This window comes from Pogona vitticeps, chromosome 2 (assembly GCF_051106095.1).
Source record: "Pogona vitticeps strain Pit_001003342236 chromosome 2, PviZW2.1, whole genome shotgun sequence".
In the NCBI taxonomy this organism is placed as follows: Eukaryota; Metazoa; Chordata; class Lepidosauria; order Squamata; family Agamidae; genus Pogona; species Pogona vitticeps.
The window spans coordinates 150,954,818-151,010,732 of record NC_135784.1 but is presented as its reverse complement, the minus strand read 5'-3'; the positions used below and the strand labels follow the sequence as shown (position 1 = coordinate 151,010,732).

Here is a 55,915-nt window from a genome sequence, read left to right as displayed (position 1 = left end):
ATCCTTTTGCTCAGTGCTTTTTTCTTGTCAAGTAAGGAGGAGATACTATCTGGTTTCAAAATATATCACAGAAACAAAGGCCAAAATCTTACTGCGATTTAAACATGCATAAATGAAGTTGCATAACTCGCGCAAGGTGTTGTCACTATCTAAGTCACCAGTTGCATTATAAGAGGTGTACCTAATTGTACAACAGTTGTAGGTCTAGTAATATGACTGGCAGCTGTTCACCATAGTGAGTTACGCAGTTTAACTTACCAATGTGTGAATTAATCACAAGATTGTGGCCAAATGGTACAGCTGATGGTCTTCTTTCAAATATCATGGTATGCATAGAAAAATGTCCTTAATCCAGTCTATTCTGGTGGGCAAATTTGGGCAGACTTCAGGCTTGCGGGATTTACTTGTGTGTGTGGTTGTTGTTTTGTTTTTGATAGGACCCTGAGATCTACCAACTGCAGCCAGATGTAAAATAGTGACTCAGGCAGTCAAGTTAAAAATTAAGGAAGAAGATATCTATGACTACAGGTATACTTACTCAGCCCAGGGAAATATAATCAGTTACAGAATCATGCTCACAAGTCACAAAAAAGCTGTTCTTGGTTTTCCTCCAAGCGCTCTTTGTTTCTCATGTTAACCATTCAGACGCAGAAACACTTTAAGTTGTGTTACAAATAACCTAGAAACCTACAGTAGATCCAAATCTACCTTCTTTTCACTACTGCTATTGTCTACAGGGAGTTTTTGGTTCTAAACTAGATCTCTTGTTGCTACCTGTGTCTTTCTTTATGCAGTCAATCTATCTCATATTCGGTCTTCCTGTTCTTCTTTTGCCTTCAGTATTTCCTAGCATAACTGTATTTTCCATAGAGTTTTGTCTTTTCATAATATGCTCAAAGTAAGACCCCCTCCGTTTTGTCATTTTTGCTTCTAGAGAGACCTGAGGCTTGATTTTATCTAGGACCCACTTGTTCATCTTTCTGGCAGTCCACTGTATCTGTAGAGCTCTCTCCCAGCACCATATTTCAAATTAATCAAATGTCTTCCTAGCTTTCTTTACTGCTCAGCTCTCACACCCATACATAGTAATTTGAAGTGCAATAGTGGATGATCTTGGCTTAGGTCTCCAGTAACACATTCTTACACTGATCTTTTCTAGTTCTTTTAGAGTCTAAATCTTCTTCTAATTTCTTGGCTGTATACAAAATCTCTAACTATTTCAATTTCTTCATTGTCAGTATTAAAGTTGTATCAATGCTAAAGTTCTTCTATAGTAATTATTTTTGTCTTCTTAAAATTCAACTACAGCCTTGCTTTCTCGCTTTCTTCATTCACTTTCCCTAACAGTTGTCTCAAGTTGTTACTACTTTCTATCAGTAAGATGGTGTCATTTGTGTGTCTTAAATGATTTTTGTTTCTTCTACCAATTTTCAGTTCTCCTTCCTCTGAATCTAGTCTGGGTTTCTGTATTTTGCTGTGTTTTGAGAAGGCAGAAGCAAAGACTTTCAAAGGCATGCACAATACTGTAGACGAGGGGTGAGGAGACTGCAATACATTAGTTGTTTTAGACTTCAGCTCCCATAAACTCCAGCCTCCATAAACTCCAGCCAGTAATGCCAATACAGTAGTAAGAAATTTTGGAAGCTGCTGTCCAGAAGCTCTAAGGCTGCCCTAATCCTGATCTCTGGCATATAAATACTCATAATGCAAGTGCTACATTTGCTTTTTCATTATTTATTAAGCTATTATCCAGGTCTTGGAATGTAATTATTGTTTGGGCTGCTTAATTGTAAGTAATTAACCCTTTCATTCTTTTTGTTTTTTACAAATGTCTCAGAATGTGTTACTCTATAAGTGCCAGTTAATAAGAAAAGCCACCCTGAGTCCCCTTATTGGGAGAAAGGCAGCGTATAAGTAGAATAAATAAATAAATAAATAAATTTAGAAGGAGTGGACTAATCCGGGGAACTTGCAGTTCCTCTGCCCTGTAAATCACTGGACTTCTGTGCAGCTAGAGGAATTTAAACAGAAATTAAAAATTCTGTAACTTGGGGAATGTGATGTGGCTGACAGCTCTTTCTCAAACAAGTTTTAGATATTCCAGTCCACATAACGAAAGGTGAAATCTGAACACTGTCCTCTCTGAGTGGCTTCTAAAGCACCCAATCTGGAACTTGTTTTGAACAAGGAAGCTTGGCCCACACATCTGGCCGTGCATCTTGGAACTTTTACCAGCTGTATAATGCCCAGCCTGATGAACACTCCTGCAGAGTTGAAAACTAGCCTCTGTGTATAAAATCCTAGTACGTAGTAGTCTAATAAAGCTATCACCCACCTTCATCTTCATAAGTGGTAACTGACTTTGTCATGTAAATTATTGCTGTTTGAGTTATTTATGTCCTGTCTTTACATGAGTTAAATTTTAAAAGTGCTACACAAAACAAGGCTAAGACCACTTTTTTTTTGTTCTTTTTCTTTTTCTTTAAAAAGTTGAAGAATTGAAGGAAGTTGCTTAGAAACTTGCAATAAAGATTATACAAGAACTGGAAAAACCAGTTTCTTCCCCAGAACTAAGATTGTGGGTCAACTATAATTATTCAGGTTGCAAAAGCTGCTCTTGTCTGGTGAAATGCTGGATTCAGTTTTACGAGTATGTATCATGTGGACACCTAATGTGTTTTTGCCTCTGTGCATGACGGCTTTTCTGCATGAACACTGGTGAAAGCAAGTGTTGTTTTATGATCTTAATCATAAATGATTAACAACTGGCTGTCTAAGTGGGGTTTTAGATGGTTGTGCCCTAGTGCTTTGATTATGTTTTTGCTGTTGCATTTGTTTACTGGTTTGTAGAGTGGTATTTGTTTAATTCTTGTTTCAGTATTTGTATACTTTCTGTTTTTTTTAGCTTTAAATATTGTCTTTTCATGATGCAAGCCATTTGGGGTCTATATTAAGGAGAAAGGTGGGGGCCAGGCCTGCAACCCCAATGCTTGCTGAGGTGTGGGCTGAGGTCTTCAGCCCAAGGGGGTCCGGGTGAAGGAGACGGCAGATTTCAAGGACTACACAAAAGGAGCTGGCAGCAGCGAACTGAAAGTTACAGTGAAAGGTCCAAGTAAGTCATGAGTGAAGGTGCATGCGTGCAGGTTTCCCCATGAATTACAGTATGTTTGTTGACTGGACTGGCACGTAACTAGAAACCTTTGAATGGAAGCTTTACTTTTAGCATTTCTGTTTGTGGCTGGTATTTGTGGTTTAATTGGCTCTGCTTTTACAGGGGGAGACAGACTTGTGTTTTGTTCACATTCTTTTTAAATGATTTTATATCTGGTTCTGCTTTTGATCTGACTGTTACTGTTTTATTGGTGAATTGGTTTTCCAGTGGTCGTTTTTATTCTGTTTTGTGATGTTTGTAAGGCATCTTGACTGCTATTTCTAGTAGAACTGTGGGGCAGAAATGCAGTTCGTATTTGTATTCATCATTGATGATGACAAATGCACTCTTCATATGCTCTGAGAGTACTTCACAGGCAGAACCCTGGCTTTTGGGTGTCGGCTTCAATTAGCAGGGCTCAGACAGTTCTTGGGGTCTTCCACTTTGCTGCTACCCTTTGCCTTGAATCCTTTCACCCTGCCTAGTGGTCAAGTGAGTCTTGCCACTGCTAGTAACATCGAGCCAATAGGTGTCTCCTCACAAAGCAGCCTGGGGGTGCTCCTGGACCCCAGTCTAACTCTGGAAGCCCAGGTGGACTCGGTGCCTTCCTTCAGCTGTGGAAAATACCACCTATGGCCCTACCTGGACGAGCGGAGTCTCATGACAGTTACACATGCACTGATAACATTTTGTATAGATTATTGCAATGCACTGTACGTGGGGCTGCCTTTGAAGACGGTCTGGCGACTGCAACTGGCCCAGAAGCGAGCTGCGTGGCTGGTGAGTGGTGGGCCCACTAGGGGACATATCAAGTCAATTCTGATTAAATTACCTTGGCTACCAATGGCTCCCGGGCCCAATTCAAAGTCCTTGTTTTGACGTATAAAGGCCTAGATGGCTTGGGCCTGGATACCTGAAGGAGCACCTTCTTCCATATGAACCTACGTAACAATTAAGATCTAGCCAGGGGGCCTTCCTGAAAGAGCCATCCCTCAAAGAGGTAAGAGGGATGGCTTGTAGACAAAAGTCCCTTTTGGCAGTTGCCCCAAGACTATGGAACACCGTCCCGAGGGAGATACAGTACGTCTGGCGCCGACGTTGATGATGTTTTGGTGCCTGTTCCAGAAGGTTTTTAATTGAAATAATATCAACTATGGGTCCTGATGGTAATTTTTAGAGCACTGTATTTTTAATTGCATTTTAATTGTTTTATCTTTTTATTGTATTTAAATTGTAAGACCTTTGGGTAGTGTGGGCGGCATGTTAGATAGATAGATAGATAGATAGATAGATAGATAGATAGATAGATAGATAGATAGATAGATAGATAGATAGATAGATAGATAGATAGATAGATAGATAGATAGATAGATAGATAGAAAGAAAGAAAGAAAGAAAAGCCCAAGATACCTCTTTCTATAAGCACTCAGAACTAACTTGTTTGACCTGAGATGGGCCAGCAACGTAAGAATGAGGGTGTATAATGCTGTGAACATACTGAACACTAAGCAGGTTTCAGTGTATTCAGTGGAAAAACCATACCTTTGACAGCAAGGGGATGTCTCTGTTTTTTAAGATGCTGTCTAGGTTTGTTATCACTTTCCTCCCAGGAAGCAGACTTTTGATTTCGTGGGTGCTGTCACTCTCTGCAATGAACATGGAGCCCAACAAAGTAAAATCTGTCACTGCCTCCATATCTTCCCTTTCTATTTGCCAGGAGGTGATGGGACCAGTGGTTTTTTTTAATTGAGCTTCAGACCATTTTTGCGCTCTCCTCTTTCACCCTCATTAAGAGGTTCTTTAATTCCTCCTCACGTTTACAGTGAGTACCAAATAAGTTTAATGAGCTCATAGTTTTAAAGAGACATATTTAGATGGAGACCCAGGCAACAATCACGTCGTACCCAGAAGCCCCGCCCCGCTACCGGCACACCCACCAACAATGGCCACGCCCACTCCCCTCCCACACCTACAACCTCCTGTCTTTCCATTCCGGACTCAGGCGAAGGAGAGCGAACCATAGAGTCGGCCAATTGTCTTTGGGGCTAGAGGGGACCGGAGAGAGAGCTCTTTCCGGATGCTTCGCCTCTTTCAGTCTCTCAGTCCGGGAGGGGGGAAGCTGCCGTGTTTCCGGGGGCTGGGGCTGTGAGGAGGAGGTGGGGGAAGCAGGCGAACGGACGAGCGAGCGGAGTTGCGGGGGGCGGGCGGAGTGGGGAAAACAACGGGGCTCCGTTGCGTAGCGGAGGTTTGGTTCCGAACAGGGCCTAGCAGGAGGTGCGCAACGGTGGGTGCACGTGGGGCCTCTGGGGCGTCAGGGAAGGGCCGGGGCGGCTGACGTTGAAGGGCGGGCGTGTATTTTGTTTTGAGGTACCGGGGGGGTTGTGTTTGTGGCGTTGTTGGCCGAAGGGGCGCCGGCATCCCGCGAAGGACGGGCGAGCGCAGATCTGAGGGGCCGTGGTGTGTGAGGCTAGAGCTTGTGGGGAAGGGGTGGGAGGCAGAGGGTGCCGGGACACAGTCGCCCGTTGTTGAGGCCGGAAAGTCTTTTTTTTTCCGAGTAGGAATGCCGAGGTTTTCACTGTCAGAAATCCGGTGTTTATGAAGCTTATGGGCCCTGGGCTGTGACTGTGTCTGTGTGTCTGTGCGTGTGTGTGTAGGCACTTGGGCTGGTGAGGAAGGCGGGAGGAGTTCCCAGAGTCATTATGGGAAGTATACAGTGGGCAGAAACTTGTTGCTTAGCGTGGTAAATTGCACCAGAGTAGACGTTGGGGGGGTTTGTTTCCCCCCCACTCCGTGCCTCTTTGTGAGGGGCTGGACTCGATGTGCCATAGGGTCCCTTCCAGCTCTGCTGGAAGGTTTCTACGATTAGGACAGCTAAAATCGTGACTACAGAAGAATTACAAAACTTTAATGTTGACAATGAAGAAACTGAAATAGTGAATCTGTATAACTTGGTTCAATCATCACTTCAATTGGAGGCTGCAGTCTAGAAATCAGAGGAAGACTAAGACTTGGAAGGGCAATAATGAAGGAATTGGAGAAGATCACCAATGTAAGGATGTGTCACTTTCCACCAAGGCTATCCACACTCTTGTATTCTTGATCACTGTGTATTGATGTGAAAGTGGACAGTAAAGAATGCTGATGGAAAAAAAAAAGATCTTATTTTGAAATACGCTGCTGGGGGAGAGCTTTGTGGACTTCCAGAAAGGTGAACAAATGGATCCTAGATAAAATCAAGCTGAACTATTTTTGTAGGCAAAAATGTTGGAACAGGGGCACATTACAAGACACCAAGATACTCTGGAAAAGACAATAATCCTGGAAAAGATTGAAGGAAACAGGAAAAGAGGAAGACCAAATATGAGATGGGTTAACCTTGTAAAGGAAGCTAGAAGCTTGAGTTTACAAGAACTGAGCAGGGCTGTTGAGGATAGCACATTTTGGAGAGCTTTCATTCATAGAATTGCTATAAGTCAGAGACAACTTGACAGAATGTAACAACAGCAAAGACCTATTGAATCATTGGGGATTGGTGAATCAACTCCTTTGTAAGTTCCATGGATTCAAACGAGCTTACTCTAGTTGCAATGTACCGGCATAGTAAGGTCCAGTTAGAGTAGACTCATTATTCACAGAACATATGGAGGAGTTGACTCACTATATCCCCATTGATTCAGTGGACCTACAGCAGTACAATTTACTGTGCTAAGCAACATTTTTGGCTACTGTTGTGCTTGGACTGGAAAACCTGGCTTCAAAAAAACTGGCTGTTTTGCCTGTGGGAATAGTGTTGCAGGTGGGGAGAGAGAGATTGTTCTTAAGTAATTGGAGGCTAATGTAATAGGAGGAGGTTGTGCTACAGATCACACTCCTTGCCATAAAGCTGGAAATTTCAATGGAGAGCGAGTCTCATATGATCTAAGGAGTCTACACAAGAGGCTGCTTTGCAGTAAGCAGTAGTATGAGTTGTTTGAACAGTGTTGGTAATGTCTGCTCCCATCCACCCTAATTTTGTGGAAATTTTGTCTCTTGGGATTAGTTTGTGGTGAAGACCGCACTAAAAAAATAAGTGTCATCCATGTGAGAATTTTATGTGAGAGATTAATATTATGTACTCCATCCTGGTTTTTTGTGTTTTTTGGGGAGTCAGTTCTGATAAAGAAGGTATGTGTAAGAGAGATGGCAAGTGCATGCCCCATGTTAAAATCATATTTTCAACTGGATTCTGATTTTTTTTCTCAGATCCATCATCCACTGCAAACTAGTCTGTAAATATTAAACACATTTAATATTAAATATTAAATGCTGAGAAAATTTGGCTAGGTAGGGATAAGAGAAGCTTACAGCATCCCAATTCAATGGAAGAGGTCAAGATGGCGAAAGTTCCTTACACAGATTCTTGCTTGAGGCTGGAAGAGGATGTTAGCTGGAGACCAAGAGCAAAGACTGTTTCTACTGTAGGTTAAGAGTGCTGGTGACAACAGAGAGAGCCAGTCTTGTTTGTGGCTGGAAAGCACATTTTTACTACCTGAGTTCAGCCATGTAGCCACAAGCAGGGAATTATTGAGAAGGTTCAAGTCCCATTCTTTTAAGATAAAATATCTGGAGTGGAATGCAAGCACAGTCTTTAATATTGTTTGGTCCCTCAGTAGATATGTCCTATACATATGAAATCTGGACACTTTAAGAACTAGAGGAGAAATAAGCTTAAAGCAGTGGATCCCAACCTTAGGTAACCCAGGCATTCTTGGAGTTGCAACTCCCAGAAATCCTGGCCAGCACAGGTAGTGATGAAGGCATCTGGGAAATGCAGTACAAAAACACCAGGGTTACCTAAGGTTGAAAACTACTGACTTAAAAGATACAGAAATATTGTTTTTATATGCAAGAGTTCCAACAGTCAGCAGTCAGTCTTGTACTTTAATTTATTCTAGAGTAAGGGAGGGTTGTGACTCTCCAGATGTTGAACTTCAGTCCTCACCAATCTGACATTTGGCCATACTGGCCATGACTGATAGAAGTTGTAGCTCAGCAACGTCTGGAGTATTGTAGCTTCCCCACCCAATAATTACAAATGTATTAGAATCCTTTTATTTGTTACATAGGACTTTGCAGAAAGCACAGCCTCTTTATATATGTATTACTTTCTTTGTAACATCTCCACATCTGGGAGCCATTAAGTCCCTTACTAGATCTTGGAAAGAGGTAAAACAGTGACCTTGAGAAATAAAGCAGTAGCATGTGGCTCAGTAGATGTGAAGAAGTTCATGAACATTTTATCTTTAACTTTCTAAAGGCGTGCACAACGATAACATATCCTCTCTGAGCTCCGCATTTATTGATCTGGGTTAATACAGTACCTTGGTTTAATTTTGTTGTGTATAGAAAAAGGGGTGTACTAGTAATTGCCAAATCAGCTGTTGTCCTAGACATACTGACTAGGAAGTGAGCCCTATTGAATGCACTGGGACTTACTTCCAAATAAGCGTGTATACAGTACTATGGTTGTTCAACAAATAATTGCTTTATTTGTAAAGACAAATTTTAAAAACCCATTTACAGTGTGATGCTGGGCAAACCATTTTATTCAAGGTGTACCAGATCTGATATATTAGCAGATCATGAATATGTACAGTCATGGCAACTCTTTTACATCATAGTTTAAAAGTACAAAATAGAACAACTGCTTACTGTTGCATTAATAAAGTCAGGATATATATTTTTATTTTATCTAAAATATGTATTAAGGTACAATTTAATGTCAGATTTTTTTCAAGATTAGAACAGATGCAGGAATTGTGTGTTGATCTAATATGTTATTTTTATGAGTCAGGAACTGTAAACCTTACTGAAGTTCCCTTCCCTTAAAACTTAATGAAACTTAAGCTGTGATTATGTTCTGGTTGCATATCAATAGCATGAATTGACCAAATCCTTTGTGAGCCATACAAAATAGACATTAGATTACTGTACTTGCTTGGAAATATATAACTTAATAAATAAAAGTGCCCTAGTCTAAAATGCTAGGTTGTGATATGACTCTGTTTGCCCTAAGAATAAACCTAAATTGGGAAACTCCTATCTAAAGTGTTGTCTGACCTATTTCCTAGCTGTAACATTTGTGGTGCACTCCTAGCATGGTGTCATAAGTGAAGGAAGAGAAACAGCTGTCTAGCTCAGTCTCATCTGCCTCCGGGCTGGTGCATGGTTTTGCTAACATTAGATATTTGGACCATTTTTCATGTCCCTTAAGATCACAGAAAAATGTATAGCATTGGTTCCCAGTCTTTGACCCTCCCAGACTTTGGGATTTCCCCTCCCAGAATTTTTGATCATTAACTATCCTGGCTTGAGTTTCAGGAAACGGAGGTTCTGAATAACTGGACAATAACACATTGAGAACTAACAATCTATAGGGCTCGTTGTTAACCCTCTCTGCTTCATATTTGCTGTTGTCATGGTACTATAACATATACATAGTTTTATGTGGCGTCAGAGCAAGGTACTTCTTTCTTGGCAAAGTGAATATAACAGATTACTAGAGGAAAGGGATGAGGGATCTCTGCACCTCTGTAAGTGGATCTGCACTCAGTTTATGGCCTGACCCTAGGGTATAGATGAGCATTAGGTTGACAGAAGATAGTTTTCAGAAATTAAAATTGTGTTGTTACATAAGACATAAGACATTTATTTGTCATTGTGCTCACAAGTGGGTGCAACGAAATGAGGTGCTCTCATGTAAGGTTACATTTCAGTTTGGGGCAAAATAGATGCCTATATAAATTGCAGTTGTAGATAGCTCTTGGATTCAAGACATTGGTTTCTGTTGCCAAAACAAAACAGATTTTTATTCACTGAGAACTCAAGTAGTACAAATTGAACAGTCTTACTGGGAAAATAGGGCCAGTGTGTTGTATTAGACAGAGTCTCTGATTAGGATTCAGGAAACCTGCATTCAAATTCTTACACAGCCATAGAAATTCAGTGGGTGGTGATGATATAGCTTCAACATTCCACATACTCTAAAAACTCTAGTTGGGTTTCTGTAATTCAGAATGAATTTAAGGCCACATAACAACAAATTCACCCCTTTATAATTTAATTGCATCAATCTATATGCATTGTCCTGAAGGGTTAAAGAGATTGAGCATAAACCTTAGGAAACATTGCCCAACTTGATTAAAAATGGGCAACATGTTCTCACTGTATTGTGATGTAAGGGGTCCAAACTGGGTATCAAGGAAAACTGTAGAAATATTGCTAGTGGGAATCCAGTGCTAAAGGAAATAACACAAGTGTGTTATGCATAATTTTTCTTGTCCAAGGGCATAGAAAGAGATTTGATTGTGACAAGATGACTTTCTGTCCTATAATTCCGTGCATGGAGTATATCCATGGTTTGCATGATGCAAAACATGCAAGTACATGCTTGATATGTCAAAGTTTATGTCCACATAACTTATAAGTAGTTGATAAATTAAAGTTTCTAAGTGTAAACAATATAATGTGCCTCCCTGTAGTTGTCAAAGGTTGCATATACTGTACTGCATCGGCATGTCTTATGTTTGGAATCAGTACTTGCAAGTTCATATTAAAGCTGATATTGCCTATTTTTTATGTATTCTTGTGGTTACAGATCCTGATTGCCGATAAAATGATGGCATAATCTCAGCAAGGTAGACAGAGAAGAAGATGGATTATTGTGGCAGACTCTTTCAAAGGAGCAACTCCAACTCAAAACTGTCCTGTTGCTGTTCAGGAAGGAATTTTATAGTAGAAGGTAAAAGAAACATAAAAAGTAGTGTCTTAAACAAGATGCTATTGTCTTGAATTATATTTGTATGCAAGCTATTTAGAAAACTTTAGGATTACTCTGACTGAAATAAGATATCATAAGGATCTTAAGAATCTGAATGAACATTCCTGTTACATTCCATTGTGATTTGCAGTTAGTAGGCAGCCAAGCACTAGCAATCCACCTGCAATGCACACTTAGGGAGACATCTTGTTGACTGAGCAGATGTGGCAGTCACAGATTACTTTGGTTGTGATTGTGAAGCTACTTAAAATGCAGATTTTAAAGTTATATATCACACTCTCTCCACACAGTTTACTTATTAGAGATACTCAGTTACTGAAAGCCAATGTATCTGTTTCATTGGTGTTCTTTATGCTATATTTTATAATAACTAACATCTCCACCTAGAAGCTTTATCACTTGCAAAGAAAGGAATCTGTTCGATACTGTATCCTCTTTCCAGAAAAAGTGTTTGTCCTACAATACTACATTCTAAATACTACATTCTAAAATGATGCATCAGGGCCCATTGAAGGATATAAGAATTATGTTAGTCATGTTGATGCAGGCCAGCATCCAGCATTTCTGAAGCAGTTAAAGAAATGGGCATGTTGCATTGATCAGTACAAAATGAGAGATAAGATTGAGCTCATGAACAACATTCTTGTACATTCACCTTGGTATTACAAGAACTGGAAGGTACAGATTCTAATACTCAGAACAGAATTTTAAGGAACCAAAAATTGAATTATACAATCTGAGCTTTTAAGAGTTTAGGAAGAAGGCACAAGAAGGTATTCTGTTAAAAAACCAACAACAACAAGATTGCCAAAGGTGAAATAAATTAAAAGGCATCTGAAGTGCCAGTGGTCAGAGCTGGATAGGAATTATCCAATATGTGGAGTGCCACATATTTTTCAGAGAAAGAAACCAAGATGGTGGACACCAATTAATAAAATAATGCTGTAGTCTATGAGGGACAATATTACTGCTTGAGTTTGGATGTTGAGAACAACATCCGAAGTCTTTTGCTTCTTGTGGTGTTAAGAATTCATATTACATTAGTTTATAATTTATTTTTAGTAGTTGCTGTTCCCACTGTGAGGAATTTGCACAGCACTTTGCAGGCAAACCACTTCAGTCTGCTTTGACATGGAGGCTGTAGTTGATACAAGTATCTGTGGATGTAACTTTAGCTCCTGCTTTTCTCATTATAATTGGGTATTCAGTTGGTGCAACCTGAGGTGGTAAAAGCCACCAAATGTTTGTTAGATTTTTGCCCTTCCTGGCTTATAAAAGCAGCTAAAGGGGAACTGGCTGAGTGGGTTATTTATTTTATTTATTTATTTATTTATTTCATTTATACCCCGCCTATCTAGTCAATTGTGACCACTCTAGGCGGCTTACAACATACATTTAAAAAGAAACATATAACAAACCACATCACAAATAATAATTTACATAAATTAAGATAAAATAAAAATTTTTTTTTCCCCAAAGATGGCGAGAAACGGGATATATTATAACAGAAAAAGAAAGTGTTAGGTAGAAAAGGGGAAGGCCTGCCTAAACATCCATGTTTTCAGTTGTTTCTTGAAAATACCCAGCGAGGGAGCTGCGCGAATGTCAGGAGGTAAGTTGTTCCAGAGGCGAGGAGCCACCGCCGAGAAGGCCCGGTTTCTTGTCTTTTCCTTCCGGGCCTCCCTCGGCGTCAGGCTCCTCAGCCTCACCTCCTGACTCGCTCGGGTGACACGGGTAGAACTGGGTGGGAGTAAGCGTTCCGCCAAGTATCGAGGCCCTAAACCGTTTAGGGCTTTAAACGTAAGCGTCAGAACTTTGAAGTCAACGCGGAACCGAATGGGCAGCCAATGCATCGCAGCCAGAATAGGAGAAATGTGATGGTATCTTCGAGCTCCACTTAGTAGTCTGGCCGCCGCATTCTGCACCACTTGGAGTTTCCGCGTCAGCCTCAAAGGTAGCCCCACGTAGAGCGCATTACAGTGGTCTAATCTTGAGATTACGAGCGCATGGACCAGGGTGGTGAGCGCCCCCACATCGAGATAGGGTTGCAGCCGGGCTATCCGCCAAAGATGAAAAAAGGCGGTGCGGACCACGGACGCCACCTGAGTCTCCATGGAGAGCGCCGGGTCCAGGTGGATCCCCAGACTGCGAACCCCATTCTTTGCGGCAAGAGTCACCCCCCCAAATGAGAGGGAGTCACCCAAGCCGCCAACAGTGGGGGCACCCACCCTCAAGACCTCCGTCTTGTCCGGGTTCAGCCTCAGCCCGTTCTCCTGCATCCATTCCAGTACGGCCCCCAGGCAGCGCTGGAGGGACAGGACGGCATCACCTGCAGTTGGAGTAAAGGAGATGTAGAGCTGGGTGTCATCCGCATATTGATGACACGACGCTCCACACCCCCTGATGACCCCACCCAGCGGCCTCATAAAGATATTAAACAGCATTGGGGAGATGATCGACCCCTGTGGAACCCCACAATTGAGGCTCCACGGGGCCGAGACACTCTCCCCAAGCTGTACTCTCTGGGGACGGTCCACCAAGAAGGAACGGAGCCAGGCAAGCGCCAGGCCACCAATTCCCAGCTCGGAGAGCCTCCCCAGGAGGATACCGTGGTCGACGGTATCGAAGGCCGCTGAGATGTCGAGAAGGACTAACAGAGAAATTTTTCCCCTGTCAGCCTCCCTCAGTAGGTCATCACACAGGGCGACCAATGCCGTCTCTGTTCCGTGGCGTGGCCTGAAGCCCGACTGAAATGGATCCAGGGCATCCGTTTCTTCCAAGTGAGCTTGAAGCTGGTCGGCCACCACCCTCTCCACCACCTTGCTCATGAAAGAAACGTTGGCGACGGGCCTATAATTGCCAATTTCGTCCGCCGCCAAACTAGGTTTCTTTCTTATGGGCCTAATGAGTGTTTCCTTGAGGGCAGAAGGAAACCTGCCCTCAAGGAAAGACCCATTTATTATTACAGTGGCCCATTCAGTTGTTATCGGCCTGGCTGCTTTGATTAGCCAGGCCGGGCAAGGGTCAAGGGAGGAGGTGGTGGCACGGCAGCGATCAAGCACCTTGGCCACTGAATCAGGCGTGACAGGCTGAAAGGTGTCAAAAATCACTGGGCAAGACGGAGCGCTGGACATCTCTGCTCGACTCACTGTGTTCAAAAAAGGAGAGAGGTCCCGGCGGATGGCCTCCACTTTAGATTTAAAAAAGGCTGCAAACTGGTCAGGTGAGAAACTAGGGGGAGGCCTATCACCAAGACCAGTTCCGGATAGGTCGCGCACTATACGGAATAACTCCGCCTGCTGATTGGACGCTTCGCTTATCCGGTTAGCGAAGTAAGTTCGACAAGCAGCCTTCACCTTAGAGAGGTAAAGGTTAGTTGCGACCCTGACAGCTATCCAATTATAATCCGTCGGGTCCTTCCTCCACTTACGCTCTAGCCTTCTCCTATGTCGCTTCAGCGCTCGGAGCTCCTGGTTAAACCAAGGCGCCGGGCGCATTCTGCAACGGAGAGGGCGTTTAGGCGCGATCATGTCTACGGCCCTGGTGGCAGCCATGGTCCAGCTGTCAACCAGAGCGTCAGCAGGAGCGCTAGCCAGGTCAGCCGTGACCCCTCTCATGGCATCCTGGAATCCAACCGGATCCAGTAGCCTTCGAGGGCGGACCATGAAAATAGGTCCCTGCTCCCTGCGAGGGGGGAGAGCCACGGAAACCTTACATTTTACCAGATGGTGGTCTGACCATGACAAGGGGAGCGACACAAGGTCGGTCACCACCAGACCACACTCGCTCCAATTGGTGGAAAAGACCAGGTCCAACGTATGGCCACCCACGTGGGTGGGGCCGTTTACATGTTGGGACATGTTCAAGGAAGCCATGGTTTCCAGGAACTCAAGAGCTGGCCCGGTAACCTCTGCCCCCGCATGCACGTTGAAATCACCCAAGACCAGAAGCCTTGGGGATCCCAACAGTGCCGGAACAGGGAATGTTTTCTTGAAGCAGGATAGCATCTCAGCATTTTTAATAGGGGCAATAATAAGACCATTATTGGGGGAAAAAAACACCTCTTTGAATCTCACTTAATAGACAGCTATTGGCCAGTCTCAAATACTCAGTTTCTGGGAAAGCGCTAGAACGTGGTGGTTTCTCAGCTCCAAGGATTCCTGGACCTGCTTCACTGCAGGTTTGCTCCTTGTGAAATAAGTAGAAGTGCATTGTAGCATTCCTCTTGAACCCTGAATCAAACAACAGGTAATGGATACTAAGCAGCAGCAAGATGGGGATGGAGGGCAATGCCAGGCAACTTTCCATCACAGTCAGGAGCAACTAGTGAAAAAGATCTGGATAGCACTGAGGGAGTCACACAGAGTAGGAAGAAACTATCAATGTTCACAGCACCCCAAACAGCAGTACCATCGGTTGTATTCTAGAGTCCAGGTCCCTCATCTCTGCATCAACAAGGCAAGCTTTATTGGGCATTGTCTTGACAAGCATGGTAGGAGCCTGTCTTCCAGAGAGACCACCTCAGAGGAAGGACATTGCAGAGGTGCCCTGCAAGCCAAAAGAGACTGATCCCTTGTCTTACTGAGCCAAGGAAGAGCCTGTTTGGGGAGGTCTGACCAAGGTGGTGGTGGGAGTGCTGTCTTGCCCACCAATTGTGTGCCCAATAACAGAGTGTTACCTCAAACAGGAGACATTGTCAGACAACGCCGCTCACACTTGGAATCTGGATCTATAGAAAAACCTGTATTCCTTAAGGTCAACCTACTATTGCTGGACTTCCCTGGAGTCCTGTTTAGTAAGAGAGAATGACACACTTTGCTGACAGTACTAGGTATGCCCTGCTTCAGTCTCCTACCCCTCCTTTTGCCTCTTTTCCTTCCTGCAACTGCTAGTCCAAGATTGTGCTCAATTATACTGTGCTCCATGCTGCTGGCACAGTTCCTGCCCACCACAGGCTATCTGCTGCTTCAATCCGTCTGTCAGTGCTGGCCAGAGTATTTGCCCACTCTCCAGTGCATCCTGTCTTCTGCTTCCCCAATGTTGCTGGCATTTCTTGCTGGCATTCCCACTGTTTGGGGTTCAATCAGGATGCTCATGGCAGTCATTTTCTAGGCACTGCTGGCACAATCTCCTCTGGGAAAGTGCCAGAGGACACAGAAATCTTTTACAATTCTTGTGTTTCTTAAAGGGGAATATCATGACCATATAATTTTAATATTGACTGTAATGGAGTTCCAAATATTCAGAAATTCTGAATTTCTAACATTCCAAATTTTGGTTCTAGAATATATTCCTGATATTTTCTCCTTAATTGTGATGTGTTTTTTTTCTCATTCAGTTTGTCAGTGCTATGGTCCATATTTGTGTTTTCTATTGTTGGAGGGAGATTGGCTGTTCATTTTCATGTTCTTGGTGATTTCAAAATTTGCAGCTACCCAACAAAATGTAATGAAGTCTTTAGACAGTAAACTTTCATTACTTTTTTGGTAAATGGATAATGATGGTAGTATTCAGGATATTCATATAATCTGACCTGCAATTCGTTTAGCTTTTGTAGATATATTTTCCAACAACTTTTTAACCAGTGGGCACTCCTACTGCACGAATATATATGTTCCCAAGGCCACCAAATTTTCTCCAGAAATTTGTTGTTAGATTTCTGTGGATATAGCTGAGTTTGATTGGTGTCATATACCATCAGTTTATAAGCCTGATATTATTCTCCCTTCTTTTTGACTAAACTGTCTTCATTGGATCTTTTGACCACATCGTTCTCTATTGTCCTTCATTCATCTCCTATTATTTTTCTTGTACCTGCCTGATATCTCCAGTGTCAGCAAATTTGTTGTGTATTAAAATTGTATAAATGTTAGAATCCACTCTTTTGGATGAGCCAATAAAGCAAGTATAACTGGCCAAGGATTGTTTATGTAAAAAGTAGCAAGCTGCTCTTTTTCTTGTTTTAGGGATGCTTGTACTGGTTTTTAAAATTATTTTTATTTTTGCTAGAAGTGGGCTACCTCTTGTTCTTCAGTCTTTAACTTGGGTGTCATGATGTACATGACGTCTTTAGAGTCATTTTTTTTGTTTTTGAAGAGAAGTAATCTGTTCCTACCAAATTAATCTAGATCTTTTAAAACCTTCATGAAATAAGATAAAAATAAAATGGTTCCAGCTTTTTGACAGGTAACTAGTGCAACTTCTATTTTAAGCAGAGCAAACCATGATTTTGGCTTTAATTTTAATACAGACAAAGCAGATTTTAAATATGAAAGGTGCTGATTTTCAAGAATGGACTTGTCAGCAGTTTTTATATATGGAAAGCGTTTTCTGTCCAGATATTATTTTTGTAGAAATACGTCATCGTCCTCTAACTTTCTTTGTGTACATACGTAAAGGTTTCTGGTACTGTCTGTTATGAAGCAATTAACAAGATAGGTTGCATGGTAATTTATTATCTCTTTCTTGGACTGATTTGTTTGTCTTGAGTCTAGCTCATTAGTTGAAATGATCTGTATATTGTTTTCAGCAGCTTATTTTCATGGATGATTACTGCATTCAAAGAGAGCTCATTCTGTGAAATGACTACTAGTGCACATAGTTGTCTTGGGCTAATTGTAGTTATTGCACAGCTGCTGTAATCTTATAAACTAGACCAAATGAATGATAGTCCTTTTATTATGATCTCCTAAACTAAGAAAAAGCAAATACAGTATGACATTGACACAATAACAGAAAAGATGCATGCTTACTTAAGCTGTGATGGATACTAATGTTACTTTATACTGCAACTAATATCAAACTGTCTTGTGAAAAAGCTCAGGTTTGAAACTATGGAGATTTGGAAGTTTTTGTTTATCTGTTTATTCATGAGAGAAGAAAGGGAGAGAGAAAGTAAGTGCTAATTATTATCAATACTTATTTTATAGAAAGATCAAGTCTGCTTGAGAGTAACCCATGTCAATTTACTGCTAACTTTTTTTAGGAAAAAAAAGTACCCTCAGTATAAGGACGCACAAACAAGTCCAAATGTATCTTTATAATAGCAAAGGCAATCTGATGCATTCCGTTTGTTTTTTACTGCAATATCCAGAATTTCTGGCCCATATGGGAGATGTTATGTGAGGTGCACCAAATTGCCTATTCCTGTTCTAAATGATTCAAAGATAAATTAGGTACAAAATATCTAGCTTTATTTCTGACTTGTTTGTTGACAATCTACATGTACATGATGATAGGATATTTTGTAATTTGTAAAACTGTAGTTTTTTAGAAAGGTAAATATATTGTTTGCTCCACTGCAAGAAATATTTTTGCTAGAATCTTGTTCCGCAGCTACATTGGCAGAAGACAGATGGTGTACCATCCACTCACTTCCAGTCAGCAGTTTTAAGGAGTTGATGCCGTGATTCTCAGTAAAGCTGGAGTCTGCTGGTTTAGTATGTTTAATAATTGTAGTGGGAACTTTTTAATCATTCAGCTGGAAGTGAGTGAATATTATGGTTCTTGCCTTCTGACTGTGTAAAAAAGCAACAGGATGTCAGTCTTTGAGTTCTTGTTGTAAACTGGCTGGGTTTGACTACGCAATGATCTTCAAACAGCAAAGGTCTGGAGTCAGAATGGCTTTAGCACTGTGGCACAAATACCGTTTTTGTATGGTATTTCTGTAACTGATATCATAGTTGTTCGGTGAACATTAGCTGTTGTCTTCCTTGAAATACAGGAGCAGAGCATTTGAAGATTAAGGAGACAGGCACCAGTAGCACAGTGTTTTCTTATGTAATGAATTTGTGTGCCAAGTGATAATATCCAGACTGCAAGGTGTGGAATGTGTAAAAAGCCATTAGCGTGATTGGAAGTTTCTTTATAAAGGAGACTGGCAAGAGCTTCTTGTTGAACTTTCTTCTGTTTTTAAAGAAACAAAAAAATGCCACCTTTCTTCTTTCCTTAAAGGAAGGGTGACTTTGGCCCAGAAAATGTTGTTTTTGGATTACATCTCTAGCATATTTGTGTTCGTCTACACGTTGCAGTTTTCTAAAAAGTTCTGCTAGAACAGTCTGTGTTTCAGTATCTTGGGATGAATGTGGCTCTGTTTTATATTTCTTGATCAACAAATGAGCCATACAGCTTCTAAGAGAAACTTGAGGGAGTTTGTACGTTTGTGGCATGTTCATTGTACCTTTGACAAATTCTCTTATGTTCAAGGTGCTCCAAAGTGAACTTCTCAATCCCATAAAAACGACCCGAGTTCTTAGACTAATTTTTAAAATTCAGACTAAAATATTTCGATATTCCATATAATTATGAAACTGTACATATTATTTGCAGACTGAATCCTTTCTGTATTGTGATTGGAGTTTTAATTGTTTAGTTTGCTAAGTGTCTCCTATACCAACAGAGTAATAGTTTGCAGATGTATGCACATTACATGAAATTGCACTGTATAACAGGAATAAACAGGTCATCCAAGTACTACTATTTCTTTAGAAACTGAAGTTACTGACTTTACTGATATTTGAAGATTTAGATAGCTGCAATATTGAAAATAATCAAAAAGAGATCCTTAGATTCCTGTACTCCACTCAGATGAGTAATCTACGTATGTTTTTTAATGGTCGCTAGCTGCCTCATTCTATTACCTCCTATTGTAGGCATGGAAATGGAATTTCAAAAGCTTTACACAGTTGTACACAGCATTAAGTTGCATTATCTGCTACTAGCTGGTTACTGTCACATGATGAAACATAACTACAGAGAAACACAATGCAGTTTGTGGCAGTGGGCTTAGCAATGAAGCTGCAGCCCAAACAATATACAAGTATTTCAGCTTTTTGAAGGATAATTTTTTCTCCTGTTTTGAGACTGAGAAATTGATGTCCTGTGTCAACATTCACATATCTATTTATTGCTGTTTTAAAAGAAAGCTGTCATTGTAAATTAGTAAGATAACACTGTTACGTTATTTGTCAGGTAACATTAAAAATGGCCACATTCAGGCCCATGCTGCAGAAAATTTTTTAACAATTTGGGAAGTAGAATTTGTGTGGAACTCACTCATTCAGAGTGAGTACTAAAGCAGCATTTTAGGTATAGATTTTTGGTATAAAGAAAAAATAAAGCTATCCACTCTGTAAAATGGAAATATGGTTTCTAGTTTGCCATCTTCCAAGCCTAGAGGTATTATGATTACATATTACAGAGTATTAGATTGCCACATGATGTTTCTGAATGTTATGTGTGGAATTGTTGGAGATTTGGTCCAGATAAAACCAAGATGGATGAAATAAATATTTTTTAAAAATCAAAGTGATTTAAATCATACTTTATTTAAAAAGTCTGTTTTTTAAATTGTCCAAAAATCCAATTTAAATCAAATCTTTCCTAGATAAAACGGAAGAATTTGTACAGATATTGAGCCGATATTCAGTGCTGTTTTTCATGTTGTCTTTCTAAAATGACCCCAGGAATGTATTCTGCTATAGGGCCTTATCAGTTTTTGCAGTGCATTTAAAATCCATCAGCTGCATTTGCTTGTAATTTTAATTTGTTTTCCCAGATAAAGACCAGCTTTAGATTCAATCAAATTTTAATAGATATACCACATGTTTTTGTTACTCAGTCTGTGCTTTCTTCCATGTGACAAAATTATATACTCCCACTGCTTTTCAGTTTGCATTATATTTTCATTCCTTGATATTGCAATAATAAAACTAGGTTACCCATCAACTGAACCATGTAGATGAGTATTGAATTGTCTTAGATTTCTCTGTGCATTCTGATATATTACTTCAGCTTCACAGCTCAGTATCTACTCCTAGTGAAGGAGAAAGGATTTTTCTGAAAAATAATTTTAAAGGAGCACAGTTTAAAAATTGCACATAATTATTGATCAGTGATATCTGAGTGTGGCAAACTTGCGAACAGATGTATTGAGACTTTTGGATCCCTGTTGATTTGTATAGAACATTGGTTGCATAGCAGTTGCAGATCTCAAAACTAGGAGAACTTTTTTAAAAAAAGACATAATTTGCAAAAGTAATATTTTTTTGCAAAGGGTTTCTTTATCTGTTAATTCTCATTTCCTGAAGACTTACCACCTTTTTCTCAACTTCCAAGTATAATATGAAGAACAGATAGCTTGGACTGAACAGGCATCTGGCTGCAGAACCAGAGATTGGGAGTTTGATTCCCCAGTGTTGATAAGGACTGGACTCAATGATCCACAGGGTCCCTTCCAGCTCTGGAATGCTAGGATTTAAATTGTTTTTCTGCTTTTGCAAAATTATAAATGTTGTTTCATGTAGCGTCCATTCAGGGTATAATCACTCTGACAGTAGATTTATATAACTCAGAAACTTATTTCACTAGTTTTTGTTTTTTTGTCCAAGATGTGCTATACTAATGTACTAATGTGCTGGATCTTTTATCGCAATAACAATTTTGCTTAGTTTCTTTAAAAACTTAGAAATCTAGATAGGAAATCAGTAATGTCAGTCTGTCAGACTTATGACAAGCCTTCCTTGATTTTCTAGGTCTAGAGAGTAGTCTGTAATGGTTTACTAGCCCCTCCTGGTGGCACTCTGGACTGTGTAGCTTGCCCAGGGCTGCACAGGTGGCAGGCCATATACTGTATCCTCATCAGCTACACCCGTTCCAGATTATCTCAACTGGCCCTTCTTCTCAGCTGAAGGCACCATGGAGCTTCCAACTCCCTGCCCCAGGGCACAGCAGCCAAACACTCTCATCCACTGAACTATACCAGCACAGATATTACCTGAGTTTTGTTTTAGATAATTTTATTATTAGAATGGGTTTGTGATTGTGCATGTTCTTGATCCTGAACAACTTGGCTGCTAAGCAGTAATTTTGTTAGTATGATATTCACTTGATGTGAGGATCCCTGAGAAACTGATTTTAGGTTAAGAGGGAGTTTCTATAAGTCTTTCATGGTTATAAAAATCAGTCAGCTGCGGAGCACAATTTAATTCAATCAATCTGTCAATGGAAACCTTTATTGGCATTAAAACCAGTAACCGTACAATCAAGATTATACTTTCCACTGCAATAAGATAAATATGGTCAAGTTACGTCAAGGCTCCTTGAAACAGCCTAGTTTTTTATGATAGCAAGATATTCAGCTACATGCTCAGTCAAATCACGTTGTTTATCTGCTGACATTATTCGGATTAAGCTCTCAGGGGAGCCAGAGAAATTTGAAATAACAGAGCTAAGTAGTAATTGACGGAGCTCACTAAATTTAGGGCAGTGAAGAAGAATATATAAAATTGAGTCTGGTTCTGCTTGGCAGTGCTTACACTGGCGGTTCTTAAAGGGGATGCTATGATATCTGCCGGAAAAAACAGCTGAGGGAAATATGTATATTAAATCTGGCCAGCATAAATGCCCGGCGCCACAATGGATTAATGAGATTGGTGAAATAATTGGCACCAGTTATAGACAAAGGGGGCAAACCATAAAAATGAGGAGAGCAAATTAAATTCAGATCAGCTGCCGGAGTCTGAAGTTCAATGTCCAGAATTCTTTGGTGGATAATATGGTAAAGTTGGGTTTCTCCACAATTTGTCAGGGAATTCAAGTTAATACCTGTGGAAGTGATTTTAGAGTTAATCAAAGAGTACCATGTGGCAATAAAGGGATCACTTAATAAATCAGTCAGAAGGGATTGGGAAGATTTCTGAAAGTGTAAACGAAGCCAAAATTTAATAGTGGATAACCAGGTAATGGTATTTGGAAAATGAAGCTCAAGTTCACTTAATAAGTCTAATCGTATTCAGGACACCTAAAATCTTGCACAGAAAGAGGGCAGCTACGCGGTCTATCTCATAGTTGGCTGCCGTAAAATGTAATTGTGATATGAACTTGACATAGGTCAATGATACAAAAATTTGCATGTTCTGTGCTTTTCAAATGTGATTCATGGGATTGCTGCTTACAAAAGCTATTCCAGCCTAATGCTGTGGACTGTAGCAGTTTCAGCTTTCCAGACAGATTGTTCCAGACAGAAAATATTGCTTGACTGTGAGTTGTATATTACAGAGCTTAATTGTGCCACTATTTTGTGTGTGCCTTCTCCTTTCAGGCCTGGTTATGGGATGGAGACTACTTTGGTCACCTTGGTGGATGACCTACACTGGGAACTGGATAGGGGGATTTTTATTTATTTATTTATTTGATTTATACCCCGCCCATCTGGCCTATAAGGATGTGACCTTTTTGGATTCTGCTGGGCCTGTCTGTGGCTTTTGATACCATTGACTATGATATCCTTCTGGCCCTTCTCTCTAGGATGGAACTTGGAGGCACTGTTGTACAGTGCTCTAGTCCACTGGTTCTTAACCTTTGTTACTCAGATATTTTTGGACTGCAACTCCCAGAAGCCTTCACCATCAGCTGTGCTGGCTGGTGTTCCTGGGAGTTGCAGTTCAAAAACACCTGAGTAACAAAGGTTAAGAACCACTGCTCTAGTCCTTCCTGGAGGAGAGAACCCAGAAGGTGCTGCTAGGGGATTCCTGTTCAACACGCTGACTGCTGGCCTGTCGGGTCCCAACCTCTGGAAGAGGTTGGCCAGAGTTTGAGGATTCAGTATCACCAGTATGATGATGACACCCAGCTGTACCTCTCCTTGCCATCTAAATCTGAGGAAGCTGTTTCAACACTAGAACAGTCTCTGTTATCAGTAATGGACTGGATGAGGGTGAATAAACTGAAACAATCCAGAATTACAGAGATGCTCCTGGTCAGTCGAAAGGCAGATTAAGGAATAGGGATGCAGCGTATGCTTGATGGGGTTACACTCCCTCTGAAAACACAAGTGTGCAGCTTGGGGGTTGCTGCTAAACAGCTTGGGTCCAAGTTTTCTCAGATACTCTGTCTCCCATTATGAGCCTGCTCGAGTGTTAAGATCATCTGGAGAGGCCTTTCTCTCAGTCCCAAAACCTTCACAAGTGCATTTGGTGGGGACACAAGAAGAGGGCATTAGTATTGCTTTTGTTATCATATCTCATAGAGTTTATCTGATCCTTTGTAACAGTTGTACAGTATACTCATTGTTTTCACTTTTAAATATTGTTTTTTAATGATGTAAGACATCACCTGTTCTTTTTAAGGAGAAAACCGTGCGTGCGTGCGTGCTTGCGTGCTTGTGTGTGTGTGTGTGTATGTATGTATGTATGTATGTATGTATGTATGTATGTATGTATGTATGTATGTATGTATGTATGTATGTATGTATGTATGTATGTATGTATGTATGTATGTATGTATGTATGTACATTCATTAATTCATTCATTCACAAGGTGAACTCTCAGAGTTTATCTTTGTCATCATTCAAGTGTGTTAGATAGAGAAACGTAGCAGGAATTTTTCTCAATGTTGAAGCTGATCTTTAAGGAGCAAGCCATGGCCATCTCATTAGGAAAGTTCCCTCTTATTCTTAATACAGGTATCTAGTATGAAAAATAGTCACTTCTGTGGACCAAACTTTCCAATTGCTGATTATCAACTGTACATTAGTTACTACAAGAGACAAACTAAACTGGTGATCATGTTGCTAAATTGATAATGTGGACTAGTATTGAAATAAGCTTTCTGGACTTGGGTGAGTCACTTTTTGAAGGGGTGTCTATCAAATGAAAACTGTGTTCTCATTTGATGTGCTTTGAAATTTCTGGGTTTTTGTGTTTATCTCTGAATATTGCTTTCTATAACAGTTGTGATCCTATAATTGAATTGTTGCTAGTTCAGGGTATTATATATGTCCCATTAGTTTAGAATCATAAAACTAAAATCCTTTTGGCCAATAGGAGTGCATTTTGCAGATGGATAAAAGCTAGACATCTTTTGATGTCATAATTCAGACTGCTATATGAGCTCACTTGAATGAAGAGCATAATGTAGGCTCATCAGCTCTCTTCCTCTGGAAGATGGTTCTTGTCTGAGCAAAAATGAGCAAGGTTTGCTTTTGAAGTATTCCAGAAACACTGCAAGTCACCTTACCTAGCCTTAGGTGAAGGTGGTTTTAGTGCTAGCTGTGTGTTTCTCTTGGGGATTATATAGAAGTTGACAGCCCTTACTCTAAAGATTGTCACTTGTCTTGACCCAGACACATGGTCTAAGAGTGTTTTCTTAAGACTAAGTAAGCACTGGAAATAGTTTGTAGTACTCTTAGAAGATCTTGCACTGCATCAGAATACTTGTGAGTGAACAAAATGGAGGTTGTGGGACTGGAGGAGAAGGAAATTCAGAATACAGTGGTGCCCCGTATAGCGAGGTTAATCCGTTCCGGATTAACCCCGCTATACGGAATCATCGCTAAACGGGTAGGGGAAAGGTATTGGAATGCATTAAACTTCGTTTAATGCGTTCCAATACCTTCGTTACTTACCCGTTCAGCGAGGATTCCAGGTGCCGTGAGCCATTTTCGCGCCTTCGCTAAGCGAGGGCAGGGCGCGAAAACGGCTGCTGGCAGCCATTTCCGGGCTTCCGGCGGCCATTTTGGAACCGCCGATCAGCTGTTTGGCGGCTCCAAAATGGCCGCCGCAATACCCGATCTTCGCAATGCGGGTTTTCCCCATTGCGAAGATCGGGTATGTTTCCGTATAGCGATCCCGAAAAAGGGATCGCTATACGGAAACCGCTATACGGTGCACTCGTTAAGCGAAGCACCACTGTATCCATTTTTGGAAGGCTATAGCTTGGGATACCCAGTTGGTGTAGTGGATAGAGTGACTGACTAGGACTCAGGAGATCTGGGTTCAAATGCGACCTCTGCCATGGAAACTCACTGGGGAAGTAGAACTGTTAAAACCATTTGTTCAATATTTCACCCACTTTGAAAGTCCTATTGGTCACTATAATTCATTTCTGGCTTGATGGCATATAACAACAACATAGCTTGGATTATGAGAGATGGTCAGTGAGGATCTTGTGCTCCCTCAGTAATTATGTAGGAAAATCCATCTTGGTTTGTGACTGTGCTAGGGTTAGTTGATATGCAGTTAACATCTGCATCTCAGTGTAGAGCATGTGGTGGTTTTTTTTTAAACAAAAGATCCCAGGTTCAACTGTGTAGTGATTAGATATATTCCGTTGGAAATGCTAGAGATCCATTACCAACCAGTACTGAGCTGAGCAGGCTAGTGATTTGACTCAGAATAAGTCAGCACCCTCAACAAAATTAAACTTAATAGACAGTCTTTTGGGGTTTTTATCACAGCAGTCTTTTTTCAGGGGGGCAAGCTGATGGCTTATGGTTTGAGAATGAGCATGGTACAGTGGTGCCCCGCACCACGACGATAATCCATTCCCCTGAAATCGCTGTTAAGTGAAAACGTCGTCCAGCGAAAAACAATTCCCCATTGGAATGCATTGAAACCCATTTAATGCGTTCCAGTGGGGAAACTAACTCGTCGTCCAGCGAAGATTGCCCATGGGGGAGCCATTTTCTGAGCGCCGATCAGCTGTTAAAATGGCTGCCCTGCGAAGCATGGGTCCGGAAAACACAGGGCAGCCATTTTGCGGAGCTGGAAAAATCGTCGTTTTGCAAACAAACTGTTCGCGAAGCAAGGACCTAATTGTCGTTAAGTGAAAATCCCCCATAGGAAACATCATTTTGCGATCGCTATAGCGATCGCAAAAAACTCGTAGTCATGTGATTTCGTCACTCTGCGGGGTCATTGTCATGCGGGGCACCAGTTATTGCAATCCAGTTATTGCAGTCTGGAAGATGGATTTGGCTAGATCAGTTTCCCAATTCCAAGGGGGTTGCATAGTCTTTTTTGGGAGGTTGCAGGTTGTCTTATATGTGTTATGGCTAGATAGTGTGTCGCTTTGGATACAAATACTTTCTAAGAAGGGATGACTGGGATTATTTTTAACAAAGAAGGGGGGGAAAGAGAAAAGAAATGACAGTGTAAAGTTATAATTTCTGCCACTTCCACAAGAAAGGGATTTTAACTATGACGTGTCACTTCCAAAGAGCCTAAGGAAGGAGAGGAAAAGAAAAAAGAAGCCCCACACAGGCAGCAAATCTCCGGGAGGAGAACACAGTGCTTCCCCTTTTCTGCAATGGGTTCAAGGGAAGCTTAGTGCCAGTTTCTGAGAGGGATCCTCTCTGCTTGAAGGTTTTGCCCCCTCCCTGAGTACCACAATGTCCTTTCACTCCCTGGCCCATCTTCGAAGTCCTTTGCCATCCGTTCTCCCCACCTTTAGCCTCTTCCAGCCTTTTCATGCCTCTGTTTTGAAGTGATGATGGCAGAGTTGGTGGCATGAACAGTAGGAGAGCAAGTACTGTAGCAGCAACATCAAGGGTGTCGCCATGTCAGGGAACAATGACAACAGCTTATTTATGCAAATATGACGTGGGGGGTCACACATTACTATTATAAAACGAAGTCATGACTCAAAAATGGTTGGGAACCACTAGGTTACAGCATGTTGTGTAACTAACTGAAAATTCATGCTAGGGTCTGTTCATAGGGAAGCCTGTATGCCAGTCAAGGTGGACTTTATTTAAATCAAATTTATTTAAATCATGATTTAAATTGTAAAAATTGAAATTTTTAATGATTTAAATAATTTTTTTATGTAAATCATGATTTAAATCAGTTTGATTTTTAAAAATCGTTACTTTATATCAACTCTGATGCCAGCCATTCCCAGCCATGTGATACAAAAAGTAAAATGCTGTCATGAGACTGGATGTGCTTTCTTCTAATTAGCAAAATGTACGAATGTAGTTGTACTGTGTGTCTACTTCAAGAATGATTGGCCCAAAATCATAATGCAGGGATGTGCCAGCATTACCTGCCTCAGAGGAAGGCACCTCCTCCTCATGGTTCGAACTGGCTTGAGTAGCACCTCTGCTCTTTCAGTAAGACTTGAAAGGTACCTGTAACGTGTCTTGCTGAACTGCTATCAGCTATTCTAGTTATAGAACTCTTGCCCCACACCCATACATGCTCTGTAATTTGATATGAAACCTAGACACTCATTGCTGGCATTTATGCAAGGAACAAGTGAGGTGTGGAAATAAAAACATGCAAGTGAAGAGATGAGTAATAGTGTTATTTTGGAAGGAAGTGTCTGTCTAATTTGATGCTAGCGGGCAAGTAAAACTGGAGTAATTCAGTGCACAGAAATGTGCCGTGTCAAGTTGTTCTCTCTGCTCTGTACTGTACCACACCCCTGCTCTAAAGGGACTTGGAGCCTGTGTTGAATCCCAGAATGCAGCCTTATTGAGTTAGTAGGCAGACAAGCAGCCTAGCCAGAACGGCTTTTAAGTGACTCCGCAGAAGCAGAGCGCTGAATGTACTGGTGTTGTTTGTGGAAAGTGCACAAATGTTATCTGCTGAACTGTTCATCGTTTTTCTATTTGCCTTCCCCCCCCCCACCAATTTCAGGGTTTTGGCACTGGTGATGAGAAATGGGGTATGATGTAGCACGCTTTCAAGGGGATGTTGATGAAGACCTTATATGCCCCATCTGCAGTGGGGTTTTGGAGGAGCCAGTTCAGGTAGGTGCATGAGATCATTCTAAATGATTTTTTTTTTTTTTTTTTTTTTTGGTAGCTTGTTATATCTGGACAGACTGTGATTTTCTGTGGTAAATTTGCATTAGATTTTTTTCTTTCTCAGTCATGCAAGCAAACTAATATATTACGTGATGGTACCAGTTTTGTTTCTTTTAAAGATGTTAGTCATATATAAATTTACTGTAATCCTACAGTAAATTTTTCTACTTGTTACTCAAAGAAACAAGTAGAAAAATGTCTTTTTAAAAGAAAGTGAAGTATCTACACATTACTGGAATCTCCTGAACATTATATGATCTTTTAAAGTAAGACACAACTTTATAGTATATGTTAAACACTGATGTTAGATGGTAAATACAGAGTTGTGAAATTAGATGCAAAGCCTTGTAATATGTCATAACCAAATAAAAGTCAGTACATTTCATTAGGACACGTGATACAGACTATGAAAACACACTATTTCTTAGACATTTGTTGCAGTCCTTTATGGGATAGCCAAAGCAATAATCCAGGATGCAAATGGAAGGTTAATTAACATGTGTACAGTGATGATCCACTCAGCTGTACCAAAAGCTTTTGAGGCGTGTTTGGTACTAATACATTTCACTGTAAAAACTCTAACCTTTAACTTGACCTACAGGATATAGTCTACATAGTCAACCCATACCTGAATAGCATCTGCAAAAATGATATTGGTGATCTGTGTGTAGTATACGATGACATTTCCCAAAAATATTTTTAGTTGGCAGCCCTCTGACTAACAGAATGTTCTAGGTCAAAAAGATTTCAAGTACCTGTCAGTGCATTGCAAAATTATTCAAAATTATAAAACAGTGATCTTACAGGAATTGTTGATGGTTTTGAAAAATTCTGCAATCCAGTTTTCTGTGTTGAAGTTTATACAAGAGTGCAAAATGATTCCTATTATATATGGTCTATTGAGACTTTTATGTTTGTGTGAGAAATACAGTGGTGCCTCGCTTAGCGATCGCTCCATTGAGCGATGAAATCGCTTAGCGATGGGGTTTTGGCCATCGCCAGAGCGATCGCCCCTATGGGGAAAAATCGCTTTGCGATGATCATGGGGAAGCCATCATGGCAAAGCGACCCTTTTTGCACAGCTGATCGGCAGTTCCAAAATGGCCGCCGGAAAAACAAAATGGCCACCCACTGTTTTGCCTCGCTTTAGAGGCACCGAAAATGGCTGCCCCTATGGAGGATCTTCACATAAGGTCAGTTTTTAAGCCCATAGGAACGCATTAGACACATTTTAATGCATTCCTATGGGCTTTTTAAAATCACTTAGCGACGTTTTTCATGGAACAGATTAACATCGCTAAGCAAGGCACCACTGTAATTTCCTATCTATTATATGCTTAGTATTGTAGTTCTGGAGAAAGTATCCTTTGGAAATCTAAAGTAAACGAATTATTCAGTTGTATTTCTGACTGCCCACTTGTAATCTGAAAGGAAGGGTGTTAATCGCAAATTTCAGGGAAGCTATCTGATCACTGTCACCAGGTTTCTGAATGAAAGGTCATTGTTTGGAGGACATATAGTGCAGCTTGCACGTAGTGGTATGCAGCTATTGCATACATGGTTTTTCATTGTTTTTGTGTTCAGAAGCCATAGCTAGTAACTGTTTGTATGTATTTGTTCACACTGGAGTGGGGAACACACTTTCAGCTGCCATTGTTACATATGGCTAAACATAATTGTATTTGCTTCTTATATAGATGTTTTGTAATATGTGAAACTACCCTGAACATACTGGAGGCTGGGTTCTCTTACCAATAGTGACAAGTAACTTCTGTGTGAACTTGAAAATATATTAGATAGGTAAAAGATTGATTTATCCTGAGAAGATGTGTATCGTAAGCCAAACAACAGCTGCAAAGCATGGGACTGAGCATATGACATGTATAGAAAAAGAAGTATTTTGGTGGCCAAAAAAAGTGAGGGGTAGAACCTGGTGAATACAGTTAACATTGTGAATTTTAACTTAACTGCATTAACAGGTCACACAGGGAGCTGCTAATAAGTATTCAGAACAAAAGCTTCTGTTTTTTAAGTGGCCAAAATAACTGGACCCCAGACGTAGAGACATAAAATCACAGAGTTGGAAGAGACCACAGGGGCCATCGAGTCCAACCCCCTGCCTTGCAGGAACTCCATCAAAGCAATTCCAACAGATGGCCATCCAGCCTCTGCTTAAAAACCTCCAAAGAAAAAGACTCCACCACACTCTAAGGCAGCATATTCCATGGCCAACCAGCTCTGACTGTCAGGAAGAGATTCCTGAGATTCAGGTGGAATCTCTTTTCCTGTAATTTGAAATTATTGCTCCTTGTCCTAGCGTCTGGAGCTGTGGAAAACAAACCTGTCCCTTCCTCGCCATGCCATCTCTTCAGATATTTAAACACAGCTATCATGTCCCATCTTAACCTTCTTTTCGTAAGGCTAAACATTCCCAGCTCCCTAAGCTGCTCCTCATAGGACATGGCTTCCAGACCTTTGACCATTTTGGTCGCCCTCCTCTGCACACGTTCCAGGTTGTCAACATCCTTGTTGAATTGAGGTGTCCAGAACTGGACACAATACTCCAGGTGAGGTCTGACCAAAGTAGAATGGAGTGGTATTATCAATGCCCTTGATCTAGCCACTACTGTTGATGCAGCCAAGAATTGGATTGGCTTTCTTGGCAGCCGCATCAGACTGCTGACTCGTGTTCAGCTTGTGATCTACCAAGACTCCTAGATCCCTTTCACAGGTACTGTGGTCTAGCCAGGTGTCTTCCATCCTGTATATGTGCAGTTAATTTTTTCTGCCTAGCTGTAGATCCTTAGATTTCTCCACGTTGAAATTCATTTTGTTAGTTTTGGCCCAGGACTCTAATCTGTCAAGGTCAGTTTGAATTTTAATCCTGTCCTCTGGGGAATTAGCAACCCCCCCCAAACAGGTATCACCTGCAGATTTAATCAGCATACTCTCTATTCCTTCATTCAAGTCTTTGATAAAGATGTTGAATAGCACAGGGCCCAGAACAGAACCCACTAGTCACCTCTCTCCAGGATGAAGAGAAGCCATCGGTGAGCACACTTTGGGTTTGGTCAGTCAACCAATTACAAATCCACCAAACAGTAGCACTGGCTACCCCACATTTTACTAGCTTCCTTGCAAGAATATCATGGGGAACTTTGTCAAAGGCCGTACTGAAATCAAGATACAGTATGCTACATCCACAGCCTATCGTCTATCAGGCCTGTAACTCTATCGAAAAAAGAGATCAAATTAGTCTGACATTACTTCTTTTTGAGAAACCTGTGTTGATTTTTTGTTTCTAATCATGGGGCGTTCTTGGCAAAGATACTGGAGTGGCATTGCCAGTTCCTACTCCAGGTGGATTGCGTTTAGTCGGAACTCTCCACTATGTCCTGTCCGTCTTGGGTGACCCTGCGTGGCATAGCCCATAGCTTCCCTGAGTTACTCAAGCCCCTTTGCCACGACAAGGCAGAAATCCATGAAGGGGATCTGGTCTATGGGGTCATGAAGAGTCGGACACGACTAAACGACTAAACACACACGTGTTGATTTTTTAGTGATGACAGCATTGCTTTCTAAGTAATAAGAAATTGTCTGTTTAATGATCTGCTCCCCAAAATTTTTCCAGGAATTGATGTCAGGCTGACTGGGCGATACATTTTTGGGTCTTCTTTTTTCCCCTTTTTGAAGATAGGGACAACATAGGACCTCCTCCAGTCTGTGGGGACTTCTGTTCTCCAAGAATTCTCAAATATTAATGCCAATAGTTCTGAAATTACTTCTGCCAGTTCTTTTAATATCCTAGGATGTAATTTGTCTGGCCCTGGAGACTTGAATTCGTTTAGAGTAGCCAGGTATTCCTGCACTACTTCTCTACCTATTCTGTGCTGCATTTCCCCCACGACATCACCTGCTCTTCGCCCCTCAGGTCGAGCACTGTTTTCCTTTCTGGAGAAAACTGAGACAAAGAAGGTGTTGAGAAGTTCAATCTTTTCCCTGTCCTCTGTTAGTTGGCCATCTTCTCCACACAGCGACCCTATCATTTTCTTGTTCTTCCTTTTGCTTCAGGCATAACTAAAAAAAGCCCTTTTTATTGTTTTTAATTGGTCAGGCAAGCCTGAGTTCATTCTGCACTTATTTTTACACTAAGAACAGGCAGGACTATTCTTACATTAACTGTTCTCCATATGTAACATAAGCATGAGGAGGCATTTACCAAGAAATATATCGGGGCGAGCAATTAATTTCTATAGGGAACCACATGAAAAATCTGAACTGTGTTCAGGGGCCGAACCAACTTTACTTAAAAAGAAAATGAAACAGTGATGTTATGATTGTTTTTATTTTAAACTTGTTAATCTTCACAAATACTAAAGAGGTTTTTTGAGCTATGTTAAAGATAAGCAACTAATCAACTTCAGACAAAAAGCTATAAATGGTTTTGATGTTCAACTTGTTCAGTGAGAGAAATCCAGTCTGTCTTGGGCTTGAACAAGTGCTTGAACACCGGACTGGAGCAACGACCAGCGGGCTGGACAGGGGCGGCTTGCAGGCTGTATGTGGCCCTTGGGCCGCACTTTGCCCAGGTCTGAAATATACTGTTCTTATGTGTGATGTGGGTTTACCCCATATGGTAGTTTAGGTGCTAATCCCCAAGGGGCCTATAGTTCCAGGGACCTGCTGAAACAAAGTAAGTCTTCATAAGGTGGGAGAAAACCAATTGAAAGGGGTCAGCATGGATGCCAAGGCTCTGTCACAACAGAGAAGGGCTTTTACTTGCTAATTAAGTGTCATGTCCTATAAAATGTATCATTTAAGGTGAAACACTGTTTCCAACCTGCCAGACAGAGGAAGAAAAGCTTCCTGTTCAGAAAGCTAACCATGGCTATGATCCATCAATATAAAATAATCAGATACTGGTATTGTTTGGTATGAGTCCCCAAAAGCCACTGTTGGTGGTTATTTGTGATTAAACGAAGAGCATAATACCCATCACACCAGCTTGCCATGTAAATGCACTCAAATTCTTCTTTCTTCTGTCCAAAGAAATGGAATGCACTGTGTTTAAGCTTGAAATGATAGCACATCATATTAATCCATTTTGACACAATGGATAAAGTAAAGAGCCACACATGCTCTTCAGGTAACAATTCTGATATTTCACTGGATGCCATTAAGCTTGAGAGAAGGGAATAGTCTGAAAGCTTTGGGGCCTTCCTGGCTCCTTATAAGATTGAGCAAACATTGTGCATTAGTTGCGAGTGGTTGGCTTTGCACAGCTCTTCCATCACACACAGAGAGAGACACACACACAGAGTGACCAATCAAGGATCTTAGACTTCTGTTAAACTTATCTCATTTCAGCAAAATGTCATATTCTGGGTTCAGGGCTTCTAGTAGGTTAAGAGAGCAGGGCATTGTTTCACAAAATTATTAACAGCCGAGATATGCTTTCTCTTTAAATGCTGGAAATGTTTGGTTTTAGAATTAGAGTGGGTAAGAATTACATACTCTCTGCTTGTCTTCCTTGAACCATTTATCTCAGTGCGTTTCTGGAGCAAAAGGGAAGTCCAGAGCAGTTGACTCATGCAGAGATGTAACAAGCTGCTACATCTGTAGATGGGACAGATCTGCTTTGTTTTTGCATTGATCATATGTAATCAGATGATAGACAGAACTCCTTAGTTTCAGTAGAAGCTGGCTTAAAAGAGGTAAGGTTGTAGTACTGATTCATATAGAGGTGCAAAGAATACTGTGAGCCTATAGAAGTCTCTTAACTCCTCTCAGTGTGCTACTAGAGCTCTCCATCACTCCTTTGTTCTCCAAGACATAGTTTAGGAGCTGCTTGTATTAAAAATCCCGTTCTGCACACAGTCTTAAAGCCCAGTGGTTTCCATGGAGTGTCTACATCATAACCAAGCAGACTGCTAGCAAATGTTAATATTTAGGTATATATAGCAGTATATGCATATGCTATCAAGTATACTGGCCTTAATCCAGGAAAAGATATGCAGGATGAAACAAGGTACGTAGGCACACAGTAACTGCATCAAGGAGCAGATCCCTGTTATATCCTCCTGGAACTATTATTTGCAGAACACTTGATTTTTGAGCTTTAGTTTAAATTTTTGGGTTTTACAGTGATGCCTCGCTTGACAATTACCTCGCTTGACATCACAAAACGATGTTTCAATGGGGAAAATCTGCTTCACGACAATCGGTTCCCTGCTTCAGGAACCAATTTTTCACTTCACGACGATCAAAAACAGCTGATCGTCGGGTTTTAAAAATGGCTGCCCGCTGTTTTCCGGACCTATTTCCGGAAGACAGCGATCGAAAATGGCTTCCCCTATGGAGTATCTTCGCTGGACTATGAGGTATTTCGCCCATTGGAACACATTGAACTGGTTTTCAGTGCATTTCAATGGGTTTTTTTCTTTCGCTTGATGATGATAACGCTTAACAGCGATTTTAACGGAAGAGATTAATGTCGTCAAGCGGGGCACCACTGTAGTTTAAATTTTTATAGAATCTGGCCAAAATTCAGTAGCTGTTGATATACGCTCCGACTTCAAACCTGATAGTTTCACAGAATTGATAAAGAGAGCCAAAGCACAGCTTTCAAATCCAGAGTGACAAACTCATTTATAGGCATTATTCCCTTGTAGTCAGTTTTACAATGTCAGGTAGCTATGACAGTGACTTATCTCAAAGAACGGTTGGGGTTGGAGTCAGTGAAACAATGCTGTTCAAGGATGTTGGTTTTGTGCCTTGAGTACACAGTGTTGGAATGGGCCTTGCAACTAAATGGCTTGTTTAGGGATTTGTGAAGTGACACTTGGACACTAAGTGGAACAAAGGTAGTTGTGCTGATTCTTCTACAGACATGTGAGGTGATTGTTGAAAGAACATAAAATCTTATTAATACTACTCAAAAAAGAATTCCTATCAGGGAGTCATGAATACATATTAAAAAGTGATTGACACTGGCATGAAAGTCCTGATCCAGTTGACATTGTGCTCTTGTTTCCCTAGTGACCACTGAGAATGTTTAGTTGTTGGAAAGTGAGGTCATAAAGGTAACTGTCTGTTTAATAGCACTTTAAGCAATTGGGTTCTGCAACAAATGGTTGGAATCCAGTAGCAAGTCACAGCCAAAATAGTCCCATTGAATCACTGAGGATCTGGTGAGTCAAAACCTATGTAAATTGCATTGATTTAATAGGCCTATGAGGGGGTGGTGATAAGTATTGAGCCTTTCCCAGAAAAAAAAAATTGAGCTAGGAAGCTGTAACTGCCACCCTATTCTACATATTCCTCCAGGAAGTCAGTGCACTTGCAACATCTGTCCTGCAGCTTCTTTAGTCCCTGTAAATAAAATTCTTCCAACTGCTGGTGTAACCACTCATTTGCAGCATTAGTTGCCTCCAGAACACTCCCAAATTGTTGTCCCTTTAGGTGTTTTTTGAGTTTGGGGAAAAGATAATAGTCAGAATGAGCCAGATTGGGAGAATAGAGTGGATGGGGCAGTTTTGCCATTGTTTCACCTGCAGTGTGTGACGAGGCATTGTCACACAACAGGATGACACCTTTGGAGAGCTTTCCTCGATGTTTTCCCTTGATGTTTTACCTCAACTTCGTCAATAAAGCACAGTAATATTTGCAGTAATATTTACCTGTTGGAGGTAGTCCACCAGCAGAACTCCCTTCTTATCCCAAAAAACTGTTGCCATTTGCTTCTGCACCAACCTTTGCACTGGGAACTTCTTTGGCTTGGGGGAAGCACTGTGTCTTCATTCCTTAGACCAGTGATGGCGAACCTAATGGCACGTGTGCGCGAAGCCCTTTCTTCTGGCATGCGACAAACCTTTTGAAGTGGCTGCAACTGGGATTCCCTCTTCCTCTTCCTGTTCTGGGTCTTTAACTTCCTGTCTATCCCCATGATTCCCCCTTTAACTTCCTATCTGTCCCCATGATTCCCCCTTTAACTTCCTGTCTGTCCCTATGATACCCTCTTTAACTTCCTGTCCATCCCCATGATTCCCCCTCAAACTGCCACTTCCGGTTCTGGTCTTCTGGGCAGCACAGCAACCACTAGTTTGTTTCCCACCCCCTCATTTTGGGTACTTGAGCCGAAAAAGGTTTGCCTCCACTGCCTTAGACCGTTCCTTTGTCTCGGGATCATAAGAGTAGATACGTGTCTCATCACCACTTACCAGTTTGCCCAGGAAATCTGACTCATTTCTTGCAAAATGTTCCAAAACAGCCACCAATGACTCCACCATTTCCTCTTTTGTTTGGTTGTCAAAAGTTTGGGTATCCACTTTGCTGCCAGCTTTCTCATTTCCAAGTCGTCGTGGATAATGGCACCAACTCTCTCATGTGATATTCACTTTCATGTGATATTCACTCTCATGTGATATATATATAGAGAGAGTGATATATGTGATATCACTCTCATGTGATATATATAGCAATACCTTTGGCTGATATTCGGCGGTCCCCCATGATCATGTCACGGATGGCTTTCACATTTGCAGGCACAGAGACAGAAACAGGCCTTCCATTGGGTTTCTCACTTTCAACACTGAAATGGCCAGTTTTAAAACTGACATCTCAACATTTAACTGTTGCATATGAAGGGCCACTGTCACCCATAGTTTGTGACATTTCATCATGGATCTGCTTTGCATCTTTCCCTTAGAGAAACAGGAACTTGAATATGGTCCTATGCTCTTCCACATTGAACTTTTCTGGAGGTGCTGCTATGTTCACTTTGGACCTGAACATGAACGATCAGTTACAGTCATAGGTCGTTGATTTTGCACTATTGAATACAGACAAATTGGCCAATACATCCTGCAATTTATAGTTTCCTAGCTCAGTTTTTTCTGGGAAAGGCTCAATACTTATCAGCACCCCCTCGTATCTAGCTGCAACGTATTACTGAATTTCAGCCAATACATGGTTTGAAAGGAAGATAACATACTTCCCAAGAGTGGAAAGTGCTCTTTTGGGGTTTTTTAGATTTTGTCTTTTTGTTAATGTGAAAAGATGTGAACTGGATTAGGGCTGGCAGCTGCTCTTTTCTCTCCGTGACTGTAAACACACTGGCTCTATGGATTAGGGTAAAAGTCAAAAGGCATGTGCTACAGGCATGATCTAATTGTGTGCTGTGCTATAATGGCTTTTGTTGCAATGCTTGAATTGTATTTTGATTTGTGCCAAAAAATAAAGATTCTATAACGGTATTAAAAAATGAGCTGACAAATCATAATTAGAGAGGGGCACAAGCTGCTGGTTCATGGCTCGCACTGGTTTGTTGGTCGGCCAAACAGGTGTTTGACACGTTCCAGCCTCACCTCCTCTGTCAGGCACCCACTTGACATGTAGCATTGAGGCTTTCTTGCCTGCCTCCTCTGAGCATTGCCTCTGAGTGGTCACCCGTCGGAAGAGGTGGGGCTGGAAAGCACCAAACACCTGTTCCGCCGACCAGCTAACAGGCACAAACCTGTTCATGCCGGCGGTTCATGCCCATTTCTGATCATAATTCATCGAGTGTTTTGTGCAGGCATAGAAAACAGGCACTAGATATTTTATTTTGGCATGACTTACTAGATAGCATCATCTTCACATCCCTTTTAAGAGGCAGTAACATTCATTGATGGCATGGACGCAAAACTGGTAGTTTGTGTCTACTGTTTAAAGTAGGGATGTGCAACCGCAGCTCATAGTTTAATCTGACACCCAGCAGCACCTCTGCCTCGAGGAGGAGGTTTATTTCCTTTATTCACTTACACTGCTTATGATTCTTAAACCTTCTCCTTCCTGGTGTCAACCACAGTGCAGTCTTTGGCTGACACTCCCCTTCCCCACCCCTTTCCTGCCTGTGTGACTCTTAGCTGCACTTTCCTATTTGCCTTATCTTTCCCCATACGTGGGAAAGTGGCGGAAGCCAGAGTGGATAAAAATATTTTTAAAAAATCAAGTTGATTTAAATCTTGGTTTAAATCAAGAAAATAGATTTTTTAAATTTACATTTTCAAAAAAACTCACCTGATTTTTAAAATTTAAATTAAATCAAATCCACCCTGCCAGGAGCAGTTCAAGACATTTTGCTAATGGGTGCATCCTGCCTGTCGGCACAATAAAAAGAAATTACCATAAATGCCTCTTCCCCATTTCTGGTAGTAAAAATAAAGTAAACATGAACTAAATAACAAATTGGATCTCTAGCAAGTTGCTGTATTTCATGGTACCCCAGACCTGTTGCTTGTGGCAGCTGCATCATTCTGCTTAATGTAATGACCAGTCATCTAATCGGCAGCTTAGATTTATCAGAAAGGAGGCAATTTCACAGGAGTGTAGGTAGGGCTGAGCTCTTTTCTTGTATTTCTTTTTATATAGAAATAAATTAGTGGGCAAAGGCAACGTGGTTGGCTGCCTCATGATTTGGTAACACTGTACTGTGTAGCAAAGAAAAAACAGTGGTTGTACTTCACTGCATTCTAATTCCTGAGTGTTTGTGTGATTTACTTAACAGATGAGAGGCTCTTGGGTAACCTAAACTGTTCATTTGTTGTATTCATATTATGGTCCAAGTGCAGGAGCACACTTCAGCAGACATTTTGTCATTTCAGCTGCAAAGTCTGAAACTTGCTGTAGGCTTCTGATGCTCTGTCGTTGACCATTCCCACTGACTGATTTAGGAGCATCCGGTATAGGCTGAGTGTAGGAGGGTTTCATGCAGCAGATGTCCAGCAAAAGCCTGAGGGAGCTAGTAAAGTGCTTTTATATGTGAATAATTCTCTCTAGAGCAGCACAGCCTAGAACAATATCTCATAGGACCAGTTATTCTACACCACAGATCAAATAGTTAATGCAGCTAGTTTACAGGGAGGAGCTATGTTAGTTGTCCTAGGTTGTAAGTATCCATCACTTTTTGAAATCACAAAATATATTTAAGTCGTAAAACTGACCATGATTATAAGAATTTTGTGTGGGGGATGGGATCAGGACCAATGGTCTCACAGGGGACTGTTTTTCAAACAGTTCAAATTCATTTTTCATGGGATTTAAGTCTTCAGGGTGGTTTTATTGATTTGTTCGCAATGCAAATATGGGTTACTGTGAGAGAGGCTAGCTCTGTGGTCCATGCGTAGGTGTGGATATGCATCTCCTATTACTGTCTGCTTGTTCCATTAGAATGTAAAATAGCTGATAGATGTTGATACTAAGTACAGTGATGCCTCGCTTAACGAGCGCACCATTTAACGACGAATCCGCATAGCGACGCGGTTTTTTCCGATCGCTAATGCAATCGCATTGCGATGTTTTAATAGGCAAAACGTCGCATTGTGATGATTGGTAAGCGTTTCGTGATGTTTTGGGAACAGCTGATCCAAAATGGCCACCAGGTCAACAAAATGGCTGCCCACAGCATTTTTGCGCCCTGCCCTTGCTTACCTGGCGGCGAAAATGGCAGCCAGATGGAGGATTCCCCGCATAGCGGTGAGTTTTTCCCCAATAGGAACGCATTAAACAGAGTTTAATGCGTTCCTATGGGGTTTTCCCGCCGCATAGCGACGAATCCGGATAGTGGCGTTAATCCTGAAATGGATTAATGTCGCTATGTGGGGCACCACTGTATAGAGGTTTCACTCTTGACTTGAAGAACTGTGGTAGGTAACTTTCAGGTCTTCTTTTGTGGCAGTTCTCTTGTGCTGCTGCTTTAGTCTTGTCAGTTAGAGCCACTTGCAGAGACTTACATGTGATCTAGTGTTATTGATAGCTCGGGTTTAAATCATTGGCGACTGTTCTGTTCTCCTTCCAACCCTTGCTGCTATTAGTGGCATGCATTTCCAGTGAAAGAGGCTGCATGGCCACAGACAGCAATCCAGTAATAAGAACTTGATGTAACCTGAATTGGCATGCCTTGCTCTGTTCTCTACACAGGCTCCTCATTGCGAACATGCTTTCTGCAATGCCTGTATCACTCAGTGGTTCTCCCAACAGCAGACCTGTCCTGTGGACCGAAGTGTTGTGACTGTGGCTCACCTGCGTCCTGTTCCCCGGATCATGCGTAATATGCTGTCTAAGCTGCAGATAACGTGTGACAACGCTGTGTTTGGTTGTACTGCCATAGTGCGGCTGGATAACCTGATGTCTCACCTCAACGACTGCGAACACAATCCAAAGCGGCCTGTGACTTGCGAACAGGGATGTGGGTGAGTATTGTTGAATTTAGGCACATTATGGCCCGGGTCACTGTAGTGGCCTCATAATTCATTGCTTTGCCCAGGGCAGAAGTTCAAGTCTCGTTGGAGCAGGAAAGGGGCACTTTTGCAGGAGAAGACACTTGCTGTCTTCTTTGCCATAACAATGCCTTCACAAAAATGGCCCCTCCTGTAATCCAGGCTTTGAAAAGCTCCTTTGGAATCTTTTGAATACATCGTTGTAGTATAAGATGGAAGGTATTATTTCTCACTGTTGACGAAAGGCTTTTCTTATCTAGGAAGCTAGCAGGCCAGATGGAGACCTCCTGTCAGCTGGAGGTTCTGCATATCTAGTCTGACTTATTGATAAGCAACAATTCACCTACATCGGGGTGGGCAACATTTTAGACCACAGGGCCTATAATCCTGGACTGATGGGGGTTGTATGCTAAAAACATCTGGAGGGTCCCACTGGTTCACCTCTGATGATGCTAGTACCATCTGAAAGGCTGTTTCTCCATGGATGGCTTTTATGATGCGTGAGACATGCAGTGATTAAATTGCTTAGTACTGGCAGTTGGGAACTGGTATTTTGCTTAGAGCATAGCTGCTTGCTAAAGCGTGAGGTTGTGGGTATCTAATTATGTTTCTGTTTGAACACATTCAGTGCTTATGCTTGTTTGTGTTCACTTCTCAATACTTGTCCTTCTTTTCCTGAGCAGTTTGGAAATGCCCAAAGATGAGTTGCCGAATCATAACTGTATCAAGCATTTGCGATCAGTGGTGCAGCAGCAACAGACAAGAATAGCTGATTTGGAAAAGACCTTAGTAGAACATAAGCATCAATTAGCAGAACAGGTAACTGGTTTCCTTGGAGCTCTCTCACATGTCTAACTTAAAGGACAGTCTGCCTTGTGTGATTCATTATTTTAACTTGCTTTCTTAGAGAACTGGGGTGAGTTATTCACTTTGTCCTTTGCAAAAGCCTTTTTAAAGTTATTAAAATAATTACTGTATCATATTAGCTGAGCTAATGTAATGTATTCTAGAATAAGGGTCACCAGATGGCAACCGCTAACTCAAAGTTGATTCCTTGACTGTGTGTCCCTCTCAGTAACCATGCCTTGATTGTAACATTCTGCTAGCAAAGCCATATACTGACCTGAGTTTTAATTAATTTCCCAGTGCTAATAAAGTGGGACGGTATCAAATACTTCCAGGCAGTCTCCCCTGGTCTGGCTAGAGATGGCCTATCTAGAACTAAACTCACACATGGTGACTTGAGATGCTGTGTTGGTAAAGCAGGCAGACTGAATGACCAGAAGTCTTAAGAGGTGAGGAAGTTAATAAGACTGAAGACCTGAGACTGAGACACTAAATGAAGGACATCGTTTATGGTATAAGGAGCAAGAAAAGGAGCCAGAGACATTGGTGGGGGAGAGATTAGACGTGCCTACAGAAGCAGTAGATTATTTAAAAGGAAAGTTGGAGTGGAAGAGGTGTAAATGCTGGCCAAAAGCCATAGACTGAAGAAAGCAGACTGTGAGGAAATGCAGGAATGATGAAAAAGGGATCAAGGGTAAGCTGTAACAAACTTTATGCAGAACTGGATGTATCCCTTTGTTTTGGGAGGCATACCATGCCTTTAGAAGCCATGTGCCTGGCTAGAATGACTGAAGTTAAGGGGCAGTATACCTTACATTACGAATCACTTGGAGCCATCTGCAGGCAAGGACTATTGCCTTCCAGCCCTGCTAGTGCTGCAGTCAAGACTCTGCTCACAACCTGAGTTCAGTCCTGATGAGCTGAGGTACTGTAGTTGGCTCAGGGTTGACTCACCCTTCCATCCTTCTAATGTCAGTAAACTGAGTACCCAGCTGGTGGGGAAGGATGCATAACCTGCATGATTAAAATGTAAACTGCACAGAGAGTGCTTTGAATACTATGGGGTAAACAACATTGCTTTGCTTTGCTTTACTGAACTTGCAGAAGCACCTGCCTGGCTGCTATGAGAAGGCAAACGCTTTGCTAGATGGACCTTTGTTCAGGCTTTCCGAGGCTGTTTTTGTGCTTGCCTGTTGTGCAGCTTTGAAAGGCATAGGGACTCCGCCAAGAGGAAGAAGCATTGCTCCATAATTATGAACGGACCTTAATTGAGCATCCTCTTAAGGGGATTAGGGAGTGGTCCACTTGGGGCTAGATTATTTCAGGGGAACATCCTTCAGGGAAGCATGTAAAATTGACATGGTGAGCAGAACCGTTGGCACTGGGTCATACCTTTTTTCCTTCTCACTGTTGGCAGATTTGCCATTTAGTCAGACACTGTTGCTGTCACAGATGCGGGGATGGATGAAGAAAAGAATAACTCAGCCCTCATCTCCCTCTTGTCAGAGCTGTCATATGGTGATATCGGCATAGGCTTCTGTCCCAGCTTTCTTTCAGCTTCAGTTTGAAGGATTAGCAGGCAGCGACCTCCCTACAGTTGGGGTTTACTGGGTTCTGAGTACTGTACGACAATTGGTAGATGCTGTTAAATTTTTGTGATGGTAAGATTGGCATTTCAGACATGCAATGTAATTACATCTGTCAGTGGTACACTGACATGTTGAATGTTTCTAGAGATTTTTGACCTTTTGAAGCTCACTCCTAGTTGTGACTTCTTCTATAGCTACACTACAATGCTGTGATGGACTCTACACGTTACCAAACATACATTGCAGCTAAGGAGATACCCTTCTTTAATTGCACTGGTTTTTGTTTTAGGAGTATGTTTTCAAGTAGCACAGCAGTCAGACTTGTGAGACAACTCTTTCTCGGTTTCTTACAGAATAGATTTTCTTCCCCAGATTCCTTAGGTTAAGTGTCATGAGCTCCTATGCCAAATGTGGGTATATAATCTTAACCTGCATCTAAGTTGACATTATACATGCAAAGTGGCTCTTTCAGCAATTGGACTTGCTGAAAGCTAATGTTAGGGAATTATTGTTGTTGTGAGCAGGAGAGAACTAGTGTGCCTTCCTCCCAGGTATCGGAGCCCGAAGAAGACTGTGGCTGTGTAGAGGGAGTGTTAGTACAAATAGAGACGGAGGGGCAAGCAGAGAGACGGGCATTAGAGGTTTGCCTGGCAGATGAAGAGGGGGAGGAGCGAGATCTAATCACGTGGGAGGAGATATTAAATGAAGGGGAAAATGTGCGGGCTTTTCAGATAATGACAGAGCTGCCAGGGGAGAAAGTGGAGAAAGCGGTTCAGACAGAGCCTATGGTAGAACTCGCGGACGCGGCCGGGCTATTAAAAGATTTTCCCAACCTTCACACTGGAGGAGGGCTTTTGCCGGATCCGGTAGGCAAAGGAGTTGGAGAGGGAATCCTTAAGGCGCTGGAATGGACATTGGTCGTGTACTCCCGCAACCACCCTGGGGGATGGAGGGTGATTCGTCCCAGTCCTTATTTGGTACAACAGCAGCCACCCGAGGGAGACTGGGCGAGGCACCCCTGTTGTGGGACTATATGTGCGGTCCGGGCCACACCGCTGAGGCCGATGACGGATCGCGAGAGGTTTGGGCCAGCCCTGATGTAAGAAGCGTGTGGACAACGCCCGAGTTGAGAGTTAAAAATTACAAAGTTCTGCCAGAATTAAGCTTGATGGACCCGTTCAAAACTGTGGAATGTGAGAGTTTGTTAAATAAAAAGACTGTTGTTCAAGTTAATGATCAGCCTCCGTCACTTATTGTCGCGCCCACAGGGGGGCTGCCTGTGGCGGGAAGCGAACCCGTTCACACTTACATATTAGTAAGTTGCCTCTGACTTAAGATCTCCAAATTGTCATATTGTTAACAACCCTGCTCAGCTTTTGCAAACTCAAGACTGTGGCTTCCTTTATTGTGTCAGTCTATTTCATATTTCCTAATATTACTGTATTGTCATTTCCAGTGTGTCTTAGCTTCTCATGATGTGCCCAAAGTAGGACAGTCTCATTTTCATTAATTTTTCATCATCCTAAGGAGCTAGGAAAAACATTGATGCATTTACCCTATTGTCATCTAAAAGCAGTACAAGTACAAACCAGGGCTCATAGATAGTTGATTGTTTACATAGGCTTTTCGTCAGGAAAAATGTACTAGAACTGTCAGTTGTCAGTGATCAGTTTTGAAATTCTTTTCTAAGGTGTCAAGATTACAGCTGAATTATTATATTCAAGCATCTTTAAAGTGTGGTACGTTTTCCCAGTCCTCTACTCATCAAAATTACAGTGATTTTTGCAGGAATAAATAAGGACTTCTTCCCAGTGCTGGCAGATTATTGGAACTTTTTCATGTGACCATATCTCTATCTAAAGTACTTCACCGGATTGCTGTGAGGATAAATAGAAATTATGACCAAAATCCTACTGGTGTTTGCATAAAGTTTGGGTAACTTGCTGTAGCTAATTAACAAGGTGCTGAGGGCATTTCAGTCACATGACTGGTCATGAACAACCAAGGTGTGCACCAGCACCTCATCAATTAATCACAATAAGCTGCAGTAAGTTACACAAACACCAGTAGGATTCAATAAATATTTTCAACTGTATTTTTAGTTGCCAAGACTGTCTATAGTACATGTTTATTATATTCCCTTTTTCTTTAGAAAGAAGATGCCATTATGAGGTGGGATTCCTGTTAGCCTCCCCTTCCAAGAGAAGTGAGAAGACCACACTTCTTAGCTTTAGCAATAATCCTGTAACATCAGATGCTTCCTAATTTTTCAGTAGTCTCCTACATAGTACTGCCTTGGGTTTGCAGAAATCTGGGAATTTTTAAAAGCAAGTTTCTCTCAGGTCTTCTGGAGAAAAACAATATAGCTTTCATCTCTGTGTATTTAAGATCTTGTTCTTTTGTTTGCTTCTGCTATAGCAGTGTTTTGCCATCCTGAAATCAGTGCTTAATTTAGAGGTGCGAATCTTGAGAATATCATCTTAGCATTAGTTCCCAGCTAGGATTCTGGCTTCACATTTATTCACTGTGTGTGATCTTGCTTAATTTTCCACCTTTTTTCTGGTTCCTGCAGAAACGTGACATTCAGTTGTTGAAAGCATATATGCGAGCGATACGTAGCGTCAACCCCAACCTGCAGAATTTGGAAGAAACTATTGAATATAATGAAATATTAGAGTAAGTACAATGCTTGTGGGTTTAGTTAGGTTAGAAATGAAGTAGAATTGTGAGAAAACAGGCATGGACAAGGCCAGTATCAGCTAAGGATTATTGGTGTTGAGAAATGGTTTGACAAGCAAGTAGAACAGAGATTGCTGGCCCCAGAGTGTCTTCTGCTGTCAATATAGGCTCATTTCTGAGGATAAAACAAAATAAAGAGTAGATATCCTTGATTATCCTAGCTTCTTTTTGTAGGGGTCTATGAACAATTTCTTCAGCTAAGTTGATGAAAACAATAGCCTCTGAGTTTAAAGTCAAGTTGTTTACAGCAGGAAACATTAGTTGTAAGGGAGCTAGTAATCTATCAACATAACTGTTACTGCTGCAAGCATACATTGCCTGCAAGGGTTTTTGCAACATGCTGCAGTTCCAGGACTCCTAAATATGAATTCTAATGGTTTTAATGACGTACAGGTTGTCTTAAGATTCCTGAGCCATTAGAAACAGTTTTACTGCTTCCTGGTTGGCCATCCATGTGAAAAACGTGGACTCAAAAGTTTTTTTTTCCAGATGCTGTGTTTAGAACAAGAATCTGAAGTGAAAGATTAACCCTGTACTTGTCTAACCCTCTGCATGTCAAACCTGAGGCCCAGAAAGGGAAAATAAAATCTTACAATGACTCTAGGAATGGCACAAAAGATTTCTTTCTGGCAAATCTTTCATGGAAAGAAAATCCCATGGTTGTGGGGTAAAGTGTGCCTTCATGTGTCTTTGCTGTTGAACGGTAATTCTGTATGCACCAGATCATTGACTGGTACAAGGAAATAAGAACGTAGGGTGGACAAGAAGCTAGCTGTTAAAAGCTTGAAATTCATTATCATACCTTTTGTTTGCAAATATAGATCTTCATTTTGCTGCAATCAGAGAAAATAGAATGGGGTTATATAAGAGATAATGAAGCTTGCCTAAATCTATTTTACTATCTAATGGGGGGGGGGGAGGAGAGCAGTAAACTCTTGTTGTAATAAGACAGGCAGATGATATAAGTTATTTGGGGGGGGGGAGAGTTGAATACATATAAATCCAGTTTATTTTGACATAACTGTTAGACTTTTGAAAGGGTAGATTTCATAAATTCTTCAGATTGACCTTTTAGTTTCAATGGCAAGTGCAATTGCTAAACCACTAGTGTAATGTACCTCTCTTTTGACCTTGCTGAGCAGGAGATGAGCTACAAATAGTCTGAAGTGGCTGCAGCTTACAAAAAAAAATTTTCATTGCCAGAGTGCATTGCAGTAATGAAACCTTGAGTTGTCTTTTTTGAAAACCATGGATTGGTGGCAGAGATTAAAACTAAACTAGGTCAGAATCATGAAATTAAGTTTCAAAACCTAGAGCTTTCAAAATACGTTCTGGAGAACCCTGCAGGTTTCTGGAGCTTATCTGAGGTTCCTTTAAAAAGTTTGAGCTGCTTAAAAGGCTGTTTGCCTGCACATGATCTTTTAGTACAATGTACCATCACAGAAGAGAGTTTGCTCCAAAAAACACATTAGCGCTTATTTTCAGGGGATGTTTTATTTTTTTCATGTACAACCATCTACATCTATTCAAATACAGTCATGTCATCTTCTGGTTGCTGCACAATGGTGGAGGGCAGGGTTTCACTTAACTGGGGCTCATTTTTGGGGTAGGGCTTATATTACGAGCATCCTGAAAAATCATACTATTGCTTATTTTTAGGGTAGGTTTTATTTTTGGGGAAACAGGATACTGTAGTGTGGTTTGGTGGACAGGTAGCCCAAAGTGAGAGGTTAGAACAGTAATATAATGTGGGCTTCCTCACCTCCAGATTTATGTTACAATGCCAGTAGATGACATGGCTTCTTGGTGAAATCTTCATTTTCCTGTATTTTTGTTTTCATCTCACATTGTTTATTAATTTGCTTCTAGGTGGTTGAACTCTTTGCAGCCTGCCCGAGTGACACGGTGGGGTGGTATGATCTCTACACCAGATGCTGTCCTTCAAGCTGTGATCAAGCGTTCATTGGTGGAGAGTGGCTGCCCCACGTCCATCATCAATGAGCTGATTGAAAATGCTCACGAACGGAACTGGCCACAGGGCCTGGCCACCCTAGAAACCCGACAGATGAACCGGCGCTATTACGAAAACTATGTGGCCAAACGTATCCCAGGCAAGCAGGCTGTGGTGGTGATGGCCTGTGAAAATCAGCACATGGGCGAGGAGATGGTGCTAGAGCCAGGCTTGGTGATGATATTTGCACATGGCGTGGAGGAAATCTAAAGACTTAACAGAGATGATAGAACAATGTGCTTGAAAGGAAAATAGACTGTGTCCCAGCCCACTGATCCTTCCCCCACTGTGCCGTGCAAGGGCATTACTTCTCTTTATATTGATTAAAACACCACTTCCTAATTATATTGGGCAGGTGCCCAGCAACTTATGCAAAATGCCATGCTGCATTCCTTTCCAATCCTAATAATTTACCCTGATCTGGTGTTGACACAGGTTTCCAAGTGTCTACATAAAAGCACAAGAAGTTCCTCTGTGCTCCAGAAAGAGCAATGGACCTCCGTCACAAGGAGTCTGATCTCCTGTCGCAACGGCATTGGTTCAGATAGCTTGGTTCCAATCCCAGGAGTACAACAGGCTTGTGATTCCTAACTGAAAACTCCAGAGCTGCAAGTTTGTTCTGAAGACCTCCCCACACCCCTCCTTGTCCAGTTTCTCTTATCCTTTGGCTTCTTTGTACAAGGCGCACGCTTTACCGTTGTGGCCCTTAGCATCTGACTCGAAACTTGAAGGCACAATTTTGCAGTCTTTGTGCAAAGAGCAGTGGGGAGGAGGAACGTGAAAGAGTGCACACACTAGAAGGCAAAATGCCAAATTGGCAGTGCAAGGAATGCCAAATAATATATACCAGTAGTGACATGTTGGGGTAGCAGATGTTGTGGAGTCAAAAAGCTGGCTTGTCAGGAGGAGAATCTTCAACTTATTTGGGATGTGTGGCCTTATATTACCCTGGTGGCAGACCTTCTTTTTCCAGATGGGGGCCTGATTTTGCAATGGAGGTTGCGCTCTTTGACAGTGTCCTGTCGCTGCCACTTGTGCAAAGTGAAGTGGAATTTTCCTAGAGGTCAGGTGTTAGTGTTATTTAAGTGCCGCCACTCATGTCAGGTGCTTTCCTGACCAGTCTTTTCTCGGAAGATGCAAGCCTTCAAGTAGGCACTTTGCTCAGTCTGATCCAATACAGGCTTCTCTGAATTGTGTGTGCCATTTGAGGGTATCTCAGCTTCATGATATTTGGAAAAAATTAATTGGGGGAAAAAAGAACAGTAACCTGGATGAACTGTCTTTGTCATTCTCTGTGGGCTGTTTTGAAAATCTGTGTATTTTTTTTTACATTTTGATGATTGTGTTCAGTATTTTTGTACTACATCTGCCTTTGTATGTTTCCTTTATTTTATTTTCAAAATACAGTGGTCAGGAATGTCTTGAAGTCCAGGTTTAGTTGACTTGTCAGTTTTAATTTATTTGGAGTCTCTTTTTTTACAACAACCTTCTTCATTTGTGATGTGTTAAATATTCTTACTTTAAGCTGGAGTTGGTTTGTGCTGATGTTGGTGAGGCAAGAAGTAAGTGCATCAATAAAATGGAACAGTTGGACTTGCTCTGACCAGAACATTGACTGTACATTCCATTCTGAACAGCTTTCATTGGCGTGACTCTCTTTTAAAGAAGGTTTAATTCCCTTTCTTAGACTACTTGTGGCTAAAATAATTCCTGTTAGTACCCAGATGTAGGAGAGCTGTCACCGTATTTAAGCACAGCAAACTTGTCTCTAGGGAGGAGTTTGTGCCACTTCTTAGACAGCTGCCTCTTCAACAATCCCTGGGACAAACAAAGCTCCAGGAAACTTAGCAGCAGGAAAGATGGCCACCTGAGGCATGCTACCTGCTGCCACACTTCAAACGAATGCCAGGGCATAATTGGAGAGATTTCTCCAATCACGTATCATAGTAATTAGCCTACTCCTACATGCTGGTCCTGTAACCAAGAATCCACATTTATGGGAATGGTGGTTTTCACAGCAATGGACAGCTGGCAGCCCAGTCTTTTTGGTGAATAGGAAGGAACTTGGCCCATTGTAGGACGACATAGGATGATTAGTCACCTAATGAAAGCAGTGCTGATCTCTCTCACAGGATTTCCATCATTCCCATGAATAAATTTTGCATGAACAACACAGCTTGGCTTCGCTTATGCTCCTGAATATTCACCAGGCAGATGCTCTTTCAAGTTCCATTGTGTAAGAAACGCTTGTGCTTTGGAGGCTCTTAAATCTGCAGCAGTCATTCAGTTTGGTGGCCTTTACTTTTGTGTAAGTCTGTCCTGTAGGTTTTAGGAATGTCCTTCAGTTCTGCTCTGTTCTCAGTCCCTTGTCTTCCTTCGGTTTTATTCTTAAGTGGCACACTGCTTTAGGCTTCTCTGCCCCATGCCCATCCCCTGTGTAGAACTTTGCTTTAGAAACCAAGTCTCTCTGATGCTATTCCTAAGGGGGTTCCAGCTTTTCCACCTGCAACAGTTGCGAGCTACTTCTTAAATATAACTTTACCATCATCTCTTAGTACTTCTGTTTTGTAAGTCATGTTTTCAAAACACCTGGAATGTGCTTCAAAAGTCGGATCAGTTTTAGGGATGGAATGGGTTGTGCTCGTATTGTTTTGAAAGGGGATTGCTTGTTTGGAAGTGTTTCTAACGGAGTCCCTGTTGCTCAGGAATTTGAAGAAGCTGCTAAATCCAACCTAATAACTGCATCTTGAGCTAACTGCATCTCTCAACTCTTTTCTCCTCATTCCTTGTTTTCCCCTTCAGTGTCTTGCTGTCCAGTCTTCCTTGTGCTCTGAAGTATACCATAGAATTTGTCATGTCTCCTGCCAGTATGCAAGTTGCTGATTGCATTTTGTGTTTTGCTGTTAAATTGTGTTGACTGCACTAATAAACTGCCTTTTTCCTGACTCCTTTACATGCTTCCTTCAGAGTCTGTAGTGTGCTGCACCCTGCATGAAAACTGCAAAGATGCTTAGTTCCTTTTTGCATTAACCTCCTCTTGCAAAGTGGTATGGTTTCCCAGTAACGTACAGGAGTAAAATATAGATGTAGTGAGGGCTGCTGTCATTCCACAGCTACCCTGTGGCTCCCTTACCTTTAGCATCTATTTCATTTCTTCTCTAAATACTGAACTGGGGCCATTGAAGCATCTTTAGATGAATTTCAAACCAGAGAGTTGGATGAGAAACCTGCTTTCGTCTTTAATGACTGCAAGGTGAAACTTAAGTTGTTCTCTGTTTGTTTACCCTTTGTATAAGGGTATAGTGTTAATTGATTTAGCCAAAAGTTATTCAGCGAACTTGGAAGTAATTCAAAAGTAAAAACATAATGTAAAATCAAGAAATTAGATGGGGGGGGAAGTCCAGTCGCAGAAGAAATAAAGCAGTTTAGACTCTAAGCTAGACAATGCTAAGATTTACAAGCAAGTAGCAAGAATCATAGATTTTGCATAAACAATAGTTCAGATTTTCCTTACATAGCCAAGAAAAAGTAAATTTGTTTCCTTACATTGGACATAATGGGCTTCGTAAGGGGTTCTGGGGTTTAACTGGTGGCAATGGAGAGACTTGAGAGCTGCAATATGTCTTGTTCCATACATACACAGGCAGCTGCACAGTTTGTCCTTTCCCCAGGATCAAACAGTATGTCTGGAGAATATTTCCTAGCAAATATTTGGGGTGTGATAAGTAGGCAGATGGTAAATGGTGGCAATAAACCTTTTTCTCAGGTTTAAATTAATGGTGTATTAGCTACAAGTGGCTTCCTCTGAACAACGTTCAGAGGAGTCATGAGTGATCAAACAGTTATCAGCCACCAACTAGTGAGATTTGAGTGAGTGTAAGTGAACAGATGCCGTGAATTCTATTTAGGCAAAACCATTGCTTTCTGGTTTAAGAGTGCAACCTGTTTTTCTGCTGTTGACATATCTGGGCTCACGTACTGCTGACATTCTATACAGTATGCCCAAAACTCAAAGGAGAAAAGCATGAGGGTAGGTGGATTTATTATTTTTTTTAATGGGGGGGGGGCCTCAGCGACATCAACAAAAGCTGTGGGGAACATCTTTCACGCACAAAGACACACCATATATGGCACTGCTAATTGAATACGTTATGTACCTTCTCTAGGTTATCCTGCTGCATGAATAGAGTTTCTACCACTTTCTGTGGTTTGAGAATACATTTGCAAAATGTATTGGGTTTTGCAGAACTCCTGACCTCTGGAAGGATTACATGTTGCTTTATAAAACATAGAGTGACTCACATTTTCAGTAGTGCCTGAAATATTATCTGTTTTGTCTCTACAGTCAGATAGTAACCTCTTCCTATTTTTACAGATGCCTCTATATTGTATACATTTAATCATCCCACACAAAATACATGGGGAAGAAAATTAATGGGATCCTTACAGAGGTCTGTCAGCCTAAAGCTGATGTGTACTGCTGCCCTCTACTGGACATACTGATTTATTTCAAGTTGTATTCTCCCCCCCCCCCCCCCATTAGCGCAAACACTGAGCGGTTCACAACATATTTTAATGTCAAATCATGTTAAAATCAATAATACAAAATCCAATATACAATAAATACCTTAAAATAAATAAAACCCTGTCACTAGCTTAAAACGTGTATTTAAAAAGAATTAAAGGAATTAAAAACAAACTTGGAGTTCTTAGCAATGATTAAAAGTACCAATAAAAGGCAGCTTTAAATAATCCTGTTTGTACTAATTTCCTAAAAATAGAGGGATGAGGCCTGATTAACCTCTGTTGGAAGCATGTTCTAGAAGGAAGGGTCCATCACCAAGAAAGTGTGGTTCCTAGTGTAAGCTCTTCTGGTCTCCTTAAGTGTCAAAATATTAAACATTGCAGACTGCAAGGAGCAGGCAAGACAAGTAGCTGTTTTGTGATAGAGATGTTACAACAAGTATTGAGATCCTAAACGGTTAATGGCTTTACAGATCATGACCAGGACCTTGAATTGTGCATGGAAACTAACAGGGAGTTAATAAGGGTGTGCCAAGACTGAGGATGTGTCCATATTTGCTAGTATCTCTGATCAGTTTGGCAGCTGCATTTTGGACCTGTTGAAGTTTCAGTACTGTTTTCAAGGGCAGCCCTATGTAGAGGGTGTTACGGTAGTCTATTTTAGAGATTACCAATGCATGAACCACTACTATTTGGCATTTCCTATCCATGTAAGGGCACATTTGGGCAATAAACCAAAGTTAATGGAAGACACTCTTGGCAACAACAGAAATTTGTGCCTCCATAGAAAGCTGCCTTGGGTCCTTTTTAAGGAGAAAAGTGGGGTTAAAAATATATTAAATACATACATAAAAGAGCAGGGTCCAAGAGTACACCCAAGCTGCAGAACAGTCATTTCCCCAATGTTTTTCAATATCAGCATGAAGGCACTGGGATGTCATATGGAGATGATGTTCGTTATCATCAATATGCAGATTACACACTTGTATTTCTCCTTTTCCTCATCTGCAGGTGATGCAGTACAAGTCTTTGAGCGCTGCCTAGGGTCAATAATGGACTGGATGAAGGTCAATAAATTGAAATTTCTGAATCCAGAAAAGAAAGAGGTCCTATTGTTAGGAGGATCGTTGAACTGGTTAGAGGGGTTATATTCCCCGCTGAAAGATCAGTTCCCTGAGCACAGTGGTTCCAAGATGTGGGCATCACCTCCCCAAACTGTGTCATCTGAGATTGGTGATTCCAATAATTTCTTGAGGACCAAAGAACAGAGCCCCCAAATCCTAAACTCAATGGAGGATCTCAGAAGGATACTATGGTAATACAGTACTAGCAAAGGCCATAGAAAGATCCAGGGGTACCAGAAGGGTTGCATTCCCTCTGTTTGCTTCTCTCTGAAGATGATCTTGCAGGACAACCAATGCCAATTCAGTTCCATGGCATGGCCTGAACCCAAATAAAATGGATCTAGGCTCCATTTCCTCCAAGAACACCCACATTTTTCAATTAAATTTTCTTAAATTTCCTTAAACTTTTAAAATGTCCTTAAACTTGTGATGCAGACTCACAAGGTGGTTAACCTAAATATCAAATAGATCACACAAACCACATTTAATAAAAGAACATTAAATACTAAGCTCAAAGCAGTTACTGGTGGTCAAGAATGCCTTTCTCTGTCAATCATCCTCCCAGCCACTTGTTTCACAGATTCTTCTAAACTAGCTTCCCAAGGTATTTTGCCTTCCTAAATGATGGGCCCGAAATTATTCTGATGTGGGACCTCCCACATCCACTATGGCTCTTACAGAGTTCACATAACATAGCAATTTTTTAAACTCAAGAACTAGCAGTCATTTACAGCATAGTGTGACCTGCCACTTTTGTCTTTTGCCATTTCTTTTCTAGTTGATGCAGATCTTTCAGACTGATTTCATATTCATGGCTACCTGACAGTTCGAAGTGAATCAGAGTCTGTTGCTTTTCATGTAGGAGCTAAAATATTTTACTGTTGATGCCAGTTGGCATCCCAGCTGCTTCACAGATCTTCTCTGCCAACTCTGTAGCTACTACAGAGATGGCAACCTCAGTGATAGTAGCTGACATTTGGCAGTGGTGGTAGGAACAAGAGCAATGTGTTGGGCTAGTGGAGTCAAAATGCAGTGTCCTGATCCTTGAAATTTGCCCACCTGGATCTATCTTAGAATAATGATCTTAGAATTGTCATGATGGAATGGACTCTATGCATCACGGAGTTCAGCCCGTGTCAAGGAGGCACAGTGAAGAGCAGCTTACCATTCCAAAGCAGTTTACAATAGTGAACATATAATCCCATATGGATAAAAGTCAAAGAGTGAATGTTTTTAAACTAACCATTTTCCAACTGGATCTTCAATAACCAAACAAAGTAGTATTTGCAATGCAATAATGTCAGTACAAAGTCTTTATTATTGATTAACTGTTGATAATAACACAAGACTGTTTCTTACGCCCAGGCTGCTGAATTGGATAATATGAGTGGTGGCATAGAAGCCAAGAAGTGTTATCATGAGTGCTGGATAGCGCAGTGGTTTATGTATCTGGTTGTAGAGCCAGAGGTTGGGGGTTTGATTCCCCACTCTGCCTCCTTGACAGGGGGATGGACTTGATGATCCATTGGGTCCCTTCCAGCATTGTGGTTCTAAGATGAGGAGGAGGATTGATAAGTAACATGCCAGACTGCCCCATTAAGGCAATCGGTAGGCAACATGTTGGAAGTGCAACTACTTTCCTTGCAGAAATGACGGTATGTCAGTAGGCGGCAACCAAGGTAGAAACAGCTGGCTAAGAGTTTCCTGGTTGGTGGCTCTGTTGCTTCCTTGACTTACAGACCACCATTCTGAAGTTGGCTTCATTTTCTCTTCTGCCTTTGCCTCTCAGTCTCTGTTAGTCAGATAGGCATAGGTCTCAAACACTGCATCTGCTCTGTGCCAAAAATATTTTTTAATTTCACTCAATACAGTATTTAGATGAATCCAAACTCTGGCTTCCATATTTACTTGCCACACTGAGGCTGGTGAATATGTCCATTTGTAAGGAGCAGCACTTCCAGGCGGGGCCCCCTACACAAAAGGACCATCCGAAAAGCAAGATCTACATAATACAGTGGTGCCTCAACTTTTCGAACGTCCCTACTTATGACCATTTTGAGTTACGACCAGCTCCAGCCGCAAAATTTTGCTTCTACTTGTGACCGGAGCTTCCACTTAAGAACAGAAAAAGGCAGGGGAAAAAGGCAGGAAATTCAAATTTCTAACTGTAGGTGGCAATGAGGCTGCTTCTTTGTAGCTCTTTTGTCCCTGCAGTTAGAGAGTGTGCATCAGAGGAGGCTTGGGACTGCCTCGCTTCTGCCTCC

At 41.5% G+C, this 55,915-nt stretch overlaps 1 protein-coding gene across 7 annotated transcripts; it reads left to right on the top strand.

The window, feature by feature from the left end:
• Positions 1-551: 551 nt before the first annotated feature.
• RNF41 (ring finger protein 41) lies at positions 552-50,948 on the top strand. Of its 7 annotated transcripts, none has more exons than XM_020785234.3 (7): positions 552-5,307; positions 10,788-10,931; positions 28,392-28,504; positions 40,520-40,791; positions 41,502-41,637; positions 45,826-45,929; positions 47,862-50,948. In XM_020785234.3, the coding sequence occupies exons 3-7, from the start codon at positions 28,415-28,417 to the stop codon at positions 48,211-48,213; spliced, it is 954 nt and encodes a 317-aa protein (XP_020640893.1). In that variant the 5' UTR covers positions 552-5,307; positions 10,788-10,931; positions 28,392-28,414; the 3' UTR covers positions 48,214-50,948. The 7 variants fall into 7 exon arrangements, with proteins under 7 accessions (XP_020640893.1, XP_020640877.1, XP_020640868.1 ...); XM_020785218.3 differs by having other exon boundaries at positions 5,291-5,425; XM_020785209.3 differs by having other exon boundaries at positions 5,298-5,435.
• Positions 50,949-55,915: the final 4,967 nt, after the last annotated feature.

Excerpts from the sequence above, each read along its gene's own strand:
- RNF41 (XM_020785234.3), top strand. The coding sequence starts at position 28,415 with ATGGGGTATGATGTAGCACGCTTTCAAGGGGATGTTGATGAAGACCTT. Across the intron at positions 40,792-41,501 it reads ACTTGCGAACAGGGATGTGG|TTTGGAAATGCCCAAAGATG; the intron begins GTGAGTATTGTT and ends TTTCCTGAGCAG. Across the intron at positions 45,930-47,861 it reads GAATATAATGAAATATTAGA|GTGGTTGAACTCTTTGCAGC; the intron begins GTAAGTACAATG and ends ATTTGCTTCTAG.